Genomic DNA, 72089 nt, shown 5'->3' on the forward strand with positions numbered 1-72089 from the left:
AGTGTAAAAGAAAGTAATTCATGCCTAAAACGTGGAAAACCGGTCGATTCCAAAGATAAAAATCCTCGTAAAAGAAAATGAGCAAACCTTCAAGATGGTCATACAGTGGAGGCAGAGGTTCCTGAAGAGTCCCATGACATAACTAATTATAAAAATCAATAAGAAATTCAGGTACCTAAAAGTGAAAATGAAAATGATGAAAATAAAGAGATCTCGATAAGTTATGTTAATACAAGAAAAAGATGAAACTGAGAAAAAGAATATAGTTGTTGAAAACAATTTTGCTTATAATATTGCTATTGAAATAATAAAAGAAAATAAGGATCTTGAGTCTAAATATATTGAGGAATGTAAAAATAGAAAAGATTGGCAAAAATGGAAAGATGCAATTCAAGCAAAATTGCATTCACTTTCTAAACGTAAAGTTTTTGGACTTATAGTCCAAACACCTAAAGGTGTAAAGCCAGTAGGATATAAACGGGTATTTTTGCATAAATGAAATGATAAAAATTGAAGTCGTAAGATTTAAAGCACGACTTGTAGCACAAGGATTTTCGTAAAGGCCCGACATTGATTATGAAGAGATATATTCTCCTGTGGTGGATGCAATCATATTTAGATATCTTATTAGTTTGGCAGTACGTGAAAAACTTGATATGCATCTAATGGATGTTGTTACAGCTTATTTATATGGTACACTTGATAGTGAAATGTATATAAAAATCCCTAAAGGATTCAAAATCCCAGAAGGATATAGAGTTTCTTGAGAATATTTCTCAATTAGATTAAAAAAAAGTTTATATGGATTAAAACAATTTGGACGTATGTAGTACAATTGTCTTAGTGAATACTTGTTAGAAGAAGGTTACAAATGATCCAATTTGTCCATGTGTCTTTATAAAAGGTTTGGATAAGATTTTGTGATGATTGTTGTTTATGTTAATGATCTAAATATTATTGAAACTCCTAAAGAGCTTCAAAATATAATAAATTGTTTAAAGAAAGAATTTGAGATGAAAGATCTTGGAAAAACAAAGTTTTGTCTTGGCTTACAAATCAAGCATTTAAAAGATAGAATTTGTGTTCATCAATTAGCTTATACAGAAAAGATATTAAAGAAATTTTACATGGATAAAGCACACCCATTGGTCTTGAAGTACCATATCTAAGTGTCATAGGGGCATTGATGTATCTTGTAAACAACACAAGACCTGATATAGATTTCGTTGTAAAGTTGTTAGCAAGATTTAGTTCTTCTCCAACATGTAGACATTGGAATGAAATTAAACATGCATTCAGATATCTTAGAGGGACCATTGATATGGGGTTATTTTATTCAAATGATTCAAAATCCCTATTAGTCGGCTATGCTAATGTTGGGTACTTATCAAATCCACATAAAGGTCAATCTCAAATAGGATATTTATTTACAAGTGGGGGTACTGCCATATCATGGCATTCAATAAAGTAAACATTACCTACCGATTCTTCCAATCATGCAGAAATAATTACAATGCATGAGGCAAGTCGAGAGCATATTTGGCTAAGGTTATTGACCCAACATATCTAGAAGATATGTAATTTGCCTTTATAGGAAAAGATGTCAACTATCTTATATGAAGATAATGCAGTATGAATAGCTCAATTGAAGGGTGGTTACATCAAAGGTGATAGAACGAAACATATTTCACCAAAATTATTCTTCACCCATGATCTTAAGAAAAGAGGTGATATAAATGTTCAACAAATCCATTCTAGTGATAATTTAGCAGATCCTTTTACTAAGGCATTTCTAACTTCAACATTTGAAAGACTACTACACAAGATTGGAATGTGTCAACTCAAAGATGTAATATAATGTTGTCATTAGAGGGAGTTTAAAACAAGTTGTACTTTTTTCCTTTAACCAAGGTTTTGCCCCATTAGGTTTTCCTAATAAGGTTTTAACGAGGCACATTATCTACCAATGGACATCCAATGGGGAGTGTTATGAATATCAATAAGTGGATGTCCATCATGATCAAGATAAAGTTTTGATGTACTTTAAATTCTAATAGTTATTAGAGTTAGATCTCTACTTCTTTTATACTTCTTATGCCTATAAATAGAGACTCTAATGAACCATTATAATCATTCCATTGATCAATAAAATACATTCTCTATTGCTTCCCATAGTTTTTTTTGTTTTTTAGTCTCCTATCTCTCTTTATTTTATAACAAAACTAAAATGAATTGAATAATTTATATTTAAATTTAAATTATTAGATACGAAAAATCAATCATAACAAAAACTAGAAATTGATTAAAATCAAATCAAATTGATTGGAATCAAATAAAATCAGGTCATATGTCTTTTTAAATCAAATTTTGTGTATTTGCTGAGAAAAATAAATTTCATGTTGGGCTAAAATATCCGTAAGCCCATTTTGGGCTCAACTGGTCCAGACATTTTGCGCCGACCACGTCATGCGAATGTGCCCCAACCTCGATGGGTTTGGATTTGTACCCCTCTTGGGCGCGAGACAGGGTTTCAAGCTTAGTCATTCAATCACCTTTCAAGTGGGTTCTCATATATGTATACATCTCACACTTGGTATTTAACCAATGCGATATCTAAGCATTTCTTTTCCTCAACAAATATTCACAAGTAGCTTACTTTGAGTATCAGTTTCTCATTCATCACTCAACCATTTTGAGCATATAATATACCGTTGTAAAGGTCTCATAGAGTAGAATATAAAACCATAATTTTATGATTCAACTGTTCACCTTTACCAATCGAGATTATGCCTCAAAGTTTTCAAAAATTACAATCTTTCCAACATTTTCTTTCTATGAAAAAATATCTGTAAACATGAACAACATATTAATATAAAATCATTCAAATGGAAAATAATAAAATTATTTTCTTGAACTTCATAAGCATAATATCCCATACTTTCATAAACTCGTTGTCATTTCATATTCATAGATAGATTTGCTAAAATCAACACCAAAAGTATTTGAACTCTTATATAAATGGCAACGATGTTTAAGTGCATTATTCTCAAAGTGGCACCCACATAATCAATGATAGGATTTAGGCATCACTGTTAAGATCGCTTTACTCATTGTTGCATACAATAAACCAGCACAAAAAATCACCATTCTCCTATGGTTATTCATCTCAACAAAGATAGCAAAAGTTCTGTATTCTTTATTTGTTTGGTACATTGTATCAAAGGATACAACATCACCAAAAAGATTGTAATTTCTATCATTTTTTTAGTGTAATAATGGAAAAAATTCTCTTTTTTACTTTAACAAAATTCTTAATGTAGTACTTGTACTTTTAATTGGTTCGATTTGGTATGTCAACTTTTTTTTAGTCTAATTTTTTGGTACCTTAGGTTGACAGTCTTAAATTTTGTCAAGTTTTAACACGTGGGCCAACGAATGGACTCTTTTCAAAAGGAAAAATTATTTGCAAGTCCTCTCACTTGCCAGTTTACCAATTCAAACTTAGTCCACCTTGCCATGTGGCGTCCATTCGTTGGCTAATGTGTCAAAATCTAACAAAAGTTAACACTGTTAATTCGGGGTACCAAAAGATTAGATGAAAATAAGTTGAGGTACCTGTAACACCCAATTATTGCCCGGTCCAGCAAAAAAATAGACAAAATAATAATATAAAAACAGTCCATAGTGTCCAAATACAAACGGGCTACAAGGCCCAAACCAAAATAAAGTGGTGGCCCAAATTACAATGGCCCAAAAACGGATGAAACCCTAGGGTTTCTAATGTTCAACAGCGCCGCAGTCGAGCCGAGCCGAGCCTCCAGATCTCCGCATCTTCGCCTGCAAGAAATAAGTACAAAAGGAAACAAAAATCAAATATCAGATCAAGAAGATACTGAATGTAATTTGTTTCCCTATTTTTATTATTCTCATGACTATAAAAACCCATTTGTAATACGGGATGAGGGGTCAAAATCAATAAAAAGAAAAAAACAATTACTTTCAACAAATTTCAATACCGAGAGCAGATCAATCGAAAAGGTTGATATTTACTATAGTTTCTTTTTTATTTGTTATAATTAAGCGAGTAGTATAAGAGAAAAAAGGAAATAAACTACCTTTGTTCGAGTCAGAACCGCCGTGAGCGGTTGAGGGAGCCACCCCTGAGGATCGGTGGCCAGAAACCGAAAGGTTTTCGTGATCTCTTCGCGTCTTTTGCTGTTTCTTTGGAATTTTTAAGCCCAAATTCGGGTAAGGGGGTGCCGAATGACTCGAATAGGGAATTTTTCCTTTTTCGCCATCATGACGGCAAGTCTTGGTGTTTGAGATCGGCGGTCATGCGATGGCCAACGACAAATGACCAATGACCCCCAACCGGACAAAGGGGGAATGAGAGTTTTTTTTTTGAAGTGTTTTTGGTTTTTTTTTAAAAAGGGTTTCAAAATGAATTTTTTTGAGAATTGGGGGTATTTATAGGGCACCAAAATGGAGTCATTTTGGAGAGGCCCCAGACGCCCAAAACGGTGTCATTTTGGGAAGGCCGACCAGGCTCCGACCCGACTCGGTCTAGGATTCGCGTGTTTTTAAGCGGAGGGGTAAATTGCGCTTTTAGCCCCTCCGCCTTTTAATATATTTTCAATTAGGTTTTTTTCTATTTTTAAATTCAGCCTTTAATTTATTCTAAATTCCAATTTAATCCTTTTTGAACGGCACCGTTTTAGAGGAGAAGGAAAAATTGCCCTTTTAGCCCCTTTATGTAATTCGCGTGTTCGAATTAGTCCCTTGGGTTTTATTTATTCGTGGATTTGCCCCGAAATTATTCAATTGCTGCTCAATTTAGTTTTTCTTATTATTTTCGTAATTAATTTTAATAATGTAATTATTTTTTATTTTTTTGTAATAATTTTAAAAAAAACATATGTATATGTTTTATTTTTTTATGCGCATTTATATTTTTAAACTAAAGTTTTATTCACATTTATATGTATACATTTTTTAATGTTGGCATCATTTAATAATTTTAATAAATTTTATGTTCTCATAAGTACATTATAAATTTTATAAATCAAAGTTTTACATGAAAATTCATATGTACGCCTCTAATTCTTCGTAATTTCATTTATTTTACTTATATTGCTCATTTATTTGATATTTTATATGTCATTCGTTGTTGTTTTTTTTTTGTTTTTATATTAGTGTAGTTAAATTTCATGTTATTATATCATTGTTATAATTATTGTTGTATTTGTTACTGTCATTTATACATGCATTCAACCTCATATCACATTATTTTTACTCGATTTCAAACTTTTCAAATTTGAGATAATGCTTGTATTTAGGATTTTCAAGGAAATTGAGCCCTAACGTATTGGGTTCCGATTCCCTTCGTTAAATCTAACAATCGAGTATTTCTCTTTAATAAAAAATAAGAGCTCATTATTGGGAATTCAACACGTTGTGTCCTAACGTATTGGATGTGACGCATTGATTTCTCGAAATGAAGATTTTTTTTTTAAAATAATAAAGGAAATATTCCGAGTTTGGGATTTTAAAGGAATTGTGCCCTAACGTATTGGGCCACGATTTCTTAAATCTTGGATAAATGGATATTCTTTTAATGTTTTTTTCATTATATGAGTATTCTGACCTAATTCATTTGGAGGAAATTAGAATGTTGTACCCTAACGCATTGGGTGTGACGTTTTTGCTTCTCTGAATTGAGAAGGGTCTTAATACGTAATGTTTTAAGTTTTTTAAAAATTATATTTTTAAAATTTTCGACCTTTAGACACTAATTAACTAATTAGGTACCAATTTTGGGCGTTACGAGGGTGCTAATCCTTCCTCGTTCGTAACTGACTCCCGGACCCGTTTTTTTTTCTAAAATTCGTAGACCAAAATCATTTTAGGTGATCCAATCACACCTCAATAAAAGATTGGTGGCGACTCCCAATTTTTATTTTCATTTTTTTTAAAAAGTCGACAACCTAAAAAAATTTTGTTTTTCAAAAACGGTTTCGACAGCTTGGCGACTCCACTAGGGACTTTTTTTAAAAAATAAGAGAGTCGAGCCACAAAGTTGATTAATTTTTGTCTTATGGTCGAGAAAATATTTTTTTTTTAAAAAACTCATGACATCCTTTTGCATTCATTATCTTCTTGTTTAAATATTGTTTGCATTCTACATTTCATGAGTTGAACGTTTTACCCTTTTAAGTGGGAGTGAGAAGCTATGCCTTCGTGAGGTTTTCACCTCCATATAGGATAGTGGATCGCTTTCGGGATACACCGATACCTATGCCTTCATGAGATTTTTATCTCCGTATAGTCATAGGGAAAATGTGTCCCCTGAACCGAACTTGATCTATATAAGCCTATAATGGGTGAGGATCAAGGAATCTGCTAGTTTGGGTACCTTTACTTTAGAGCCAAACCGCATAAAATGAGCCTTAGAAGCTTGCCTTAGGTAGAACTACACTAAACCCTAATAGATGCCCTAATAGACATTTTACTCTTCCTTGATTATATGCTTGTATTGGATACTGACTCTTGTGCTTTATTTTGTTTGCATGACATGGCATTTCATTTCATTATAAAATGTGTCAGTTCAGAGTCGGTTGCTAGATAGAAAGCTTAACATGGAAAAAGGGCTTCTTGATAAAGTGGAGGACAATGCAGCTGTCCGAGCTTGGTCTGAAACAACGCAGCAAGAAAAGGGTGATAGCCTGGCCAATGGGTATGTATTAGAATTATGGGATTTTACTCGCATCAGTGTGGCTCAAAATAATTTGCAGGAGTTGAAAGAAATTTGGGATCAGTGGAATAATGAGGTTAGGCAGTCATTTTACGACAATTATGGGGACTTGCCTTATTTGCTTGATGTGAAGGTGGACAAAAATTTGTTTCGAGTCCTCGCCCAGTTTTGAAATCCTGCTTACAGTTGCTTCACATTTGGGAATGTCGATTTGGTACCTACGATAGAGGAGTATGTGGCTTTACTCCGATGTTCAAAGTTTCAAGTGGATAGGGTCTACTCGAGAGTGGTGAATGTGCCAACCTTTTTAAGGAAGCTGATAGGAATGACAGAGATGAGTGAGCAGTGGGTCGCTGCACGAGTTAAGCAAAAGGGAGACAGCAAGTGCATTCCTTGGAGGAGCTTGAAGGATGCAATTCTCACACACCCAGACATAAGAAAAAGGTTAGATATCTTTGCCTTAAGTATATACGGCTTGGTTATCTTCCCTAAAACCTTGGGGCATGTGGATGAAGCAGTCACCGATTTATTTAATCGGCTTGATAAGAGGGTTACATCGATTCCGACAATTTTGGCGGAAACCTTCAGGTCATTGAGTGCATGCCGAAAGACGGGTGAGGGTAGATTTATCGGATGTGCGCAGCTTCTACTCGCATGGTTTCACAGTCACTTTTGGAAGGTGGATAAAGTTTCGTATCGGGTTTTCTCTGAAGATTATTCACCACTAAAGGAGATAGTCGCTACGCAGAGGAGAGATGACATTTTAGAGGAAAAATGGATGGCCATTCTTCAAAATCTTCAAGAGGAAGATGTTGAGTGGAGAGCTCCTTGGTTACTACCAGATGAGATCCTATATAGGTGTGGAAATTTCGATTGGGTACCTTTATTGGGTATTTGGGGCATTGTCGGATATGCCCCATTATTGGTGCTAAGGCAATACAGGTCAAGAGAGTTTATACCTGCGAGTCAAGGGATAGCTGATTGTGAATTTTCATACAAAGATGATGGTTATAGAAAGAAGATTCAAGAAATGTCCAATGCGTGGAAACATACTCGCCGAATGAAGAGGTTAGCTGTAGGGCCAATGACAACTTCTGAGTATTATGGATGGTGGGCTAGGAGGATTAATGATAACACACCCAAGATAAATCATGGGGACGGTCAGTCAATAGAAGAGCATTTGTGAGTCATCCCTTCAGAATTGGAAATTTTAAGACAAGATTTTGAAAGGAAGAGCGCGAATTTGGAGAAAAGGATAGAGCAAATGGAGGCGGAAAAAACGAACTTGAGATTGGACATAGACATTCAGAAGCTTGAGAATGAAAAGTTGAAGAAAGAGAAAAACAAGGCTGATGAGGAACTGGGCAGTCTAAAGATGGACTATAAAAAGTTGCGTTTGTCAATAAAAACTGCTGGGCTAGGAAAGACGCCAAAATAGTGGCGAGCAGAAATCCAAGAAGAAAAGGACAAGGCCGATAGGTGGGAACAGAGATTTCAAGAGATGCAAAAGTGAAATGAGGCTTTAGAAAAGAGTTTGTCAGAAAGCCAGAAATAAAAGGGCGAATTAAATGATAAAGTGATTGTGTTGGAAAGATCTCTTCGTCAATATCGAAGCCGAAACTCTACGATAGAGTTAAAAGCAAGCTTAAGCAAGATTGACAAAATGAAGAAAAGAATTGAAGAGCTAGAAACGGTGCTGTAAAATTGTGAGATCCAGATCAAGCACTTGAAAGTAAACGAAAGTCGTAATAATGAACAACTCCACCACTTTCAGAGTCAAGTTAGGAGCAGAGATCATCTTATGGAGGAAGCCGTAGTCCAGATTCGAGAAGTAGCTGATTACGTACAGACTTTAGCAGTACAGGCCGACATGCTGAGTATGAAGTATGAATTAAAATCGGATCGGGGGCAAGAATTAGCTTTGTTACTTAGGAAGATTAGAGTTCTAGGTACTAGGGCAAAGTCTTATTTGTAATTCGCTTTATGTAAAGAAATTTGCTTTCTAGTAAGGTTTTTTTATATGGAATTGAATCAAAATTAACGTCTTTTTTGCATTCATGCATTGCATTACTTCATATGCATTTAAAAACATTAAACAATTCTAATTAATTCAAATCACTCCTCAACTAATCTGGAAACCAACCAATCAACCGAATACCGTTACGGTACTCGATCGAAAACTAGAAACATGGACCAAAGGCTAGAATAGTTCCAGAAGGAAATGCAAGAGCAAATGAATGAGCAACTAGAAAAGATTCAACAAAAGATGATGGATAAAATATTGGAATCTCAGGGGAGTATGATGGTTAAGTTGACTCAGTTATTGGCTGGAGGAGTTGACAAAGGGAAGGGTTAGGTGCTTAACACTGAAGAAGGAGACAACGAGGGACCTGTGTATTCCTCAGGACTTACTTATCAACAAGCGGGGATATATCCGCGCAAATCTTCCTTCACTATCAAGCCTCAAGATGATACTGAAACACCAATAAACTTCTAAGCTAGAGACAATCTTGCTAATCCTGTTATCCCGGACTTCGACGAGACAATCGAGAAAATGAATGATGAATTGCTGAAACAGCTCGAGGAAAAGTATAGATGGCTGGAGGAAAAACTTAGAGCGATAGAAGGTACTGAGAGCTACCATGGAATTGATGCTAGAGAATTGAGCTTGGTTCCAGGTCTGGTACTTCCTCACAAGTTCAAAATGCCAGACTTCGAGAAATACAACAGGACTAGTAGCTCCGAAGCCCATATTACTATGTTCTGTAGGAGGATGACTGGATATGTTAATAATGACCAGTTGCTGATACATTGCTTCCAGGATAGCCTCGCAGGGGCTGCATCCAAATGGTACAATCAACTAAGCCGTACCCAGATTAATTCATGGAGAGATCTAGCACAGGCATTCTTAAAACAGTACAACCATGTGACTGACATGGTACCTAATAGAATTACTCTGCAGAACATGGAGAAGAAGCCTGGTGAAAGTTTCAGGCAGTACGTACAGAGATGGAGGGAGGTTGCTGTCCAAGTTCAGCCATCTCTTCTAGAAAGAGAGATGAGGATGCTTTTCGTTAATACATTGAAAGCCCCATTTATTACGCATCTGTTAGGGAGTGCTTCTAAAAGCTTTTCTGACATAATTATGAACGGGGAAATGATAGAAAATGCCATCAGAAGCGGGAAAATAGATGCTGGGGAAAGTAGCAGAAGGTCAGCTCCGAAGAAAAAGGAGAACGAGGTTAACAACACAAGTTCATATTCAAAACGATTATACCAATCAACAGGAAAGATGGTCATTAACCAAATAGGATCATCAAGCAGAGATCTGACACAAGACAAAACACAGAGAAGCTTCAATTTACGCCAATCCCAATGTCGTATAGGGAACTATATCAGAATCTATTCACTGCACACGTGGTTGCCCCTCACCACTTGAAACCTCTGCAACCTCCATACCCCAAGTGGTACGATACGAACGCACAGTGCGATTATCACGCGGAAATTGTGGGGCACTCTATAGAACATTGTACGGCGTTCAAGAAGCTGGTAGAAAGGCTTATAAGCATGGGCGTGGTTAAATTGGATGATTCGCCTAGTACAGAGAATCTGTTACCTAATCATAATGATAATGGAGTGAACATGATAGGTGGGAGCATGGGTAGAAAGATCAAGGAGGACATATCAGAGGTGAAAATTCCTTTGAGGTGGGTCTGGAAAAATATGGTAAGAAGGGGATTGATAGTCTCAAGTTCAGAGAGAAGCTTCGAAAGAGTGGAAAATTACTGTGAGTTCCATCACGAGGAGGGACATAAAATCCAGGAATGCGCAAAATTCAGAGCCTTGGTTCAAGACCTGATGGATAGTAAGGAGATGGAATTTTATGAAGAAGTTAAGGAGGATGGGAGCATTTGCAAATCAGAGTCTTCGAAGGTTCCAAGAGTAGTGCAGCCTGTGGTCATTATCTCGCGAACCAAGAAGGATGAGGAGAGAACATCAGCAATGCCAAGAATCATAAGAAAGAAACCTGCAAACTTTCCTTACCAAGACAGTAAGAAGGTCCCATGGAGCTACGAGTGCAATACAACTATCCCAGGAAAAGAGACTGCAAAGAGCCAGTGTGTGAGTGCCAATCCAGAGTCTATAATAGAGGAGCAAAAAGGGAAAGTAGTTGAGCCAGTGAAGGAGGAAGAAGCTATGGAATTCCTCAAATTTTTAAAGCATAGTGAGTATAATGTCATTGAGCAGTTGCATAAACAACCGGCCCGCATATCTGTACTGTCCTTACTCTTGAATTCAAAAATACATCGAAATACGTTGATGAATATGCTAAATGAGACCTATGTGTCTAAGGATATTTCTGTCAGTAAGCTAGATCGGTTGGTTAATAATATCAGTGCTGATAATTTCATATTTTTCAATGATGATGAAATACCTTCTGGGGGCATGGGATCTACCAAAGCTTTGCATATCACTGCACGATGCAAGGGGCGTATTTTGCTAGGAGTACTGATTGACAATGGATCAGCTTTGAACGTATTACCGTTATTCACACCTAACAGGTTACCCATAGATAGTTCACACATAAAAACGTGTCAAAATGTAGTGTGGGCATTTGACGGTACAGAAAGGAAGGTCATGGGAAGAATTGAGGTACCCTTATTGATCGGTCCAACAGTTTATGAGGTAGATTTTATTGTGATGGACATCAAACCTTTCTATAACTACTTATTAGGAAGACCATGGATACATTCGGCAGGGGCAGTACCGTCATCATTACATCAGATGTTGAAGTTAGTGTCAGATGGTCGGCTAGTGACAATAAAAGCCGAAGAGGATATAATAGCAGTTGTATCCAATGAGATGCCGTACGTGGAGACCAATGACGAGTCTGTTGAATGCTCATTTCGATCTTTGGAGTTTGTAAATGAGGCATTTGTTCCTGAAGGAAGTAAAATTTTGGCTCTAAAATTATCCAAAACCACAAAGATGGGTTTACAATTGTTGGTAGGAAAAGGAGCTTTACCCGGAAGAGGGTTGGGGAAATATCTTCAAGGGAGGACTGAGGTTCCAATGCTGAAAGAAAAGCAAGATCATTTTGGCTTAGGATACAAGCCGGATAGAGGACAGATAAAGGAGATAGAAAAAAGACAGGAAAAAAGAAGGGCGCGTCTGAATGAGAATGAAGCTAAGTGGGAGCCAATGATAATTCCCCACATATCCAAAACTTTCATATCTGGAGGAGTTATTCATCAGGAGAGTAGGAAACCGGTTGAGGAAAGTATCAAGAAGACGTTGGGAAATATGCACATTAATGCCATTTATGAGCATGACAATGAAGAGAGAAGTTGGCTAGACATTCGTCCTTACAAGCATGGGAGTGTTCTAGACAATTGGACTGCGGAAGAAATACCTAAAGCCTTTAGAACTGTCTCAGAGTAATATTCAGAACAAACTTGTTGTTTTAGCCTAGAAATAACAATAATTCTTTTGTGAAATAGGCTTATGTTTAAAAATCATTATTTTAATAAAATACATCTTTGCAATTGTTTCGAATAAATATTCTTTCATTTTTTCCCATACGCCTATATATATTTTTTCATTGCACAAATATTGTACATAAATTCATACATTCTTTTGTAACCCTATTAGGTCCCTGTGCATCAATGACGTGAATGACGCTGTTACGAGCTCAGAGTGCCCTTTTGAATGAAATATGTGCTTAGAGGGATCGCATGACTTTGAAGGTGACGAAAATAGTGGTTTATCTTTGGACTTGTTAAGGATGGTGGAGCAAGAGGAAAAGCAAATCCTACCTCACAAAGAGTCAGTAGAAGTTGTGAGCTTGGAAGAAGGGAAGGAGGTGAAAATTAGAACTGAAATGCTCGCAAAGACAAGACGAGACCTCATTGAATTACTCCATAAATTCAAAGATGTCTTCGTATGGTCATACCAGGATATGCCTGGATTGAGTGCTGACATTGTAGTGCATCGCCTACCCATAAAAGAGGATTGCAAACCAGTTCAATAGAAGCTCAGAAGAATGAGGCCTGATATTGTGCTTAAAATAAAAGAGGAGGTTAAGAAACAGTTTGATGCTGGTTTTTTACAGGAGGTCAAATATTCTGAGTGGGTAGACAATATCGTTCCAGTCCCTAAAAAAGATGAAAAAGTACGGATGTGTGTCGATTACAGGGATTTGAACAAAGCAAGCCCAAAGGATAATTTCCCATTGCCACATATTGATACTCTGGTGGATAATACGGCGGGATTTTCGCTGTTTTCTTTTATGGATGGTTCTCAAGATATAATTAGATAAAGATGCATCCGGAAGATATGGGAAAGACTACGTTCATTACTTTATGGGGAACATTTTGCTATAAGGTGATGCCATTCGGATTAAAGAATGCGGGAGCAACATATCAGAGAGCCATGGTAGCCTTGTTTCATGATATGATGCACAAAGAAATTGAAGTATACGTTGATGATATGATTGCCAAATCCAGAACAGAGGATGAACATGTACAGGTCTAGAGAAAATTATTCTTAAGATTCAGGAGGTTCCAGCTCAAGCTTAATCCGACAAAATGTACTTTTGGAGCTAGGTCAGGAAATTTGTTAGGCTTCGTAGTCAGCGAAAAGGGAATTGAGATCGATCCAGACAAAGTCAAGGTAATACGAGATTTATCGCCACCACGTACCCAGAAAGAAGTTCGAGGTTTTTTGGGAAGACTGAATTACATTGCTCAGTTCATTTCACAGTTGACCGAGAAATGTGATCCCATATTTTGCCTTTTGAAGAAACATAATCCTGATGTCTGGAATGAAGAATGTCAGAAATCCTTTGAAAAGATAAAGCGATACTTATCTAACACTCCAGTACTGTCACCACCTAGCCCTGACAGACCATTGATTTTGTATTTAACGGTGTTTGACAACTCTATGGGATGCGTACTGGGTCAACATGATGCTACAGGAAAGAGGGAAAAGGCGATTTATTATCTCAGCAAGAAATTCACTGATTGTGAGATGAGATATTCGCCTATCGAAAAATTGTGTTGCGCCCTGATTTGGACGACCAAGAGGTTGAGGCAATACTTACTCTATCATACGACTTGGCTAATATCAAAATTAGACCCTTTGAAGTATATGATGGAGTCAACAGCATTGAATGGAAGAATGGCTAGATGGCAAATCCTTCTCTCTGAGTTTGACATCGTATATGTAAGTCAGAAGGCCGTCAAGGGGAGTGCGATAGCAGATTTCTTGGCTAGTAGGGCTCTGGAAGATTATGAGCCTCTAGATTTTGATTTCCCGAATGAAGATTTGATGTATGTGGCGAATGCTGAAGAGGATTCCCCAGAAAATCATTCTTGGAGATTGAACTTTGACGGAGCATCGAATGCACTAGGCAATGGGATTAGGGCAGTCCTGGTGTCTCCAAATGGAGATCATCATCCTTTTACCAGTAAACTAGACTTTAATTGCACTAATAACATGGCTGAGTGTGAAGCTTGCATCATGGGTATACGGGCAGCCATAGAGCGGAAAATCAAAACATTAGAGGTGTACGGAGACTCAGCATTGGTGATATACCAGATAAAAGGGGAATGGGAGACAAGAGATCCTAAATTGATCCGTTACCAGAGATTGGTTTTGGGATTGATCGAAGATTTTGACAACATTACCTTCTGTTATCTCCCACGAGAAGAAAATCAGATGGCTGATGCTCTTGCTACTTTAGCTTCCATGATTAAAGTGAATCAGTTGGAGGACATGAAGCCTATTCAAATTAGTATTTATGAGATCCTAGCCCACTGTTACAGCATTGAAGAAGTGGAGCATGATAATAGTCCCTAGTACCAAGATATTTTGCTATATGTGAAGAATCGCGAATATCCTGATCAGGCAATAGAGAATGATAAGAGGACATTAAGGAGACTAGCTATTGACTATGTCTTAGATGGGGAGATCTTATACAAAAGGGGAAAGGATCGAGTATTGTTAAGATGCGTGGACGCTGTAGAGGCTAAGGAAATTTTGGAAGAAGTCCATGAGGGTGTTTGTGGAACGCACGCTAATGGATTCACCATGGCCAGACAGATTATGAGATTCGGGCATTACTGGTCCACTATGGAAGGAGATTGCATCAATCATGCCAAGAAATGCCATAAATGCCAAATTTATGGGGATAAAATGCACGCGCCTCCTTCTCCTCTTCATGTTATGACTTCTCCATAGCCTTTCTCCATGTGGGATATGGACGTCATTGGACCAATATCACCGAAGGCTTCTAATGGACATCGTTTCATTTTTGTGGTTATTAACTACTTCACTAAGTGGGTAGAGGCAGCCTCATATTCTAATGTCACAAAGTCAGCAGTCAGTAAGTTTCTGAAAAAAGAGATCATATGTCGATATGGAATGCCTAAAAGGATCATATTTGACAATGCGCTGAATTTGAATAACAGCACAATAGCGGAAGTCTGTGAACAGTTTAATATTAGGTACCATAATTCGTCACCGTATCGTCCAAAAATGAATGGTGCAGTGGAGGCGGCCAATAAAAATATTAAGAAGATTGTGGCGAAAATGGCTGAAACTTACAAGGATTGGCATGAGAAGTTACCATTCGTTTTTTTGGCTTACCGAACATCGATCAGGACTTCTACTGGGGCAACACCTTTCTCGTTGGTTTATGGAATGGAGGCAGTTTTACCCATTGGGGTTGAAATTCTTTCTCTCCGAGTTTTGGCCAAGTTGAAATTGGATGAGACCGAGTGGATCCAATCTCGGTATGATCAACTGAACTTGATTGAAGAGAAAAGATTAAAAGCCATTCATCATGGCCAAATGTATCAGAAGCGAATAATGCGAGCTTATAATAAGAAGGTTCGTCCCAGAGAATTTCATGAAGGGGATTTGGTTTTGAAAAAGATCCTCCCTTTACAAAAGGATTTTAGAGGGAAATGGATGCCAAACTGGGAAGGACTTTATGTTGTAAAAAAGGCTTTTTCCGGAGGCGCTTTGATTTTGAGTGAAATGGATGGCAAAAATCTTCTGAATCCTATAAATTCAGACTCGGTTAAGAAATATTTCACTTGAAGAAAGGGAGGACTCAAAGTGAAAATCTGCAAAGGGCGCTCTGATTTCCAAAAAAAAAAGGAGAGGCCAGGGTGAAAACCCAAAAGGGCACCTTGAGACCAAAGGGGGTTTGAGTTGAAAACCTAAAAAGGGCGGCTCAAACATTGTCAGGTTGGGGCATATGGTGATCTTGCTTCGCTAAAGTCAACAATAAAAAGATGTACGACGTCTTGGGGGCATTGACAAAGTACTGTAGATCCCCTAAACACATGTTAAGTTCAGAATGGTTCTTGGCTTGCACAGGAGAAGTTCAAACGGCGATATCCAAAGCACCTAGCCTTCATAATATTTGTACCAAGTTTGTTAGTTCTTGTAAAAACTTCATTCTTCGCTGTTCTCGAATACTTTTTTCTTTTCAGGACACTTACTATCAATAAATTCTTGAATTAATTCATCTCTTACTCAGTATTTTTGATTTTTGCGCAAACATGTCGCATTAGAAAATAGGATTGATGGACTAATAAACTTTCACAAAAGAAGTTTTGTATATTAATTTGGGAATTTCTAAATAATTTAGTAACTTAAAATAGGACTATTGGTTAGAACGCCCCAAGTTCAAAAGTAAGACCACTTTTTCGGATTTGGATAGTGAATAAGACAGCAAGAAGTCTGGAGGGGGTAGGAAGAAATCCCCTATGGAAAGAAAGCTCTTCATTTAGGCATGAGTATTTGGTAGGACACCCTGAGAGTGGTGTAAACAAATTTCATAATCTCTATCCTCGAATTACGATAGGAGAAGATTGAGAAGAGTCAAATTTTCTGACTCTTAAGCTACGGTGGAAGGAATGTAGTACAAATTCTGCTTTCTAGAGGGTTGTGCTTTAAAAGTACACAATGGGAGGCAATTTGATTAAGTATTTCTTTGGAGATATCAGCCAAGCAAAAGGCGTCAACGATAAAGTAGAAATGATAATTCTCGAAAAATGACATTCTGCATGCATTCAAATGTCATTCATACACGTCTAATTAGGAGCATTTGATTCATTCTGATCATAACGTAGGCATAATTAAGTTCATAGAACAGATTTTTACAGGTCATGTTCCCTAGAGAACAGATCGGTAACCAAGCCTTGTCCCTCTGAGCAGCAGCGGAGAAGGTTGAAGATTGTAGATCTTATCTCCCTAAGCAGTAGTGGAGCAAATCGAAGACGGCGAATCTTATCTTTCCAAGATAGTGGGAAGCAGATTTAAGCCACCAAGCCTTGTCTCCCTGAGCAGTAGTGGAGAAGGTTGAAGAGTGTAGATCTTATCTCCCTAAGCAGTAGTGGAGCAGATCGAAGACGGTGATTCTTATCTTTCCAAGATAGTGGGAAGCAGATTTAAGCCACCAAGCCTTGTCTCCCTGAGCAGCAGCGGAGAAGGTTGAAGATTGTAGATCTTATCTCCCTAAGTAGTAGTGGAGCAGATCGACGACGGCGAATCTTATCTTTCCAAAATAGTGGGAAGCAGATTTAAGCCACCAAGCCTTGTCTCCCTGAGCAGCAGTGGAGAAGGTTTAATAGTGTAGATCTTATCTCCCTAAGCAGTAGTGGAGCAGATCGACGACGGCGAATCTTATCTTTCCAAGATAGTGAGAAGCAGATTTAAGCCACCAAGCCTTGTCTCCCTAAGCAGTAGCGGAGAAGGTTGAAGATTATAGATCTTATCTCCCTAAACAGTAGCGGAGCAGATCTAAGACGGCGAATCTTATTTTTCCAAGATAGTGGGAAGCAGATTTAAGCCACCAAGCCTTGTCTCCCTGAGTAGCAGCGGAGAAGGTTGAAGATTGTAGATATTATCTCCCTAAGCAGTAGTGGAGCAGATCGAAGACGGCGAATCTTATCTTTCCAAGATAGTGGGAAGCAGATTTAAGCCACCAAGCCTTGTCTCCCTGAGCAGCAGTGGAGAAGGTTGAAGATTATAGATTTCATCTCCCTAAGCGAGAGTGGAGCGGATCTAAGACAATGAATCTTATCTTTCCAAGATAGTGGGAAGCGATTTAAGCCACCAAGCCTTGTCTCCCTAAGCGGCGGAGAAGGTTGAAGATTGTAGATCTTATCTCCTAGCGATAGTGGAGCAGATCGAAGACAGCGAATCTTATCTTTCCAAGATAGTGGGAAGCAGATTTAAGCCACCAAGCCTTGTCTCCCTAAGCAGCAGCGGAGAAGGTTGAAGATTGTAGATCTTATCTCCCTAAGCAGTAGTGGAGCAGATCGAAGACAGCGAATCTTATCTTTCCAAGATAGTGGGAAGCAGATTTAAGCCACCAAGCCTTGTCTCCCTAAGCAGCAGCGGAGAAGGTTGAAGATTGTAGATCTTATCTCCCTAAGCAGTAGTGGAGCAGATCGAAGACGGCGAATCTTATCTTTCCAAGATAGTGGGAAGCAGATTTAAGCCACCAAGCCTTGTCTCCCTAAGCAGCAGTGGAGAAGGTTGAAGATTATAGATCTCATCTCCCTAAGCAGTAGTGGAGCAGATCTAAGACGGCGAATCTTATCTTTCCAAGATAGTGGGAAGCAGATTTAAGCCACCTAGCCTTGTCTCCCAGAGTAGCAGTGGAGAAGGTTGAAGATTATAGATCTCATCTCCCTAAGCAGTAGTGGAGCAGATCTAAGACGGTGAATCTTATCTTTCCAAGATAGTGGGAAGCAGATTTAAGCCACCAAGCCTTGTCTCCCTGAGTAGTAGCGGAGAAGGTTGAAGATTGTAGATCTTATCTCCCTAAGCAGTAGTGGAGCAGATCGAAGACGACAAATCTTATCTTTCCAAGATAGTGGGAAGCAGATTAAAGCCACCAAACCTTGTCTCCCTGGACAGCAGCAGAGATAATTAAAGCCATCTCCCTGAAGTTGTAGAGGAGTAAACTAAAGCACTAGTTTTCTGTACTTCTGAAGATACAGTATGAAGGACTGAGGCTACTTCAAGAAGAAGAGTACCAAGGTCCAGCATGACGGGGAAAAAATTGGGCATTTTTAAAGTCTTTACTCTGTTCCTGCTACACGATAACGAGCAAAGAGGGGCAGCTGTAACACCCAATTATTGCTCGGTCCAGTAAAAAAATAGACAAAATAATAATATAAAAACTGTCCATAGTGTCCAAATACAAACGGGCTACAGGGCCCAAACCAAAATAAAGTGGTGGCCCAAATTACAATGGCCCAAAAACGGATGAAACCCTAAGGTTTCTAATCTTCAACAGCGCCGCAGTCGAGCCGAGCCGAGCCTCCGGATCTCCGCATCTTCGCCTGCAAGAAATAAGCACAAAAGGAAACAAAAATCAAATAACAGATCAAGAAGATGCTGAATGTAATTTGTTTCCCTATTTTTATTATTATCATGACTATAAAAACCCATTTGTAATACGGGATGAGGGATCGAAATCAATAAAAAGAAAAAAATAATTACTTTCAACAAAGTTCAATACCGAGAGCAGATCAATCGAAAAGGTTGATATTTACTATAGTTTCTTTTTTATTTGTTATAATTAAGCGAGTAGTATAAGAGAAAAAAGGAAATAAACTACCTTTGTTCGAGTCAGAACCGCCGTGAGCGGTTGAGGGAGCCACCCCCGAGGATCGGTGGCCGAAAACTGAAAGGTTTTCGTGATCTCTTCGCATCTTTTGCTGTTTCTTTGGAATTTTTAAGCCCAGATTCAGGTAAAGGGGTGCCGAAGGAGTCGAATAGGGAATTTTCCCTTTTTCGGCCACCGCAGACAGCGGTGCTGGTGCCGGAGATCGGCGGCCGACGCGGTGGCCGACGACCGGCCAATGACCGAACCCCTGACCGGATAAAGGGGGAAGGAGAGTTTTTTTTTGAAGTGTTTTTGGTTTTTTTTTAAAAAAAAGGGTTTCAAAATGAATTTTTTTGAGAATTGGGGTATTTATAGGGCACCAAAACGGCGTCGTTTTGGAGAGCCCCCAGACGCCCAAAACGGTGTCGTTTTGGGGAGGTCGACCCGGCTCCGACCCGACTCGGCCTAGGATCTGCTTGTTTTTGAGCAGAGGGGTAAATTACGCTTTTAGCCCCTCCGCCTTTTAATATATTTTCAATTAGGTTTTTTTCTATTTTTAAATTCGGCCTTTAATTTATTCTAAATTCCAATTTAATTCTTTTTGAACGGCACCGTTTTAGAGGAGAAGGGAAAATTGCCCTTCCAGCCCCTCTATGTAATTCGCGTGTTCGAATTAGTCCCTTGTGTTTTATTTATTCGTGGATTTGCCCCGAAATTATTCAATTGCTGCTCAATTTAGTTTTTCTTATTATTTTCCTAATTAATTTTAATAATGTAATTATTTTTTATTTTTTTGTAATTATTTAAAAAAAAACATATGTATATGTTTTATTTTTTTATGCGCATTTATATTTTTAAACTAAAGTTTTATTCACATTTATATGTATACATTTTTTAATGTTGGCATCATTTAATAATTTTTAATATATTTTATGTTCTCATAAGTACATTATAAATTTTATAAATCAAAGTTTTACATGAAAATTCATATATACGCCTCTAATTCTTCGTAATTTCATTTATTTTACTTATATTGATCATTTATTTGATATTTTATATGTCATTCGTTGTTTTTTTTTTTGTTTTATAATAGTGTAGTTAAATTTCATGTTATTATATCATTGTTATAATTATTGTTGTATTTGTTACTGTCATTTATACATGCATTCAACCTCATATCACATTATTTTTACTCGATTTCAAACTTTTCAAATTTGAGATAATGCTTGTATTTAGGATTTTCAAGGAAATTGAGCCCTAACGTATTGGGTTCCGATTCCCTTCGTTAAATCTAACAATCGAGTATTTCTCTTTAATAAAAAATAAGAGCTCATTATTGGGAATTCAACACGTTGTGTCCTAACGTATTGGATGTGACGCATTGATTTCTCGAAATGAAGATTTTTTTAAAAAAAATAATAATGGAAATATTCCGAGTTTGGGATTTTAAAGGAATTGTGCCCTAACGTATTGGGCCGCGATTTCTTAAATTTTGGATAAATGGATATTCTTTTAATGTTTTTTTCATTATATGATTCTGACCTAATTCATTTTGGAGGAAATTAGAATGTTGTGCCCTAACGCATTGGGTGTGACGTTTTTGCTTCTCTGAATTGAGAAGGGTCTTAATACGTAATGTTTTAAGTTTTTTAAAAATTATATTTTTAAAATTTTCGACCTTTAGACACTAATTAATTAATTAGGTACCAATTTTGGGCGTTACGAGGGTGCCAATCCTTCCTCGTTCGTAACTGACTCCCGGACCCGTTTTTTTTCTAAAATTCGTAGACCAAAATCATTTTATGTGATCCAATCACACCTCAATAAAAGATTGGTGGCGACTCCCAATTTTTATTTTCATTTTTTTTAAAAAGTCGACAACCTAAAAAAATTTTATTTTTCAAAAACGGTTTCGACAGTACCAAATTGAACAAATTAAAAGTACATATACCACATTGACAATTTTATTAAAATAAAAGAGATTTTTTGTCATTATCCCTATTTAAGTTATTATGTTTAATAGTATTAAACTTGAACAACTTTTAATTCTTTTTGAGAAAGTTTATACGTATAAATATAAATATATATTTAAATAATTGTAAATATCAAATTATTACCATACTTACTACTTGAATTTCATAAAGTAAAATCAAATTATTATAATGCGAACGGATTAAAAATTAGTATAGTTCAAACTAAAACTAACAAGCTAGATTAAACTCACACATGGCAACCACATGGTGGGATGTCGCAAAAATTTTTTGAATGAAAGCGAAAAGCCATTAATTTGTAAGAACGGTGCAGGGGCAAGTATAAATTTCCAAGAGGCTGGTTTGAGGGGTTGAAAAAGAGAGGGGACGTAAGAGCAAGCAAGTCGCAATGGTCGGAAGTTTCAAGAAACAAAAACAATTGGCCCTACTCATGCGGAATTTGACATTATCCCTTGTATTTATACATTTATTTTGGTAAAATAAGCACAAACTAACCAAACAAGGACTCCTCCTCTCTAATTCCTAACAAAGAAATTTTACATATTATACTCTGACTCCTTAAACCAAAATAAATAGCATTCTGAGGGTGTTCTTAGTCAAACTTGAGTTTCATAGTCAATTCATCCTTATTATTTATTATATGTATTTTAATTTTCATATTTTTTCCTTTTAACAAAATCAAGAAAATACATTAAATATTTGCATACAATAATAATAATAAGCAAAGAGAAAACAATATATTTATGCTTTGTATAGCCAAAAGAAATTAATGCTTTTAGGTAGAAATTTTATATTCCTCTATTTCTAATTTTAATTAATTTATAAAATATATACAAAGTAATGGTCAACCAAAACCAACCTTTATCTCTATTATTCATTATATATTTTTCTGATCCTAATTTTATTGGTAGTGGAAATTACTCTGTTTTCATAGTTCTGGGTTTGTATTCACACCAAAACTGAAGGTTCTTTGACTTCTGGGTATTGGCCTGTTTAACCAAATACAGCATCATATATCAATTATCAGGCAAAGGAAGGGAAGGGTTCTACTTGGTATATTTATATGTTGAATTTGAAAACATGAGCCAACATTCATCCGTTGCAGGCGCCTCCCGCCCCGTTAAAGAAGCCGGCTTCTTTACCAAAATCAAGGTAACCAACCCTCTTCTTCTCATATCGTAATTCATAGATGCCCGCCTGCCTGCTCGCTCTTTTACTTTTTACTTTTATTCAATTACTTTTTCTGATTCAATTACTTGGATTGACTTGTAAAAATAAACGCGTTTGTTGTATCCATATATGTATGATGTATGTATGTATGTATGTATGTATGTATGTATGTATGTATGTATGTATGTATGTATGTATGAAGTTGGTGTAAACATCCTTCAGTTAATTTATTGCCCTGTGAATTTGTTTTTGGATTGCAGAATGTTGCTTGCCTGAAATCATCATCATCATCAGACAAGGGGAAAGGGGGAAAAGGGAAAAGCAAGTCATCAAGTAACAAAGTTTCCCATGGGTTCCACTTAGTGGAAGGTCAATCAGGCCATAAAATGGAAGATTACCATGTTGCTGAGTACAGAAAAAGGAAGAATCATACCCTTGGATTGTTTGCAATATTTGATGGTCACTTAGGGGATCGCGTGCCCACTTATTTGAAAGACAACCTTTTCAACAACATACTCGAAGAGGTATCTTTTCCTTCTCATCACTATCCTTGTGTTCCAATTTCCAATTGCTTCTTATATTATACATGGCTTAAATACAATGATACAGCCAAATTTCTGGAAAGACCCTGAGGCCGCAATACGGAGTGCATACTCCTCCACAGATAAGTTTATATTGGATAACTCTATGCAATTAGGGCCTGGCGGCTCCACTGCTGTAACTGCAATTGTCGTTGATGGCAAAGATTTATGGGTAGCGAACATTGGTGACTCTAGAGCTGTTGTATGTGAGAGGGGCTCTGCCAATCAAATTACAGTGGACCATGAGCCGCATGCTGAACGAAGAAGGATAGAGAAGCAGGGTGGCTTTGTGACTACTCTTCCTGGTAATGTGCATTTTATGTTTCTCCTTTTATCACTCCGTGCACTAAGGCCATTCTAAACTGGTTATGCCACATCGATATAACTGGCAGGCAACATCGCCTTTTGTTAGAAAAAATAGTTTAATGATGAAAATGTGAATCATATTTCAGGAGATGTGCCTAGGGTGAATGGTCAACTTGCAGTAGCACGGGCCTTTGGGGATCAGAGCCTTAAAGCTCATTTAAGCTCAGAACCTGATGTCAGACATGTCCCCATAGACTCCACTATTGACTTTGTAATACTGGCTAGTGATGGTTTGTGGAAGGTCAGTTGTTAATAGGTTATTATTTATAGCATTCGTCAATTTTGTCTGTTTCTTTGATCTCTATTCTGCATCTCTGGTTTTGTGTGCATGAAGCACCCAAGGTAAGGAAATTGCATGTATGTCAATCTGTCTATTGAACAAAAAAGATGGATCCATTTTTCAAAATAAAAACCATGGAATAATTGGGGTGGTAGAGTGTAGCCTGGTTCTCCTCATTGATGTGGTTTAGGGGAGAAAACATCAGTAAACAAACGAATTGGGCTTGAAGAGATGGAACTCTAGAAACTTAGGGTTATAAAAACCTCTAGTTTTTCTATTAATTCAAAAGAAAATAATCAGAATAATAATGATGGCTGTAAAGGCTACAACTTATTTATATAGACTTTCTTTCTTGCAAGTAAAGTTACTAGGCGTTCTTGCAAACAAAGTTCTATTCCAAGCCCTAGGTTTAAATACTTAAGATAACTAATAACCCTAGACATCTATAATATATTTAATACTTAAAATAAATATTATAAGATAAAACTAAAATAATAAAATATTATAATATAAATAAAGCTCCTGCGTCATTCTCCCCCACTTGGAAAACTCGGCTTCCAGCAAGAAAACTTTCACCACTTTCAGCATTAATTTCTATATCAATACCCCAACTCATGCTTATCATAGAAACATGCTGATTAGAATGCTGCTGTTGCTTTTCATTTGTCAAACTGGTGTGTAGTTGCTCAAAAATATTTGTCTTGAAACTCTAGAGCCCATAAAAATCAAGAACACCAATCAAGTATTCTGATTCCAGAATCTGACCAGTAACAAGATGTATCTCCCCCCCCCCCCCAAAAAAAAAAAAAGCCAGCCAAATAAATTTGAATAAACAATGTTGGCCTAAGCATCTCTACTGAGAGTTGCAGCATCTAGATCCCACAATTTTGAAATGGTCTCATTACAAGTCACAAAAACATGTTTATATGAGTTGCTTTCAACACTAGTCACACTTGATCACTCGAAATGTGATCCATTACTTTCATTAGGATCATTAGCTTGGCTCAATATTTTAACATTGAAGAAACCTCCAGACACGCCAAGACAAATTCCACTGGAATGTTGATTCTGCATTACTAATAGCTGTGAATCAGATGCATTTTACCAATAGCTGCATGCCCTTGAAAAGGGCATTCTCCTTCACACGGTTGGAATCAATTGATTGAAGCTCCTTCTTTAGCTGATTAGGCTGTGTAATTGCCATAACAAAAACAAAACGCAAAAAGAGAATGAAAATGGTGCTTTAGCTGCTGCAGCAGCTTTAGCAGCATCTGTGGCTGCTATCATCTCTTGTGCACCCTCTTGAAGCCGAAAATAATCACCCTCAATCACAAATAACTTAGGGCAGCTAGCTACAAAGTCATCCAACTTCTCGTACCTTTTCTTATGATCAAGGCAGTGTAATGGTGGAAACACTTTCCTCAGCCTAATTGGCTGCGTTGAGCTGGTTTGAATTCTGCCACCAGTTGGCATTGTACGAACTATGCACACCAACAATGACCTTTCATCAAGCAAAGCAGTCCCTGAAGTCTTAGACGATAACAAGATATTAGTCTGCCCCATTGAAACGAACTTTTCAGGTGAAATAGCATTAGCACCATTGTTGATTGTTATTCCACTGAAATTAATAGAGTGCTTATGATTGCTAGCGCCCAGAATAGTTAGTTCTGCATTTAAGGTAGCTATTATAGCAGCTGCATGCTGTTTTGCAATGCCAAGTTGTCTACTTACCTCACTCATGATCTGCCTAAATGTGTTTGGCATTTCTAACTACTCATAAAGGCATCTATGGTCTTAAAAGTTGTCTCAGAGAAAAAACAAACTAGACCAAGATGTTTGAACAAATAATTGTTGTTCGGTTGCCAAGGAAAGCAGTCGTTCAAAATTATCAACAAAAAATACTCGTCCGTACCTCTTTCACCAAGACTCTCTCCTATTTTAGCAACACCTATTTCACCCGAAATTTCGGAACCAGTTTTTCAGTAACATCTTTCACAAACTTAGCTTTCACATCAAGTGCAAGTAATTTTCTTCTAAAAGGCTGCATCACCATTACACGATTACTTGCCTTCAAGAATTCTTGCTTTTTCTTGAGTTCAACATTGAATTCTCTCTTAGAAGAATCTGTTTTAAGTGTAGAAACTGAAACGGTTCTTTTTACTCCAAAATCATCATCTACATTGTGTCCTTTGGCATATGTAAGAGATTTCTGATTCACCTCAAATCCTCCCCTTCTTTTGAGGTTGTGATATGAACAACCAAAGATTTTCCCTCAACTTTTTCACTTTCTTCAGGGTACTCACCATAAATAGGATCTAACAAATCATAATCTTGCTCTTCCACGTACATTTTGCTAAGAAAATCAGCAACTTCAAAATTAATTCCACTCTCATTTAATTCAAGGGCGTGAACCAACTGCTGCTTCAGTCCACCTTGTACCGCATGATCTACGGGTCCAACATCATGAAAAGGGTTTTCTTCTTCACCATCATCAGATTTATCAGTGAGACTATCTTCTGAAATGTCAAACTGGTTGTGGGCACCTTTTGGAATCTCCATGAAGGTTTCCTTTTGTTCCTGTTGTAGCCGAGCATAAATGGCACATGACAATTCTTCAGTCGCATGTCGTAGCACAGCCAATTCTGTTTCTTGATACTGATTTTGTCTTCCTTGACCACTAATGCATCCAGCTATGGCTTAATAGCAAACCCTAATATAAACCTTAGGATCTAATTAGATTCTGATACCAAAATTGATGTGATTGAGGGGAGAAACAACAGAAAACAAACGAATAGGAAAGTTGGAACTCTAGAAACTTAGGGTTTAGTTCAATATAGTTTTAATTTTACAGGTTTGTTCCATGAAATCTCTTTTCGGACTTGTTCTTCAATCACTCGTTTGATGTACCTATGTTATAAGTTGAGTTAGAAAGCTCATAGCCTTGCTCTAAGATAGCGCCTTCCAATGAATTGTTATCCACTAAAGGAACCTCAATATTGAATGGTAGATGTTACACTTTTTGCCTCAAAATAGTTTACAGGGCTTAAATAGACTAGAAAGTGTCATCTTCATTATTACACTTCACTAATTCTCGAGCGCATCCCTCAAACCACGAGTATGTGATAGGGCATTCTTATTTGGACAATCTCTCTCTTTCTCTCAAAACATTGTGGAAGAGATGAGGGAGATATGGTAAATTCTTAAGGCAAATGAGCATTTTCATTTTGTATACTATATACTAGTTTATCTATAGGCAATAACCAACTTACTCCAAGCAATAAGTTGCTCAAATTTGACCTAGGGATTAAATATTTGCTTCAACTCGACTTGAACTCAGGGCAAGAGTTCAAATGCTTAAGCTTTAACATGTTAATTAAACCAACAATTTGAGATTGAGTCAACTCACTCTCCATTCTCAAATAGATTATGCTCCATTTTTTAGTAAGGCAGAGTTCATTATTTGGAACTTTAAGAACAAATAATTTATTACGGGCTAAATCTATATTAGGAAAGGCCATTAATTTCGGATTTTCTAATTAAGGCATTGAAATTTTACTTCTTTCCTTAGGTTTCTTGATTGTGCTTTTAGTTTAGTTGATTTATTTCCTTTCTAGAATAGGTTTCCTATTTATGTAATAAGATTAGTCCTTATTTAAAGGTACGTTTGGAGTAATAAAACCTAACCAAATTTTCTATTAAAAAAATCTAAAGGGATTTGGATCTCTCTCTTACATGTCCTAAGGTTTTAGTCTCCCTTTGATAACTGAACTATCAATCACAATGAATGATCCTGGGCAATAGCAAAATAATGGTTGGCAAAGTGGTGACCAAACATGCATAAGGAGCTTGAGCATATGTGGACAAAGATAGAACAAATGCTTGATCGTACATTGTAGCTTGTTGATGAAATTATTGCTGAAAGCAAAACACGAGTGTTCAATCAAATGTAGAAGGGATGGATAAAATTATTGTTTTTAAAAAGGTCAGTAACTCTATGGTAGGTACAAAGGTAGACCCTCTAACTGAATAAAACTAAACCATGGCATCCGCTACCAATCTCATTGCTTTATCCTATGCATCAAACACTCTTAAATACATCTCAACAAAAACCGTGGCTGCCACAATCAACTTCACTTCCTTGTCATATTCATTAACCCCTTCTAAACTCATATCCCACAATCCAAAACACCTCTAAAATTTAAAAAGTTGAACGAGTCTAAATCCAATGGATTACATAGTGAAAGGGGTATTGATGATAGAGACTCAATTGTTAGTTCTTTTATTGTTAAGAATGTGCAGTTTTTAATTACTAAAGACATCCTTGGGTTTATGGAAGTTGCTAACAGAGAAAGTTCGAAAGATTATTTTTTGAAAATTGTTAATTCTAGTGAGAAGTTTGAAGAGGTTTATCCAATGGTTCTGATAAAAAAGAATAAGCATGTGGAGGTCCATGACTCCTATTGGTTTCCACTATTAGCAATGGAAAGGAATAACGGTGTGGTTTTGGTTGGTTTACCTAATAAAATTACCTTCGGTTTGATTACGATGATGAATGATGGATGTGTAAGCACTGAAAATGTCAACCACTCTTTAGGAAGGTACCTTTTGTCAAATTTCTCCTTACTTCGAGCTTGAGTACAAGCTCTTTCTCTAGGAGGAGAGTAATGTTATGGGCTGAATCTATGTTAGGAAAGGCGATTAATTTTGGTTCTCTAATTAAGGCTTAGATTGAGATTTTATTTCTTTCCTTAGGTTTCTTAATTGTGCTTTTATTTCAGTTGATTTATTTCCTTTCTAGAATAGGTTTCATATGCATGTAATAATACTGGTCCTTACTTAAAGGGCCATATGGAATAATAATACCTAAGAAGTATTTCTATAAAAAAAATTCTAAAGAGATTTAGGTCTCTCTCAAACGAGTCCTAACGTTTTCTTCCTTTCATGAGCTGATCTACTAAAGCAAAATAGATCGTAACATGATTTGGCTGGAGCCTAATAGAGAAGAGATATCATATTTATCTCTTGTAAGAATTCTTTCTATAAACACTGAAGAGAAATTTAATTGGACTGCCGCATATACATATTAGATTGGTTATAGTACGAAAACTTTTGCTGTATTGTTTTCTAATCTTTATCTGCTGGGTCTGGTCATTGTTGAATGATAGAGTTCGAACTAGTTTCTTACCAAACTGATCACAAATAAATATTATATATCTAGAAGCTATACACGTTCTCTTTGTTAAACAAAAGAGAATTCCAGTTCCACTGCAGCAGTTTGAACTTTGAGATTTTATGTTGGAATGATACATCCTAAGCATTCTAAAAGTGATCTAATTGTTTTCTTGATAAGTTTTCCTTTATTTTTAATGTTCCACTATTCTTTTAGTTAGTAATTATGCTTCTAAGTGGACATATGACTAGCTTAGCGGCATTTTGTCTTTGGGTAAAATACACAGTTGGTTTCCTAATTTTCATAAGTTTTAATTTTAGGCATCAAAAACAAAAAAAAAAAAAAAATGCAAAAAGGGCACCACAGTTACAAATCGTTTTCATTTTGGTCACTCGTCATTAATTTGGAGTTAGACAATGTTATTGTACACTCATTTTAGTCACCCACTTTGAATAAGTTTCTATTTTAATCACTAATTTTATTTTCTTTTTCTTTTTTTAAAGAATTAATTTTAGTTTTTTTTCCAACAAATGGGAAAAGCCTAGATTTTGTAGAGAAAACTTGGGTTTTACATGGAAAACCATTTTATCTTATTAATATTTTTTGTACTTTTTAGAATTAATTTTAGTTTTTCCCTAGGAAGGAAAATTTGGGGATTTTATAGGAAATTACCCGGATTAAAGGGAAATATTGGGGTTTTACAAAAAAAAAAGATCTTTTAATTTCCTTTATTTTTAGAATTAATTTTAGTTTTTTAGTAATAAGGAAAACGTGGGTTTTTACAAGAAAAACTTGAGTTTTTAAAGGGATTGAGTTATAGGAAAAATCTTGGGTTTCATGTTGCAGCTGAATAACTCAGTTTCCCATAAAAAAAACCAAGTTTTTTAAAAATAAAATTAATTCTAAAAAAGAAAATGAATAACCAAAATGAACAGTTAAAGTTGAGTGACTAAAATGAGCATACAATAATATTGCCTAACCCAAAATTAATGGCTGGTGACCAAAATGAAAACGGTTTGTAACGGCAGTGGTTTTTTTTTTTGGCAATTTTTTTTATTTTATTTTCAATACCCAAAATGAAAATTTACAAAAGTTGGATGACCAACTTTGTAGTTTACCCTTTTATCTTTTAATGAGATTTAATGGCTAGGATTAGGTGGTGATTGTGTACTAAGGTGCTAGGTTTACTACTATGTAGTTATTGATTTGGATGGTTCTTTATTTTATTGAGTTATCACGTGACTAGCATGTAATTTCCTGATGATTTTAAAAGGCTAGGCTTCTGAAACACAGATCGAAGAAGAGTATTCCTTTTCTTTTAGAATCTGCCTTCTTAAATGTGCTATTGTTCCTCACCAACTTCGGAGAATTTGGCAAAGATCAGCCCCTGATAATGAAGACCAGAAACTAATGAATTATATAATATTGAAGTTGGAGCAAGAAAACTAGGTTTTAGTGTTTTAGACCCACTAATAGATAATATTTGCAATACTATACAGCTGCCTAATATGTCAAAAAATTGCACTGGGGTTTCAACAGCTTCAATCCTAGCCCTTGGATTAATCCACATAAATCCCCATTCGAACTCATAGCGGCATCACATCCTAACCACTTGATCACTTAAAACTAATGCATAATCACTAACCATTAACTAAAGTGAAACAATAGCCACCGGCCATGTAGTCTGTTGGTACAATGTTGGACTTTAGTTCCAATGACAGGCATGAACCTTTAAGCTCTTTCATAACCTTGATTTAATGTTCTGATGCCCTTTGCATTTTCCTCAAAATTGATATAGTTTAACGTATAAATTTTTTAGAATTTATGGTTTATTAATTTTGCATATAGTCAATATCTTGATATATTTGCCCTTTTATCAATACTTTTTTACCTCTAATTTTGTTTTATTAACAGTTATACTAAGAACTGTAGGCAAATGGTACATTGTGTCCTTTTTTTAATGTTATTAAGTTATTCTTTACTTGGACTTGCCTAATGATAGTTGTTGGTGAATGTTCATTACAATGTCTTTGGCTGATGTTTTGGAATGTTAATAACGTAATATCTATTAGATAAAAAGTAGATAATCATTGAATTGATTGTTAATATCCATGAGGTGGTGGTAGATAAATCCTTGATAATTTTGAGGTCATTGAGATTTAAATTGCCAATGATTTAAAACTTTTAATGCATCAATAAACTCATTTTGGAGACAATTCAAGGAAGATTTTCAGTAAAAAAACGATGAAAAATTCTAGGAAAAGCAAAAAAGGACAATTTTTAAAATTGTTATGTAGATAAAAGTAAACATTTAGGGTTTGTTTGATTCAAGGAATTGATTTTCCGGAAAATCATTTCCAACTTTTCCAGCGTTTGATTGGCGGAAAACATTTTCCATTTGGAAAATGAACTCCAAAACAAGGGAAAATGGGTTACATTTTAGGGAAAATGTCTTACCCTTTCAATTTCTGTAAGACATTTTCCGTGCTCTCCTCTCTATCGCCTCCTTCATTCCTTCCTTCATTTCCGGTAGAAAATTGCTTCTGTTTATTGATTTTCCAAGAACTTGTTTTTTAATTATTCAATACTTGTTTTTTAACACAATTACAAATAATTTATTTGATATTAATTTTCAATTTATAACGATTAATATTGTAGCTTAATAATTGAGTATTATTATAAATAAATCATTGCAATATATGTAAAAATAATTTAAAATATAAAATTTATTAATATATATCAATATATGTAAAAACAATTTTTCAAAAATATTTCAGAAATCGCCAAACAATAGAAAATATTTTACACAGATTCAATCAAACACCAGAAAATATTTTCCAGTAAATCATTTTACAGAAAAGTAAAACATTTTCCCGAAATCATTTTACGGAAAATATTTTACTGGCAATCAAACAGACTCTTAACTAAATGTTATTTCAATACTTTTATCATATTACTGTCTTGTTTCATTCTTAAATCAATGATGTTTCCCTTTTAACAGTTATTAGATACAAAATCTCCGTTCAACTATGTCCTTTAGTCTTTACCAAAGGAAAGAAGAAAAACAATAGAAGTAATTCTATTGTTCAATTTTAGCAGTACACAGTAGAATGGAAATTTATCCTGTACATTGATGTTAGATTCTTAAAACTCCACGATTTGCCTATAACTAGGGAAATTTGTAATGACATGTTGATCATAAAATGCTTGCCGTTGTAGTTTAAAAACTCTACAGTTAGTATACAGGATAATAATCAATTTGACGTTCTTAGTACTAAAAAGTTTGTGCTCTTTTAGTATCATTTTTTTTTTTTAATTTTATCAGAGACCAACTTAACTTTGCTCGATTTCCATTATATGGACTTGTTTTAGGGAAATGATCATCATGTATAGCAAAGATTAATGCCCTGTGATGGTGTTCTTTATCTGCTCTGCTAAAATGAGTTGTATGTTTTTAAATGGCATAGGGTTTCTTTAGTTCTATGTTGGCTGTAAGAAGCTGACGCATGACACAAGTAAAAGAAAAACAACTTGTATCATTTGTTTGGCAGGTAATGAAGAATGAAGAGGCAGTTAATTTGGCGAAATCCGTGAAGGATCCCCAAGCAGCAGCCAAACTGTTAACGACCGAGGCATTGGCTAGAAAAAGCAAAGATGATATATCATGCATTGTAATTCGATTTGGCTGATGCAGATAGCATTGTTTGGTTTGCCAGTGGGAGGCGCTGTACATGGGGGGAACTCTTATGAGTTGGAGAGCTTGGAGGTTCATGTATGTGGGTAGGTTTCTTAGCAGGGACAACGATGTGTGAGCTATTAGTTGAGATAGAATTGTGGTGCATTTTTTGTATTCCTAGAGAGCTTCCTCATTAATCAATGATTATGAACATGAACAGGTTTGCATTTGGACTAAAATGTGTGGGGGCTTGTCTTGTCTTGGCTGGCTTGGCTGCCAATTAATATAGTTATAATATAAGATAGACCTGTGAATGTGATTGAAAAGTGAAAGGTTGAAACAGAGATTGATACTAATCAGCTGCAGATACAGTGTGTGGATACAAGTATATATAAATATGTTTATGTATATACATATACATACTCTCTCCGTTCTGTTTCCATATACTACTTCGGCATTTTGTGTCCAGCATGTATCTCTGTTTACCGTACGCGACCTCCTACTTTATAAGCACTGCATTTTTCTCTTCCTATTTTTAGCAGAAGAGAACAATGTGATTGGATTGCAATAGAAAATAAGGGGGCATGTATTGTTCAAACAAACTTACACAATGGAATGCTTGTAATTTTACCATTAAATTCGGGATATCTTATTAACGAAGTGTTAGTGTAATATTTTGTCCTGAAATTGACAACTATTTCAACTTTGGTACTTGTTTTTTTTTTTTTTTAATTTTGTTTTTAGGTATTTGAACACTTTGAAATAGAAGTACCAAAAATCAAGTTGAGGGATAAAATTAAATTAATCTTAAAGAAAAACATCTTCTCAAGCCATTGAGGTTATTTTCTTTTAAAGGAAAAGATAAGTTCTAGATTTTATCACCAATATGTCTTTCATACGAGAATTCAAATTTGACAATTTTACTGTGACCTCAAGTTTAATCCACTTAATTTTTAAAAAGATTCCATTGATATTTTAATTTGAATATTTTATTGTGAACACTTTAAAAAAACTTGTGATCGTGTAAAATTGGCTGAACAAATAGTAGGTAAAAATACTTTTTATAATTTTTTAATGTTTTGTATAACGTTTTGGTTTAATGATAAATTTGACTACTAATGTTTGCATATTTTGTCAAAATGACTCTAATTGTATTTTGAGCCTTTTTTTCCCATCACCCTTTATCATGTTTTTAATCTGCTTTTCTAATGATTTAATGAAAGTATCATTGAAAAAATTAACTGGATGATGTAGAATTTCATATGTGAAATATTTTAATGAGATGTAATTTATTACTTAAATAACCTAATAAGATAATTACATGTGAAAAGTAATAAAATAAATATATAATACATTAAATTTAAAAAATAACTCTTAATTTAAATAAAATAAACGTAATTATCTAAAAGAATAAATCAATAGAAAAACTTCTCAATAAAAAACATATGAAATATTGAAACCTTTTGAAGGAAAAGAAAAATTGGAACCTTGAATTTATTCATTAAATCATTAGAAAAACATATTGAAAAAAAAACAAGGTTGATGGCTAAAAAAGGCTCAAAAATACAATTAGGATAATTTTGACAAAAATATACAAACGTTAGTGGCCAAAATTATTATTAAGCCTAACGTTTTTAGTAAAACTTTAATTTCTTACTACTTAAAATTACTAAATTTCTTTAAAAACAAACTACTTTATCTCTTAAAACATTTCTAAATAACTAAAATCATTTGGACATTGCAAAATTTTTAGTATATTACTAAAATTTTGCTCAATTATTGAATCTCCTAACAAATTCTAAATCTTTTATAGATTTTGAATTTCTTCTGAATTACTAAATCTCATAAACAATTACTGAATTCCTTACATAATTATAGAATCCCTTAAGATTTATTGAATTTTAGACTTTCCCAAAACTCTTAAAGATTATCGAATACCTTACAAAATTTCTCATAACTATGTATATTATTGATTTTCTTTCAAATTTAGTGAATTTCTTAACACATTACTAGAGCTCTTACAAAATTTGTTAAGTTACTTGCAATACTATAAAGTTTTCATAAAACTATAAAATTTCTTGCCATGTGAATTACTGAATATTGTTTAAATTTATATTTCATAAATATTTTCTTGCACAGTCTTTGTGGGTACGATAACTTGACATTTTTGTCACTTTATTACTTGATACAATTGTGTACAATTGCACATTTTCATTGTTCCAACCCTACCTGGTGCACGATTCACATTCACTTCTTTGATTTTCCCTTAAAAGAAAAAATGTGGAGAATCAATCTTTTTTATGATTAATTGATTCTTATGAATAAATGAATGTGAATATTATAAAATTTTCATCACATGCATGCATATATTGTAAAAATGTCATCTAGTTTAGGTAAGAATGCCACTAGGACTATTGTATCATCATTCTTGAAATATTGGATAAAAACCTTACATGTTTTTAAAAGATTGAGCGGGAAAAGGTCATTGAACAAAACCTACGGCCTCTATTAATGGTCCCTAAGTGATAGTATGATAAAGTTTCAAGTCAGTTTCTATCCTGGCCACACCCCAAGGTAAACTTTATCATATGGGTTCACTGAATGAGATTTCCTTTTAAGGACAACTAGTCATGTATGACTCTTGGTGAGATTGTCCCAAGATGACTCACAAATGAGAGCATGTTCATGATGGGTGTTGAGTCAATAGTTGCACACTCAAGATCATCTCTTATTAAATAGTTTCTCAAGAAATTATATTTAAGCTAGAGATGATGGCCAAATATTAAATAGTCGTTGGTTCGTGTAAAGTCTTGAGAATTAAGATTCACGAACTGATTAGATGTAATTCATGTTCTTGTTAATTAATCATGAGAACCTAGGACGACATGATTGATGGGTGTGAAAATGACCGTAGCAACGGAAAAATGTTTTTCAATGTTTTAATACAAGACTCATGCATCATACTACAATTTTGATATATTGCTGAAATGAAAATATTTGCTTAATAAAAAAAGTAATAATTAGTGAATCTTTATTTTTTCAGTTCGAATATGTCTCATACTCCTCTTATTAGCATTCTTACTGAAAATAAATTGAATGGAGATAACTTTTAAGAATGGAAACATAACTTGCTGATAGTTCTCTACTATGAGAAACAAATTTTCATCCTTGACGAACCTTGCCCACCTGAAGCTCAGCCCAAGGCAAGAAATCACCGGAGAGATTTTGACTCAATTGCTCGATGTTATATGTTAGTGAGCATGAGTAATGTGCTGCAAAAGCAACATGAGAATTTTCGTACTGCCAAAGAGATCATATGACAAATTTGGAGGATTTGTTCAAAGGCAAAATCGCATTGGCTCAACAATCCTCTATTACAAATTTGATGAACTCTCAGCAAAAACCCGGCACTCCGGTCAAAGAACATATGCTTAAGCTTATGAGATTCTTTGAGAAAGCAGAGGACAAAAGGGATGAACTAGATGTGAACACTTAAATTGAAATAGTGTTCAAATCCTTGACCAATGAGTTCGCAAGCTTTAGAGCTGCTTACAACTTTGGGAACAAGACGCTTACCTTGACTCAGTTCATGAAGGAATTACAATCATATGATTCGATGTTGAATGGTTGTAAGCCGGTTCAGGAGAAACTTGAGGCAAACTTAGTTGTGGGCCCCTAATCCTCTAAGGGGAAACAACTAAGGGAAAGAAGAAACCGATGAAGTCTTCAGCTCCACCTCGTGTGGATAGGAAGAAGACTAAGAAGTCAAATGATCCTAAAAAGATCAAATGTTTCTTCTGCAAAAGGAAATGCCACTTCAAATCAAACTACAAGGAGTATTTGGATTACATAGCCGAAAAGGGAAAATGTATGAAACTCTTTATCATTGAAGCATGCTTAGTGGAAGAATCAATTGAAAACTGGTTATTGATTCTGGAGCCACTAACCATGTTTGTGTTTCTTTACAGGCGTACAGTGAAACAAGAAGTCTGCGCGACAAGAGCCTCTCATTATGGGCTGAAGATGAGAGCTATGATTCAACTGAAGTAGTGGGAGAAGTTATTTTACATTTTGATAAATTTAGGAAGATTTTTTTAAAGGACATATTTTATGTACCTTATTTTAAGATGAATTTAGTTTCTATAAAATGTTTATTTAATGATGGTTATTCCGTGACATTCAATAAAGGGATTGCTATTCACAGAAATTATTCTATAATCTGTAATGGACGGATAGAAAACAATCTCTACTTTATCAAAACAAACAACTACTCAATGCTTCAAACTGAAATGGTGAGTAAGAAACTTAAAACTTCTCACTCTAATGAGGGGTACCTACGAAACTTAAGACTTAGTCATATTAACCAAAAAAGAATCACTAGACTCGTGAAAGATGGTCCCTTAAGTATGCTTAAGGAAGTTAGTCTTCCACAATGTGAATCTTGCTTAGAAGGTAAAAGGAATAAGATGTCTTTTAATGCAAAAAGTATAAAGGTCAACCAACCTTTAGAACTTGTGCATACTAATGTATGTGGTCCCATGAGGATCAATGCCTGAGGGGATTAAGGTTATTATGTAACTTTCATCAACGACTATTCTCGATATGGATATTTATATCTAATGCACTGCAAAAGAGAAACCTTTGATAAATTTCAAGAGTTTCGTGCAGAAATAGAAAACCAATTAGGTTTATCCATAAAGAATCTTCGGTCTAACTGAGGTGAGGAATACTTGTCCGGAGAGTTCTTAGGATACCTTATAGAGAATGAAGTTTTATCTTAGTTGACAGCATCAGACACTCCACAACAGAATGACGTAGTTGAGAGAACAAACAAAACCTTGCTTGATATGGTTCGTTCAATGTTAAGTTATTCATAACTTCCTACTTCCTTCTTGGGATATGCGATACAAATGGCTTGCTATATTGTGAATGATTTGTCAACCAAGTGTTCTTGTAAGATACCTTTATGACTATGGCATGGAAAGAAACCCACTCTAAATCACTTTAGCATATGGGGTTGTCTAGTACACGTTATAGATAAGGATGCAAAGAAGTTAGATGCATAAACAAAATTGTGCATGTTTGTAGGATATCCGAAAGGAGCAGAAGGTGGATTGTTCTACAATTTGAAAGATAATACGATTAAAGTTTTTACTCGTGCTACTTTTCTTTAGGAAAGCTACATGGATCACTTTAAGCCTCAAAGTAAAATGGTACTTGAAGAACTTTCGGGAGTTGCAAAACAATCACCAAGTTCAATTCTCGAGGTAATGGGAGAGTTTCTAAGAAAGTGGACTTCTTTGTCTATGATGGTATTATTTATAATACAAAAGCCAATCACGAGGATGATGGTTCACTCACTTACGAGGAGGCTATGCAGGATGTTGATTCCAAGCTCTGAAAATAGGCCATGGATATTGAGATGGATTCGATGAAATCCAACACAGTGTGAGAACTTGTAGACTTACCAGTTGGGATTAAATCCATAGGGTGTAACTAGATCTTCAAGAAGAAGAGAAAGTGGAAACACATAAAGCTAGACTTGTAGAGAAATGCTACACATAGAAAGAAGGCATCGATTACGAGGAGACCTTCTCTCTGGTACTTATGCTCAAGTTTATTCGCATACTCTTATCCACTGTTAATATTCTCGATTACGAGATCTGACAAATGGATGTCAAGACAACATTCTTGAATGGCTATATTGATGAAACCATTTACATGGCTAAACAAGTTTGCAAATTGCTAAGATTCATTTATGGACTTAAGCAAGTGTCCCGTTCATGGAATAAAAGATTTGATCGAACGATCAAGACGTTTAGATTTGCGCAAAATGCTAATGAACCTTGTGTTTATAAGCGTATAAAGGACAAAAAAGTGGTGTAACACCCCAAATCCAGCCTAGAAGTTTACATTGAATCTGGGAAAAGTTACACCAACGTATTGAAAACTGATTTCGATAAGTATTCAGAAACCATTCAAAACTTTACACGTTCGTGGCAAAAATATTTTTAAAGTTTTAACTTTGGCAACCAAAAATCCATTTCCGTTTATTTAAGTGATTTTGTAGCTTCGTGTTAAAAATTGTTAGATACTGACGAGATTATAAGAAACAAGGCAAGTTCATAAATAGATGATAAAACCCCAAAAGAATCAATCATAGTTACATCAGTGCAAAAACAATCTAAGCTCCCATACGCCATTTGATCCTAAGTTAGATGTTTACCTGAACAGATAAAGATAAGACAAAGGATGAGCTACCAAGCACCGCATATAACCAAAATCAAATGCAAATAGATAAATCATAACATAAAAGTCATAGTAATGCAGAGAACTTAATAACAGTTGTATAACCAATACGGAACAATTTTAGAGTATCGTAGAGATTTTAATAGTGGTAATACAACAGAACAGAATAAGACAAAAACGAACAGAGCAAAATAAAACAAATCAAAATAAAGCAGAACCGAACAAAATAGTACAAAACAGACTAGAACATAACATAAAATATATGTCGATGTCGATGTAGTATTTTTCAAAACCAATCAAAGTGTAGATTTATCAAAAAACATCCTACCCAACTCCGCTACACACCAAAATAGAGTTCCCCAAAACTTGTCCAACCAAATCACACCAACAGATAACTGTGGACAGTGCCACTTGAATTTGTAGTGAAACTGCCAGATCAGAGACATGTGGTCAAGCCACTATATTGCAATCAAGCTACCAGAACAGAGTTGTGGATAAACCACCAGATAATGCAAATCATTAAACTGCCGTAAACTCCCTCCTTACACATCATCCCAATCCCTTGCAATATGTCATGGCATGCAGATATAGAGTCAAGGTAATAAGCATTAGGTCATGCATCATACAATAACAGAATCAGTAGGGATGAGAGTCCATGCTTTGTAATACAGATTTATCAAATCTCAACAGATCACATCAGATTACCATGAAATCATATGCATGGTTATAAGTCAGAATCAATACCAATCAATTCAACATATTTAGATATCTCATATTTTAAATCATAGAGTAACACAGGGCATACCATCAAACTTAACAGAATATGGATCGTACCTGGACAAGTCACATACCCAAACGCATCCAAACAGGGGTACCTTATATATTAGCAATCATCTTTACTTATTTGAACAATGGAAATGTACAAGTGTACACAATCGCAACAAGTAATAAAGTGACAAGTAAATGTCGAGTTATCGTACCCACAGGGACTGTGAAAAGAATTATTTATGAATGCAATTAAAAACATTTGGTGAAGAAAAGTATTTTGATTTGAAGAGGTGATTAAAAACTATGATTTTTAACTAAGTAAAATAAATAAAGAGGAAATAAAAGTTCTAATGCACGATTTCATAAGATGATTTTAATCAAGATGACATAATTGTGTTAGATTAATTACATTTCTTAACTTAGAATTACTAAATTCATGTTCATGTTGTTACAAATAAATTCACGACAACTTGGTAATTTGCTAACTTATGAACATACTCTCCTACCAAAATCCATTTACCTCTTGATTATATCTCTATGTCAATTCAACTGATTAAACATATTTTAATAAGCAAATGTGTTAATGCACATACATATTTATGAAATTAAAATAATCTCTTGTACATATCTCTATACCAATTTAAACAATTAATTCAATCTCATAAGCACATAAAAGATTACGTGAGGTAACAATGTATTCCTACCTTGAAATAATTTAATCACAATAATTTTGCAAGTTATGCAAGGCTAATGTATCGTTAGATACCGTTGCTAATTTAACCTTCACTACCTTAGATGATTAAACATGCATTAATTAAGTATTGTGTCAATTAATTACAATTTCAATCCGTTTAAATAACTAATTCATTAGTTACCTTACAATTGTAATGCAAGAATAACTTAATCATGGTTTTACTTAATCAAACATCTTACAAAGAACTATAACAACACAAACACAATTTTAAATTAAGTGAACAAAATGCAATCAACCTAACACGAATTAAATTTAAGCCATATTAATTAAATTAAACATATCAACATCACAATTATTCATACACATGTTCATAACAACAACAATAAAATTAAAATGATAAGGAACAAGAATCAAATCCGGTGTTTCTCCGAGGATTGACTAGTTTGCTCCGCTCATTCTTCTCCACTTGTTCTTGTTGAACCGAGACTTCCACGAACATTTGCATATTGCTCCAAATGCTAGTTGAAGGAATCTTTTTCAAGAGGTGAAATTGAGAAGGGAATGAGGAAGAAAATGAAGAACAACAGAAGGGGATTGAAGAGAGAAAGTGAGAGAGAAGTGAAAGGATTAGAGGTTTTGATATGTTTTTGAAATGAGAAACCAATGGGGTATTTATAGGTTGAATAGGCTACTAAAAATAGAAAAAAAATTAGCAGCCAAAGACTCCCCCCATAGCCGGCCACACATGTGGCAAGTTTGAAGGTTTCAAACGTGCTATTTTAAGGTAGGGGCAAATCTAGAAAGGCATAAATAGTGAAGGGGTTTGAATGCAAATTGATGGAGTATTCAAGGGCCATTTTGCAAGCCAAATAATTAGACAGACAAGCTGATTGGATCAGCATGTGGGATGTTTTTGGGCTACCCAATGCTCGATTGGATCAGTTTTCTCGGTTCAGCTCAACTAGGCCTCTTTTCATAATTAATTAATAATAATTTATTTAACCCAAAGTAAATTGGATTAAAATTAAAATTAACTAGATTACAGATTAATATTCATAATTTGGATTGTCTTATGCTAAAAAATTTAATTTTCCTTGATGCTTCAAAATCGCTTATTAGTTTTGCGCTTCTAGTAGTGTCTACCAAGCCAATTTTCGCTCTTTGTGTGAATTTGTCAAAATTGATCAAAATTAATCAAAATTTATTATAAAATTAATTAAATTTCAACATGTTAATAATTTAAGTAAAATTTAATTATTTTATAATTATTATATATTTTTCGACAATAATTTTCCAAAACTGCATGAATTTGAGTTAAAAAGAGCATGAAAAAGTGTGTATATTTTCATGTTTCCACTTATCTTAACTTAGAATAGACATACGTACAGATAAAAAATTATACACTAACAGATCAAAAAATATCAAGTTTTATAGCTAAACACAGATCATACGTACCTTAAGGAAGGCCTACGTTCGATCCAAACAACGTTCACGTCTTTGGGGAAAATTTTAGAATTTTTACCCATACGCCCGAGTGGATCCACACAACTTACCACAAACTTGTGTGGCCCTCTTAATGTCATACGCGGTCTATCACACGACCTAGCACACGGTCGTGTGGCTCCAAACAGTATTTACATGGTCTAGAACATAACCTGGCACACACCCGTGTGACCCATGATCTAACGATACTCACACACGGCCTGGACACACACCCGTATCCCTGGCCCATACAAAACCTACACAAAACATTCCCACACACGGTCTGGGCACACACCCGTGTCCCTAGCTCGTGTGTCTCTAATTCGTGAATAATGAGTTGCATGGCCTGCCACACGGCCTGACACACAGCCCACCACACAACCGTGTGGCGTCGACAATCCTATTTTTCGATGACTAAAACTCGAAGAGGAAAGGGTTTTTGGTACCCACCTGATACGGATTTGATATAGAAGCAACAAGAATGAATTCATGTCCCTAAAACGACATTACAACAACAAATCAGATGACTTATTCAAAATAAATCGCTAAGATTAGCATCCAAAACTGAAGTTATGTCAAAGAACTTCGACACGAAATCTCAAAATGAAAGCTAATGCTTACCCTTACACAAAATCAATAGGAAAAACTTAGAATATTGGAAGGACGTTACTCTTGAAAACTTCGTCTGATAAAGACTTACACGAATTAGCAATCCATTCCAATGAAAGGAACGTAACTTCGACCATTATCAAACTCAAGCAAATAAAACTGAATCAGGATCACTTACAATTTGCTTGAAGATTAAAGGCACAAAGGGACTTGGCGTAATGAATACAAAAAAACTCAATGACAAAATATCAAAGCAAAAGAAAAGAAAAGTATAGTTGGTCGGAACAAAAGCAAAAACATAAAAAGAAAAGTTGAAGGGAGGAGAACGTCCTAGGAAGATGAGGAAAACAAGCTACTTAACTTATTTTCTTTAAAATCAAACAAAACAAACTAAGTTACTGAATAGCAAAAAATATTTCCCCATTGCTTACACAAAGACTCAAACATAAGACCAGAGGGTATATAGAAGCTTAACAATTGAACCAGCGGGCTCATTCTTGTCATCAGTTGATCGAAAATAGAACTTATGCTAGATGATCAAGAATAGAGGTTTGACCAAAAATAGAAAAATTTCAAGAAACAGGATTCGAACCCAAAACCTCACACACATAACCAGAACACCTAACCACTAAACCAGATCAATTTACTTGTTCAAAATTTCTAAAATCTTAACTCAAAATCGGGAGATGACTACTCTTGATTTCACAACTCAATTTCTACTAACCCAGTTTTTGGGATGTTACAGGTGGTCTTCCTCGTTCTGTATGTTGATGATATTCTACTTATAAAAAATGATGTAGGAGAATTGTCATCAGTTAAACTATGGTTATCTCAATAGTTTAGCATGAAGGACTTGGGTGAAACTAGTTATATTCTTGGAATTTGAATCCTTATTGATCGAAAGAATAAAATGACAGCTCTATCACAAGCTTCACACATCGATAAGGTATTAGAACGATTTGTAATAACTAATGTGAAGCTAGGAGCTCAACCGAATGCATCGAGTTTTCATCTTTTTTTGGTCGACTGTCCTAAAACGACAGAAGAAATGGAGTATATGAGTAAGGTTCCTTATGCTTCAGCAGTTGGAAGCTTTATGTATGAGACACTTTGCACACGTCTAGATATTTGTTCCACAGTGGGAATGGTTAGTCAATATCAGACAAATCCTGGTCTCAGGCATTGGCAAGCTATAAAGCATATATTAAGGTATCTTAAAGAACCAGGGATTATATGCTTGTGTATTTTGGGGAGAACCTTACTCCTATTGGATACACAGACTCAAATTTCCAAACCTATAAAGATTCAAGGAAATCAACATCAAGAATTGTATTCATCCTAGGCGGTGGAGCCATAGTATGGAGAAGTGTCAATCAAATTTCCACTGCTGACTCTACTATGGAGTGTAACACCCCAAAACTAAGCCTAGAAGTTTTGAGGGTAAATTAGGAATTTTGCCTAAGAGTGGGTTCATAAAGTTTTAATTGTGGGAACCCAAAATTGTTTTTTTCTATGACTTTAGAAAATTAAATCAATTTGTGAAAAAATGAGTTTTAATGACCTTCAATTTTGAAAAATGGATTGATTTGTAAAAGCGTCAAAACTTTGAGTTTTTATAAAGCAATTTAACCAAAATTTAAAATTCACCCTATATCTTCCCCCACCTAGTTTTATTTTCACGTTAGTTTTTCTTCACCCTTATTCTTGTGCCGTCCCTTGTTCTCTCTTACTCTCCCATTCAATTTTTGATTTCCAAACTCTAATCTTTTGGTTCCTATCAACATCCAAGCCCTTGGATTTTTTACAACTAAGGAAACGAATCATTTTCTTATTAGTTTTTAATGTTATCTGGTCTTTTAAACTGAGTTTTTAACCATTAAATCGCATGTTTGAATAAAAGCTGAAACTTGGGTCGTTAATGGTGAAATTTGGGATTTTGCATGAAAATGATGTTTCAAAGTGTTTTTCAATTGGTTTTGAAGTGGTTAAAATTTTTCTAAACTTACTTTAAAGTTTCGCTAAGGATTTCTAAGGATTTAATGAATTTTCGTGAAAATAACCATAAACATGTTAAAAATTGTGATACCATGAATTGAGTAGTTTTGTGTAGTTTCAAGGTTGAGAATTAGTTGTAGGTGAATAAATTAGATGAAGAGAATCAATTTTAGGCAAAAATATTAAGTATAGGGGAAGATATTTGAGTTTCAAGTTTGTTAGTAAAAATTTTAATTTCATGAGGAATATAGGTTAGACTTGCATTTTTGGTTGGTTTAAGTGAGGCTTTGGCCGAATATTGATTTTCTATTTCGTGTGGTTATCATGTGTGAAGCACCGAAACTGTTTGAATCTTCTTCGAGCAAGGTGAAAGGTAAGGAAAAGCTAGTTTAAGGTTTTGGCTTTTCGACGAAAGCGTAAACGGTGAGTGTTTGGAATCGCTGGTAGTAGACACAATTCATAGTGTTAATTGGGAGATTAAGAATAGCCTAAACCCCTATCCTAAGTTCCAAGTGTAAGCTTTCTATTTCCTTTGTTTTATTTTTGGTAAACTATGTGATTATAAAATATTTATGGATTGATTATTATGATGCGATATTGTGATATGAGACATGTGTGATGACTATTGTGAATTGTATTGTGTTGTGGGCATATTAAAAATGTCCAGTAATAATGATGATCTTGCGTTAGTAATATAAATGTGCAGTAAAAGTGTGCAAAAACTGGTGAATACGTATGTGTTGAACTATGGAATGTGATGCTAATGTAACAGGTTATGTATGTGATAAACTAATTTTAATGCACTCATATGTGGTTGGATACATGATGGCTCAATGAGCATTATTGTGGCACTTTAATTGCAATTAAATGTGAATTCGATAAGCATGCATTGTGTACAAATTTGTGATGCAAATTGATGAATATGACAGAGATTATGTGCATTAAATCAGTAATTAAAATTGTGTAATTGTGGATATTTTGGCCTTGTGACCTTATGAGACTGTTGGATATAGTTGACATGTCATAGGACTGTGAGTACTCACTTATATATTTTTTTGTGATTTTGGCGTTGAGGCCTTATGACATGTTGGAGAGATAAGAGAATGTGAGCTAAGCTCCATTCAACGAGACATGTTTGGTGTGTTGGAGAGTGTTAGCTTTGTGCTTCACTTTTGGGTATATGTTGACTCTATAAGTCATTTGGTGTGCTGAAGATCCGTTTATCCGATGTGTGGTGATAGAGCCCACTTTTATGTTTCATAGCCTCAAGTGTCAAATTATCATTTAAATGTGATCTTATATGTTGTAATAATACGATGTGAGATGGATGTAAAAACATGTGAATAATATGCTAAATGAGTTGATTTAAGTTTCATGAAAATGTTAGTATGTTATTATAGTTAATTTTGTATGTAATTTTTGTTTGGATCGTTTCCATTTAACTTGTGAATGCATGTGAATATATCAGCTAGATTTGTGGGTTATTAAAGCATGTATATGTTATTTAGTCTTGATGAATTATTTTTAAATGAATTATATATAATCGAGTTGAGTGTAATCACATGTAGGATCATATGTTAGTTTTATGATTTAATGAAACATGAATATGTTTTTTTGAATTAGAATATGGTTGTGAACATGTTTTAGATGCTATTGTTTAACATTTTATATTGTATGTACATTGTGGTTATTCTGAGCATTCACTGAGCTTGTTAAGCTCATCCACTCCTTTTAAACCATCGCAGATTTGTTGTGTGTCTGTGTGAGTGGTGTGGTTTCCAAGGGGTGATCCAAGCAAGACGTTAGCTTTGGGGAAATAAAGTAATGTGGTAGAATTGTTGCATGAATTTTGCCATGATATTTTGGATGTTTTCTTAGCTTATTTATTCTCAGGATTTCAAGATTCAAATCGTGATATGTTGATTATTGCTCAGACTTATTCTCGATGTTTGAAACTATTATTATAGTAATTTTGATGTTTATTTGATATGGTAAAAGATGCATGTTGAATAGATTCGTGTTGGAATGGTTTATATGCTTAAATATGCTGAATTTTTACTGTCTGGAGCAGAGGTATCGATATTCGTGTTCTAAAAATGATTCCTCTATGATTTTCAAATGTGCAAGAAGTCAGAATCGTAATTTGGTATCAACACCATACCAAGAGTATCAATATATGGGGCAAAATTACTAATACTTTTCGTAAGGTACTGATATTTTCATGAGTTTTGATTTTTGACGAGAAACAGAATACTAATTTGGTACCAATTTTACAAACAATATCAATATTGTACCATGAAAATATCGATACCTTTGTCCTAGTATAGATACCTACAAAATTTTCTTGGAAATTTTTCTAAGTGAACTTAACGCATGTTTAATTATTATTATAAGTTTATTTAAAGTATTTTTGGCATGTTCTAATGATGATTGATATATGTTTGATTGAGAATTCATAACATTACTGATAAAGAGGATGATTTCTTAATAATGTGACAATTTTCTATAAGTATGATGTGTGGCGGTGGTGAGACATCCTGATATTCGGGCTCGGCGACCAGGCCGGGTATAGGGTGTTACATGGAGGCTGAGTATGTGGCTGCTTATGAGGCAACAAAAGAAGCGATATGGTTTTGAAAGTTCGTAACTTATCTTAAAGTCATTCCTGGTATGAAAAAAGTTATAACATTATATTGTGATAACAGTGCTACAATAGAAAATACCAAGGAAATGAGAAGTCACGAGAGGACGAAACACATTGATCAAAAGTATCACTTGATACGAGAAGTAGTAGTCGAAGGAATTATAGACGTGGTGAAAGTAGCTTCTGAAGATAACATTGAGGATTCGTTTACTAAGACTCTTGTAACTAATTGAGGATTCGTTTACTAAGACTCTTGTAACTAAGTGTTTTAACAAATAGGTTGAGGATATGAGATTACAGAACATGACACATTTACTTCACTAGGGAAAGTGGGAGATTGTTGGGAAATGTACCCATATTTTAGTAAACATGTAATTGTTTTCTATGCATTTGAATGATGAATAAATAAATAAAGCTAATTTCACATTTCACTATTATGTCTTTTGTGTTTTTGTCTTTCATGTTTTGCATGCATAGTGAAATTGTGACAAACAAATATTAGCTCATTGATTGTCTAAGTGCAAACTGATGATAAGTGGCACTGTAAGAACATTTACATTGCGAGAAAGACAACTTGCTTCAATTGATAATCTAAACGAGCCTGTAATCCCGTAAAAGAATCAAAGTGAGCACTTGATTCAAATACTTAGAAGGATTATTATGCCATCTACAATTCCAATTGGAAAGATGGTTAGTCTTGGCTATTAGATCAGTTGACTGCATGAGTAGAAACATAGATGTATTCATTGGAAAAATGATACATTGGACTGGACCCAAGATAAATTAATTCTGAATCCATTTGTGAATTAATTCACTTGTGATGTTCATGGTTTGATTTACCTAAGTATTGAGTTAGTCATTGGCCATGCATATGTAACTCGTGTGCTTTGATATAAGTGGAGGGTTATGCTCTAAAGATGATCGAGCCCATAGTCAGTATGTTGGGTACATGACATGTGTATGGCATGGCTTTACTAGCAACAATGAAATTCATAGCTTGATTAAAGAGTTAACGATATCCTCACACTGGCATTGTGTGAATTGATAAACATAGAATGTGGCAACGGGTTGCTTATTCTCGAATAAGCAATTTATCACAATCATTTGTTGATAGTGATCATATTAATCACTAAGAAGACGCAATAGTGGCAATGAGATAAAATAGGATTGTATCGTGTGAGCAGATTTAACTCAAAAGAATCAAGAATATCATATTAGGGTAACACACACATAATGAGGTCATTGGACGAAGTAGTTGGATGAATTTCTTTCGTAAAGAGTATATAATAAGGAGTTTTCAATCATGGTACTTCTTGTGGACTAACTCCATAATTAAGTAAATTGCGAATTATCAGAACAATGTTTCTAGACATAATTGCAATTACTCGAGCCTAATTATATATGATTGATTTGTCCCTCTGCTAGCTCAACAAAAGGTCAATTAGGCTGCATTTGAATCAGAAGAAAAAACTACGACTTTGGAAATAATTTAATTAAGTCGATTTATTCGATTGGAATTAAATTAAGCAGTCATGAGAATTGTTCAACTAAAGAATTTGATTAAAGAATTTTCTTGAAAAGTTAATTTGGAAAATCTAAGTGATTTTTTGGGGAAATTAATATTGATCAAGTAAAATTAAATTAATCAAATTAATGAAAATAAATATGATATTTTTGGAAATTACTTTTCAAGTTAGACAATTGGTCTAATGGATATTTGAACATGAAAATTGGACTTAAGATAAATGTAACACCCTATACGAGCCCGAATACTAGGATGCTACACCATCGTCACACATCGATTTCATTATAATTGTCACGTTTAGTATACGTGCATCTTTATTTTCTTTTGTTACTATAGCAATCATGTGAATATTAAGACATGCAAACTCAATTTAACGTTTAACTATGCTAATTCATGATAAACAAACATAAAATGGACATATATCGAGCAATGAGACCACTTAGCCAATTTTCTCAAAATGCTACGTAGGTATCGATACTAAAAGAATGGTATCAATATTTTCTTTAAGTGGTATCCATACCACATGAAAAATCGATACAAAACATGCATTTTGTTTCTTATAAGAATTTCAAAACGTTAACAACTATCAGTATCTTTCGCAAGGTATCAATAAGTTTACCTAGAGTATTGTAAACGAAAAATATATAGGATTTTTCCTATGTAATTTATCATCTTTTACTTAAATCCGTTGTTAAAACTAAGTAATTGTTTAATAAATTAATGGAATATGTGAAAATATGAAATTAGGACATAAAATTATTAAAATGTGATTTTATACTTTATTATATAATTTTCATGCAATAAATGGCTTATTTTATATTAATTTGAATATATTATATTTTTAAGACATAAAGTGAGCCATGCATGATTAAATTAAATAATAAAATATAAAATTATATTTAATAATTCATTTTAAAATATTTCATTAATAATTTGGGTTTTAATTAATTAATTTAATTGGATAAATTTAATTCTTTGGTCCTCTAACTTGTTGATTTATTTTGGACAGGTCTGATAACTTTGTTGGATTACAAAACTGTCCAAATTGGAAACCAAGTCAACCCAAAATTCGGCTGCACATGGCTGTCCATAAACCACTTTTTGGTTTAATTTCACAAGGTCCTTGAAGAGTTGAAGAAATTAAAGATTTACCTGAAGATTTGCACTTGACCGAGTCTCAGTCCTGAGTTGTTGTGACACTCAAATTGACCAAAAATCAAGAAAAAATGAGCTCAACTTACAAACATTATGGCCGACCACCCATGGAAGATGCTTCAAAAGATGGAAACTCTTATTTTTAGCAAACTATCTCCTTCTCATTCCTTTATTCATCATCCCTCAAGCATCCATCAAGCATCATTCTCTCTTTTTCTCTTAGCCTTTTCCATTCCCACGCCTAGCATCATCTCTTCATAGAGATTTTAGCAATTAAGCCTCTTAAAGAACCCTTGGTCGGCCACTTTGCAGAACCATCAGCAAAGGAGGAAAGCAAAGGAACGAAGGAGTCTCGTCAGTCAGAGTCTTGGGTAACAGCCACTCTGAATTGGGTTTAATCTTTCTTTTCTTTAACTTAATATAAAGATGTTTGCTATGTGTTCTTTGTTCTTGTTTACAACAACGTTAGCTTAATTTTATTTAAGCTAGGATGATTGCTTTGATTAAATAATATTTATTTGATTCATGCTTATAATGTTTTTGCCTCAATCGATCATGTTTTCAATTAAAATCAAGTCTGTATTTCGTTCATACGTGATTGAAATGCACCTGAATTAGCTGAGCGATCCTAACTAGACAATGACTAATGGACGTATAATTGAAATGTGCATGCTCAATTTACATCCTAACTCGATTAAATTGTAGTTTGCATAACAACTCTAACCAAGCTCTGTTATCTACATAGTTTTTAGATTTATGTGATTAAATTGTTTCAAACCTAACACGTCCCTATTACCTCACACGAATGCTAAGAAACCTTTAGTAAATAAGGATCAGTAAAATGCGTATTTACTAAGTAAAGGATTCCGAAAGGACCTCATGTGGTTTCCAAACTCATGAAAGATCGAATTGCCATGGAATGTTTTTCCAAATGTTATTAAGCTTGTTGATAATAAACTGAGTTTAATTAAAGTAATTGTCCTAGTTTATTTATGTTATAATTGTTTCAAATTGTGTTTAATTTTACTAAAATCTATTTCATTCATATAGTTCACATATTTAGGATAATTTGCATAAGGTATCATTGCATTTAGTTTAATATATTTTAATCACCACTTCTCAACTATATTGTGTTTTTATTTACCAAATTGTTAATATAATTTTGCAAATTAAGTGACTTAGCACAAATACAATCCCTATGGAGACGATAACTTGATACTTACTTTGATTTATTTGTTTCTAACATTACTAGCTTATTCTTGTGATTTTCTTTTCAGGTGTTTATGAGCATAGATCGAATGATCAATTTACTTCCTATACGCCCTGAAATTGAGCGAACGTTCAGACAAAAAAGACGTGAACGGACAGCTCAAAGACAAGTCGAGATGGACCTTGGAAATCAGAATCAAGACCAAGGTAATGAAGCCAATTATGTACGAATTCCTATCCTCATTGCCGATGATAGGGATCGATGCAACAGACAATATGCTGTGGCACATTTCAGTGAGTTAAACCCAAGAATTAGAAGGCTAGATATTGAGGCAACCTAATTTGAATTGAAGCCAGTGATGTTTCAAATGCTACAAATGGTGGGCCAATTTAGTGGTATGCCCACGGAAGATCCACATCTCCACCTTCAATTGTTTATGGAGGTGAGTGATTCATTCAAGCCTGTGTGACTGAACACACACCGAGGTTGAAATTGTTTCCGTACTCGTTGCGAGATCGAGCATGAGCATGGCTCAATTCATTGCCACCAAGTTCCATATCTACATGGCAAGAATTAGCAGAGAGATTTTTGGTTAAGTATTTCCCACCTACCAAAAACGCTAAGTTGAGGAATGAGATCACAATTTTCCAACAATTGGATGACGAGTCTTTGTATGAGGCTTGGGAGTGATTCAAGGAGTTACTTCGTAAGTGTCCTCATCATGGGATTCCTCACTGTATCCAGTTAAAGACATTCTATAATGGTCTCAATGCACATACAAGATTAATGGTAGATGCTTCCGCAAATGGTGCAATTTTGTCTAAGTCTTATAATGAGGCTTATAAGATCATCGAGAGGATCACGAGTAATAACTATCAATGGCCAACAAATTGAACAGCTTCAGGAAGACATGTAGCCGGACTTCATGAAGTTGACTCCCTCACTTCGTTATTAGCTCAAGTATCGTCTATTTCCTCTATGTTAAAACAGTTAATCCCTAATAGTACTAATAATTTTGCAGCTCATCCACCAAGTCCATTTGAAATAGTTTCCTGTGTATTGTGGGGAAGGTCATTCTTTTGAGAATTGTCCATCAAATCCCAAGCCAGTGTACTATATGGGGAACCAATATCAAAATAGGAGTGGACAAGGACCCCAGTCCAACTTTTACAATCCTTCATGGCGTAATCATCCTAACTTTTCTTGGAGCAACCAAGGAAATGGACTGAACAACAACTTATTACAGCAAAGACCAACCAATTTGGGTAAAGAACATATCAAGGCAGTGGCATTGCGAAGTGGTAAAATTCTAGAACCCCGATTGATTGATGTCAAAGATAAGCCCGTTGAGAAGAATCAACCAGCTGTTGAAGTTCCTACACTAAAGGAATCAGAAACTGTAAAGTCTGACAAGGTAAACCCTGACTTAGTCAATTCAAATATTTTAACATCTTCTTTGGATGTAGATTTACCTACTCAGAAAAGTTTTCCGGTTCAACCGAAATTTCCATCACCTCCATATCCGCAATGATTGTAGAAAAACAAGCAGAAATAGGAGGTGTAATTCAAGAAGTTTTTGGATGTTCTGAAGTAGTTACACATCAATATTCCGTTGGTGGAGGCTTCAGAACAATTGTCAAATTATGTGAAGTTTATGAAAGATATCTGTCCAAAAAAGAAACGACTAAGTGAGTATGAGACTGTTGCCTTGACAAAGGAGTGCAGTGCATTCCTGCAGAACAAACTGCCACCAAAATTGAAAGACCGAGGAAGCTTTACTATACCCTGTAACATTGGTGACTTCTACTGTGGTAAAGCTTTGTGTGACTTAGGAACAAGAATCAACTTGATGCCTAAGTCTATCTTCAAGATGTTAGGGGTAGGTGAAGTAAGACCTACAACTGTGACGCTTCAGCTAGCGGATCGATCTTTAGCATATCCCGTAGGAATGATTGAGGATGTTTTGGTAAGAGTCGATAAATTTATTTTTCCTGCTGATTTCGTTGTCTTAGATTTTGAAGCAGACAATGAAGTGTCGATCATCCTTGGGAGACCTTTCTTAGCCACGAGAAGAATGTTAATTGATGTGTAAAAAGAAGAAACTCACCATGCGAGTTCAAAATGATCAAGTAACCTTTAACATTCTTAAATCCATGAAATTTCTCAATCTGACAAAAGAGTGTTCAGTTATGGAAGAGATAGAAACCTTGGTTTCTATGGAAAGCAATTTTGAAGAAAATCCATTCGAGAAAGCCTTAGATCTTGACCCTTTGGATGATGATGAAGGTGAAGAAAACATGGCTTTGATGGACGCCAATCCGAGAAATTTTATTCAATCCACACGGTTTGAGTCGTTGGAGTTGGAAGTCAAAGAATTTGTGCAACCCAAGTTGTCAATTGAAGAACCACCTAAACTCGAACTAAAGGTACTTCCTTCCTATTTGAAATGCTTTTATTTAGGTGATTGTTCTACTTTGCCTGTGATTATTTCAGCGGAACTGACGAAAGATTAAGAGGAGCAACTAATTGTTGTTCTAAAGAAATTTAAGAAAGCAATTGGTTGGACCATAGCTGATATTCGAGGTATAAGCCCTTCTTTTTACATGCATAAAATCATTTTAGAAGAAGGTAAAAAAGCTCAAATTGATGGGCAAATGAGAATCAATCCTATTATGAAAGAAGTTGCGAGAAAAGAAGTGATCAAATGGTTAGATGCAGGAATCATCTATCCTATTTCAGATAGTTCTTAGGTAAGTTCGGTGCAGTGTGTGCCGAAGAAAGGTGGAATCACGATTGTTGAAAATGAGCGTAGCGAGTTAATTCCAATGAGAACTATTACTGATTGAAGAATCTGTATTGATTACAGAAAGTTGAACAAAGCCACTCGAAAGGACCATTTTTCGTTGCCTTTTATGGATCAGATGTTAGATCGACTGGTAGGTAATGAATTCTATTTTTTAGATGACTATTCGGGATATAACCAAATAGTTGTAGCCCCGAAGGACCAATATAAAACAACCTTTACTTGTCCATACAGTACGTTTGCTTTTAGGCGAATGCCTTTTGGTTTATGCAATGCACCTGCAACTTTTCAATGATGCATGATGGCAATATTTACTAATATAGTTGAAAATTTTGTTAAGGTTTTCATAGATGATTTTTCTATTTTTGGTAACACTTATGATATTTGTTTGAGTAATTTGGCTAAGCTACTGAAGAGATGCGAAGAGACGAATCTTGCTCTTAATTGGGAAAAATGTCATTTTATGGTCAAGGAAGAGATTGTCTTAGGTCATAAGATCTCAAAGAAAGGAATTTAAGTCGATAAGCATAGGTGGACGTAATTGAAAGATTACCGGCCCCAATGAATGTGAAAGGAGTTAGAAGTTTTTTAAGCCATGTCGGTTTTTATCGAAGGTTTATCAAAGATTTCTCAAAAATTTCTAAACCGTTGTGTTTGTTGATAGATAAAGATACAGTGTTTGATTTCAACAAAGCATGTTTGGAAGCTTTTGAAGAGCTAAAGAAACGGTTAATCTCAGCCCCAATAATCGTTACACTTGATTGGAACTCACCTTTTGAGTTGATGTACAATGCAAGTGACTATGCCGTTGGAGCTATGATGGGTCAAAGAAGAAATAAAGTGTTTCACCCTATTTACTATGCAAGTAGAACTTTGACGGGTGCCCAATGCAATTATACGGTAACTGAAAAAGAACTCTTCGCTATAGTTTTTTGCTTTTGATAAATTCCGCTCATATCTTATAGGTACCAAAGTTATAGTATTTACTGACCATGCGGCCATTAAATACTTGCTCACGAAAAAAGATGCAAAACCAAGGCTAATTCGTTGGATACTTTTACTCCAAGAATTTGACCTTGAGATCCAAGACAGAAAAGGTGTCGAAAATCAAATAGCTGAACATCTGTCGAGGTTAGAGCAAAATGAGGTAACTCAATCATGTGTGCCTATCAACGAGAATTTCCCAGATGAACATTTATTTGAGGTAAATCAAATTCATGAAATACCCCGGTTTGCTGATTTTACCAATTATCTTGCATGTGGAATAATTCCTTGAGAAATGACATACCAACAAAGGAAAAAATTCCTTCATGATAGTCGGTATTATCTTTGGGAGGATCCGTTTTTGTTTAAACAATGTGCAGATAATATAATCTAAAAGTGTGTAGCTGAAAGCGAGATTGTTGAGATCTTGTATCATTGCCATTTATCTCTAAGTGGGGGACACTTTGGTGGTTCACATACTGCAGCAATGATTTTGCAAGAAGGTTTCTTTTGGCCTACACTATTTAAAGATACTTATGCTTATGTGAAGAACTCTGATAAATGCCAAAGGACTAAAAATATATCAAGGATGAATGAGATGCCCTTGACAAACATTTTGGAGATTATATTGTTCGACGTATGGGCCATTGATTTCTTAGGCCCGTTTCCTTCTTCGTATGGGAATAAATACATCTTAGTTGTTATGGACTATGTATCCAAGTGGGTTGAAGCTGAAGCATACCCTACAAATGATGCTAAGGTAATCATGCGATGTGTTTACACAATTTGGGACACCAAAAGCTATTATTAGTGATGAAGGTTCTCACTTTGTGAACAAATGGCTTAAGTGGTTGCTTGATAAATATGATGTGAAGCACAATATTGCTACTGCCTATCACCCCAAGTGTAATGGGTAAGTTGAAAGAGTGAATCGCGAAATCAAAGGTATCCTTGGAAAGGTAGTACGTCCTAGTAGAAACGATTGGTCTCGAAGGCTCGATGATGCATTATGGGCCTATCGAACAGCATTTAAGACTCCGTTAGGAATGACTCCTTATCGGTTAGTCTTTGGAAAGGCATGTCATTTGCCATTAGAGTTGGAGAATAAAACTCACTGGGCTTTGAAGCAGTTGAACTTTGATCTTAAGCAAGCCAGTGAGAGAAAGATGTTACAACTTGATGAATTGGAAGAGTTGATGTTGTTTTCCTATAAGAATGCCAAAATGTGTAAAGAAAGATCAAAGAGATGGCATGATAGTCATATACAACCTCACGAGTTTAAATAAGGTTAGAAGGTTTTGTTGTTTAATTCAAGGTTGAATTTATTTCCTAGGAAGCTTAAATCCTGATGGAAAGGACCTTATATCATCTACCGAGTTTATCCTTATGGAGCTATTGAATTATACGACAATTACGAAGGTACGTTTAAATTTAATGGTCAACGTCTCAAACACTACTGGGATGGTGAAGTTGAGCGAATTGAATCATCGCTCAAATTAGCAGACCCTTAATTTTTCATGAACTCATTTTGTAAATAAATAAATAATTAGAACTTATTTTCTTAACTTATTACATTTAATTAATTCTATCTAAGGAGATTGGAACTTAAGCAAGACCGCTGTGACCCCTCCAACCTTTCTTAGGAATTAATTTAATGTAATTTGTTAAGAAGAAATTTTCTAATTAAGACTTAATTTTTTTTTAATTTCAATCTGTTTAAATTTTAAATTTGTATGTTAATAAAGAGGGTCAAATTTGACTCAAGTACTAATCAGTTTTTTTTAGTAAGATGCAGTCTGAGTTTAAGGCCCAAGACAGCAAAAAGGAGGGAAAAATCCATGCCTTGCCATCACACCTATAGCTTGCCGCTCAAGTAACCCTAATGTAGCTAAATTTTTGCTACATGTTGCCCTAATTTTTCCCTATATAAACCTATTTTCATTCTACTAATTTTCATAACCCTCAAAGCAATTTGTTTACACCATAAAAAAATCCCTAAATCTCCCTTTTGTGCCTTCAACCTCAAATCCCAAAACAAACCCTAGTTCTCTTCTTTTTTTGTCAAAATTCCCTATTGCCGTCGTAAAAAGATTGCCAAAGCAGTATCGTTGCTGTCGTACATCATTGTCATCGTCACCGCCGTACTATCCTTGTTGTCGCAAGATTTTTACTGTAGCAAGTTCTACCCACTTTGCCAATTTCTCTTTTCTCTTTTGTGCAGAAACTTTGCCAAATTTTCAGGAAAAGATACCATGTCTCGCAAAAGAAGCAGATCTTCAAAGACTACTCTTGAAAACCCGATTTTGATCGATGAAGAAGTGAAAGAGAGATTTGATTTAATCTTCAATCATCAACCTATGATGCCGGAAAGAGGTTTTGACTTGAAGAGTAATGATTTGATGGTTGTTCCTATACCGATTAGAAAGAAAATCAATGCTCTCAAGTGGGAACGATTTTGTGATGCTCGTTCACTTCTTGATGATGAACTAGTTCGAGAATTCTATGCTAATTTGACTATGCAAGATGCTACTGAAATCATCATTCGAAAGAAAAAGGTACCTCTTACTTCTAAGTCCATCAATGATTTGTTTAATTTACCTTATGTTGAAGAAGATGAGTACTACCCTATGATGACCAATATCAATTGGGATTTTTTTCAATAAGTGCTTAATGTTGTGACAAATCCGGGATCCTAATGGATTATAAGAAAGTATAGGAGCCATTCTTGTTGAAGAGAATACTTAAAACCAGTAGCAAAGGTATGGTTTTATTTCGTTTGCTACAGTTTTATGCCTATCTCACATAGTTCCACCATCTCAGTGGAAAGGATGCTTTTGTTATATGCAATTTTGACAGAAAAGTCCATTAATGTTGGAAAAATTATCCTGAAGGAGATTCACGATGTGCTAAAAAGAAGGCAAGAAGTGCTTATTTCTCATCATTAATCACTTCACTTTGCTTAAAGGCCCGTGTTAAAACACAAGCAAATTTGAATGGCCGATATGTTCAAGGATGCATTACAAATTATGATCTTGAAAGATTAGTAGAGAGGGTGCATGAACTGAATAAATGCGAGCAAGAAGAGCCAACTAAGCTGGATATAGAGGAGTCAACAGATGGAACTGAAACTGAACCTAATTTAGTCACAGACACTGAAGAGAAAGAATCTGATAAGGAATCGAACATTCCTGAACCAAGGGTTGAGCCAAAAGAAGAACTAGTCAAGCTAAGTGTTGAACCTGAATATACAACTGTCATGCCGACTTCTGCATGTACTTCAAGGAAATTGGAGTTGTCAATTTTGATGGATATGTGCAAGTTCATGCACAATCAACAACAAACTTACTGGAAATATGCAAAAATTAGAGATGACTCAATTCAAGATACTTTTAAGAATATCTCTAATACTTTTGTTCCTGAGTTCTCAAATGCTATCTTTGAGACATGGACGGAAGATATTGACGATGCAAGTGGAGCTGGAGCTAAAGAAGACAAGGGGAATAAGTCAAAAAAATAAAAGGGGGGATTCTTATCCTGTTATTTATTTAATTATTTTTAGGTCTTTATGAATTTATTTCTTTCGTAATTAAGATTTATTTTTTACAGAATAAAACATAGCAAGCATGAACAAACTTAGCACTTCTTTGAAAGAATAAGACTAAGTAATGTGGTAATGGGAATGAACATGTCTAGGATTGGGTTATTAGGGAAGACTTGGTACTTAAGCAGTCTTAATGACTCACCTCTCTTTCTTTACAACCCTACTTGGTGTTCAGTTTTCATTCATTACTTTGTTCTTGCAATGAGAACATTGCTTCTTTTTAAAGGGGGTAAGGCAAATAAATTGCTCAAACTTTTAAATTTTTCAAGTATGTTTTAATCATTTCTTTCATAAGTATGCTTTAATAAATGAATGTTTAGAGATGTTCTTGTTACTGACATAGTTTGTATGCAAGTATGAATGATGATTTTATCTAAGTGAAAGTATGTTATCATGAAGAATGGAATGCTTGTATGATCTTAGCCTTAGTAATGTTTGTCATGAAAACTTAGTTCCTTTGAGATTAAACATGCATTAAGGTTTATATCTTTAGAATTGACTTAGTAACTTTCTTGAGGCGAAATCCTAGGGGACATAAAAATATTAAATGATATAGCCATAATTTTTTTGGATCGTTTGAGCCTTTTCAAGCCAACCCTATGATATTAGACCCTTGAAACTGTAATTTTGAGCTTAAAGGACTTTTTTTTTTGCAATAAGCCTACATTATAAGCCAATTATCATCTTTTTAAAGCTATCCTAAATTTGTGCACCTATCTTAACTAAAGTTGTCTTGGGAATCAACATTTGAGGAAATTTTCATAAAGATGTATGTGTAGGGGATTTCATTCGGTTAACCGACTGGTTAACCTACCCGAAATAACATTAACCAAATTAACCGACCTTTCAAAATCTTTAACCGTTAACCGAACTGAAATTTTTTAAAAAAAATTAACCGAACCGAAATTTTTTCGGTTAATTCGGTCGGTTAACCGAATTAACCGAAAATTATATGTTTTTTTATTTTTGGTTAAAAATTAACCGAATTAATCGAATTGACTGAATTAACTAAACTACCCGAATTAACCGAATTACTCAAATTACCCGAATTAACCGAATTGAATCCCTACATAATTAAATTATTTTTAGACTTTTAGACTTTAGTTTTAGTTTTAGTTTTAGTTTTAGTTTTAGTTTTAGTTTTAGTTTTAGTTTTAGTTTTAGTTTTAGTTTTAGTTTTAGTTTTAGAATTTTATTTTTATTTATTAAATTATTTGTAATTTTTATGATTGGGTTGGGTTGGGTAATTGGGTTGGGTTGAATACTTGGGTTTGGATTGGGTTTACGTGAACAGTGGGCCTATTTATATATTATAATTTTATTTATTAATTCTTTTCGGTTAAACCAAAAAAAATCGGTTAGCCGACCAGTTTCAAACCGAATTAACCGTTAACTGAAAAATAAAAAAAATTAACCGACCCCCGACCGAAAAAATTCGGTTAACCGAATTCTGTCGGTTAACCGAATTTTTTCGGTTTTACCCGAAATTTGCACACCCCTATGTATGTGCTCATACTTAAAAAAAAGTGAAGAAAAGTTCGCTCAGTCTCCGAAAAAAAAGGAAAAATGTATGAGTTTGAGTTCAAGTTCAAAATAAGTTTGGGGGTGTTCCAAAGATTCACTTAAAGAAAAAGGTTGTATTACGAGAAAACGAAGACAAAGTTAAAGGTTAAGATTTTTAAACCGAAATGTCCCATCTCTTAAAATCCATACATTTAACCGAGCCCTATTACGACCTTATAAAAGACCTGTTGATTTGATGATTATGTCACCTACATTAGTGGAGATGAAGTCCTAAGTTCAACATATGAAGATCATAACTAAGCCTTGTGATTGTTTGCTTGATTGATAGGAAATTATATTGAATGAAGAATGTTATCTATGGCTGTGACATACATGCAAACTATGATTCGTGTTCGCATATTTTGAAGCTTAGTATAATCTTAAGGAATGTTTGCATGTGAATTACTTGTTAATAAAGAAAATCGATAAGCATGAAGTTATTAATGCATGAGTATGGGACACTGATTTATGTTGCTTACACAATTAGCAATTTTGCCTTAGCAAGACCTTTTGCTGTGCATAAACATTACTCGAGACGAGAAATGATTTAAGTTTGGGGGTGTGTAAACAGAAAAATATATAAGATTTTTCCTCTGTAATTTATCACATTTTTACTTAAATCCATTGTTAAAACTAAGTAGTTTAATAAATTAATGAAATATGTGAAAATATGAAATTAGGACATAGAAATTATTAAAATGTGATTTTATGCTTTATTAAATAGTTTTCATACAATAAATGGCTTATTTTATATTAATTTGAATATATTATATTTTTTAAGACATAAAATGGGTCATGCATGATTAAATTAAATAATAAAATATAAAATTATATTTAATAATTCATTTTAAAATATTTCATTAATAATTTGGGTTTTAATTAATTAAATTGGATAAATTTAATTCTTTGGTCCTCTAACTTGTTGATTTATTTTAGACAGGTCTGATAGCTTTGCTGGATTACAAAACCGTCCAAATTGGAGACCAAGTCAACCAAAAATTCGGCTGAACATGGCTATCCATAAACCAATTTTTGGTTTAATTGCACAAGGTCCTTGAAGAGTTGAAGAAATTAGAGATTTACCTGAAGATTTGCACTTGGCCGAGTCTCGGTCCTGAGTTGTTGTGGCACTCAAATTGACCAAAAATCAAGGAAAAATTAGCTCAAATTACTAAAATTATAGCCGGCCACCCATGGAATATGCTTCAAAAGATGGAAACTCCTATTTTTTACCAAACTATCTCTCGCTCCTCACCTATAAATAAGACCCTCACATTCCTTCATTCATTATCCTTCAAGCATCCATCAAGCATCATTCTCTCTTTTTCTCTTAGCCTTTTCCATTCCTATGCCTAGCATCATCTCTTCATAGACATTTTAGCAATTAAGCCTCTTAAAGAACCCTTGATCAGCCACCTTGGAGAGCCATCAGTGAAGGAGCAAAGCAATGGAACGAAGGAGTCCCGTCAGTCAGAGTCTTGGGTGACAGCCACTCTAAATTGGGTTTAATCTTTCTTTTCTTTAACTTAATCTAAAGAAGTTTTCTATGTGTTCTTTGTTCTTGTTTGCAACAATGTTAGCTTAATTTTATTTAAGGTACGATGATTGCTTTGATTAAATAATATTTATTTGATTCATGCTTTTAATGTTTGTGCCTCAATCGATCATGTTTTCAATTAAAGTCAAGTGTGCATTTCATTCATACATGATTGAAATGCCCCTGAATTAGATGAGTGGTCCTAACCAGACGACGACTAATGGATGCATAATTGAAATGTGCATGCTCTATAGCACCCCTTACCCGAAACCGTTGCTGGAGTCGAGCACGAATAGTTATCTGAATTAACTTACAAATTCGGAGCATTAAAATTTGCTTTTAAAATTAATTCGCTCATGTTTATTCAATATATCCCTAAAAAGAACCCTCGAGAGCCTAAAACATGCAACGAAAATGGTTCGGGTCCAAACTGGGAACATTAAAAATTTTCTGACTACTTAAACAAATCAAAATAATTTATTTCACTATTCACAATAAAACTCTCCACTCGCGTAACAGTCACTAATTTAATTATAACTTGAGTTATGAAACTCAAAATTTAGATCTGTAAATTTTCCCTAAAACTATACTCATATATCTTATTACCATAAAATTTTCAGAATTTTTGGTTTAGCCAAATAGTACAGTTTATTCTTTAAAGTCTCTCCTATTTCACTGCTCGACATTTCTGACCCCTCTTTACTAAAAATCTATTATCTCATTGTACGGGCTTCATATGGTGCTTACACTTATTTCTATAGAAAATAGACTCACTAAGGAATCTAGAAATATAAATAATGACTCATAATTATTTCTTTACAATTTTTAATGATTTTCTAAAGTTAGAATAGGGGACTTCAAAAATCATTCTGACCCTATCTCACTAAAATTCAAATATCTCATAATATATAATTCCTTTGCCTACACCGTTTCTTTCATGTGAAAATAGACACGATAAGATTTAATTCTATATCTCGTTCACTCTATAATTTCATTTCTACTATCCTTGGTGATTTTCTAAAATCACATCAATGCTACTGTCCAAAAATTGTTCCATTGCAAATTTTTACTCTTTTATAATTTCTTTGTATTAATTATCATTTAGGCATACATAACACCAAAACATGTTCTTAAATAGCCATTTCATTAGCTATTCATTAGCCATATCATAACGACACACACAAAATGACTAAGTCCCTATACATGTCATAACTTAAAACTTTTCGATCACAAAATACTAAAATGGTCTGTTGATAGTGTGAAACGATCTCCAACGTCTTTACGATACCCGAATTGGTTTGGCGATACTATATTGAAGAAGGAAAATAAAGGGAGTAAGCGTAAAGCTTAGTAAGTTTACAAGAAAATAAATAACAACATTTATCATAAATAATTATACTCATAAATCATAATCAACTATCATGGTCTTTGCTTCTTCTTTACTTACTCTCTTACTTGTTTACTTACTTGCTTACTTAAATAACTCATGATTATAACTTACTCCTCCCTTGCTGAAATTTTCTTCTCAACTGGTAACTGAGATATTCTTAACCCGTATAACTCACCTGAATCTATTTATTATGCTTTTACCTGAACTTTCATGTAACATAGTCTATTTACTAGCCCGTTGAACCACTTGGAATACTAAGGATACTCGGGTCTTCTGTCTGATAATAACATGCCAAAGCCATGTCCCAGACATGGTCTTACATGGGAGTTCTCATATCGGTGCCCATGCCATGTCCCAGACATGGTCTTACGAGGAACCTCTCATCTTGGTGCCAACGCCATGTCCCAGACATGGTCTTACGTGGGACCTGTCATAACCTCAATAATGACAATGCCATGTCCAAAACATGGTCTTACATGGGATCTCATTCCCTTAATGTCATGACATTTGTATCCGATACATTCCTAATGTTTCAATGAGACTTTTAACACTGATTCTCTATCATCTCATACTTGAGTCAACATTAAATAATTTCATGAAATAAGTACATAATTGCTGGAAAATAACAACATTAATAATAATTATTGAAATATTACATTTATTTACCATAAACTTACCTCGGTACAAAATACGATCAAATCTAGCAACTTAGTCCTTAACCTTTTTCTTTCCCCGGTCTAACTCCGAATTTCATTCTTCTTGATCTATAATAGCAAATTTAATTATTTGATACTCACATTTATCAAAACAGTCGTTGACTCGAACTTTGGTAAAATTATGATTTTGCCCCTAAACTTTTTCATATTTACACTTTTGCCCCAAAGCTCAGAAATTAAACTTCATCCCTTATTCTTATGTTTTATGACATGCTGAATATCTTTCCCTTCTCTAGCAACATCAAATTCCCACTCTAACATTTACTTATGAACATTAGGTATTTTTACCGATTACGCCATTTTACTCGTTTTCATTTAAAATCGCCTAGCAAAAGTTGTTTAACATAATTTCAAGCTTCATATTCTATCATAAAACATCAAAATAAAAACATTTCACCTATGGGTATTTTTCCAAATATGAACCCTAACATGAATTAATGGTAGAATAAGCTAAATCGAGCTATGAGAACTCCAAAAACGTAAAAAAAACATTAAAACAGGGCCTAGATGCACTTCCTATGAGCTTGAGAATGTGAAGAAACCCTAGCTATAGAGTCTCTTGAAATTCGGCCCTTATTGAGAAGATGAGCACATTTTGCCATCTTTTTCCCTTTTAATTCTTTTTATTACCGAATGACTAAAATGCCCTTCATTAAAACTTTAGTTATTTTTATCTATACATGCCCATTTTTGTCCATGAAAATCTAATGGTCTAATTAACATTTAAGGACCTCTACTTCACTTACGCACTTCAATTAAATCCTTTATCATCTAAAACTCATATTTACCCACTTTTGCAATTAGACCCTAATATGCAATTCAGACATGCAATCGCTGAAATTTCTTATCGGCATTCTAGCACATGCATCCAATCAGTCGGTAAATCATAAAAATTAATCACAATAAACTTTTCTATCTCGAATTCATGGTTTCACAACCACTGTTCCATTTAGGCCCTATTTCGGGATGTTACATGCTCAATTCAGATCCTAACTCGATTAAATTGTAGGTTTCATAACAACTCTAACCAAGCTCTGTTATCTGCATAATTTTTATATTTGTGTGATTAAATTGTTTCAAACCTAACACGTCCATGTTGCCTCACACGAATGCTAAGAAACCCTTAGTAAATAAGGACCTAATTTGGTTTCCAAACTCATGAAAGATTGAGTTGCCATGGAATGTTTTTCCGAATGTTATTAAGCATATTGATAATAAATTGAGTTTAATTAAAGTAATTGTCCTAGTTTATTTATGTTATAATTGTTGCAAATTGTGTTTAATTTTACTAAAATCTATTTCATTCATATAGTTCGCATACTTAGGATAATTTTCATTAGGGATCATTGCATTTAGTTTAATATATTTTAATCATCACTTCTCAACTATATTGTGTTTTTATTTACCAAATTGTTAATATAATTTTACAAATTAAGTGACTTAGCACAAATACAATCCCTGTGGAGACGATAACTCGATACTTACTTATTACTTGATAATGACTGTGTACACTTGCACAAACCTAAACGTTACAAGTATCGATACTCAGGCCGAGCTATCGATACTAAATCTATATTTTTTCCCTACACTTTAAAAAAATACAAAGATACCGTTTTTAAAAACAAAATATTGATACCTCTACTCCAGACTATTAAATCTAAGCATACATCAACATTAAAACCATTCAAACTTAATCCTAAACAACATGCTTCATTCACCTAGTTAAAGAAACATTATAATGGCCGAAATAACAATCTCAACATCATGTTCAAGTCCACAAAATTCCAAACAAAAATAGCATGCAAACAACCCAAAAATTGACTTAGCATAACCAATATAAAATCAACCACATTGGCCTATCACATTGCCTTTATTCCCCAAACATAAATAAGCATATAGCACCTACTAAAAGAAGCTAAATAATCGACTTGGATCAATCCCTCGAAGGCCACACCGCTAACACCGGCATTATGTATTTGTAATGGTTAAAAAAGAGTGGGTGAACTTAACAAGCTCAATAAATGCTCAGAACAAACACTACGCAAACAAGTCATCATGCATCAACGAAATAGACTTACATCATATTCATATCATCTTTTACTCTTACAACATATTTTACACATTAATCATCTTTCTTGAATTCATTCACACATTAGTCACATGATTATTTAAACATATATTTCAGCATATATCAATAATATTTAATCACATTCAATCACTTTTTATGATAATTTGGCTAATCTCACATTCCTATTGAATGCAGCTCAGCTCGCATGCCCTTATCTCTCTGAAACTATCCCTAGGACTTAACGCAACACATATATCACAACACAAGGGTGACTACTCGCAATCCTATGGCATGCCAACTATATCCAACAGTTTCATAAGGTCATAAGGCCAAAATATCCACATTATTATCACATATTTACTTACCGATTTTCCACACATATTCACTGCATATTTACATTAGTAGCACAATATAAGCTCTATCATATTGCATGAAAACATATCCACATATTTACTATCACATGGCATGAATAACATACCCTCATATTCACTTTCACAACGGTCATCACAAGCGTATAACATATATCATAGCATCTCATATATGTTCATGACTTCACAATTTCACAAATTCACAAGCAAATATAGTTCACATTTAATCATAGGTGTGAGAACATTTACACTCAGAATTTAGATTAGGGGTTTAAGCTACCTCTAAATCCCCAATTACACATCGAATTATCTACGAATAGTGATCCCAAAACACTCACTAGAAATATGCTTTCGTCGAAAAGCCGAAAGCTTAGACAAGCTTTTCTTTACCTTTGTCTCTACTCGTTGAAGGTCCTATTGACTCCGACACTTCAACAAGACAAACCACACACACACAATCAAAAATCAGTCATCAATTCACTTTATATAATAAAAAAATAGTAGCCTAAGCTACGTTCTCTTTTAACTGAAACCTTCAACATGAAAAACTTTAAATTCAGATATCTTGACCTACAGTTAATCATTTCACACAAAACAAATTCCGTTCATCCACATATTCGTCTATGACTAATTCCCAACCTTTAAACTACCCAAGACTACATATTTTTAAGGTATCGATATTTTTCGACAAGTTTTGGCCATTGTGACGAAAATTCATTAAAACTTGAGAATTCCTTAATGAAACTTCAAAGTAACTTTAGAACTTTCTAAATATATTAAAACAAGTTGAAAAAAACTTTAAAACTAAGTTTGAATCCACAAACCCGAAATCCACCATTCATGACCAAAATTTTGACTTTTATGTAAAATAGGCATTTTAATGGCTAGAAATTTGATTTAAAAGTCTAGATAATATTTAAAACTAATAGGATGATGATTGGTTACCTTGAATGCAAGAAAAAAAACTTTGGAAAAATTCTGAAAAATCCATTTTTGAAGAAGGTGATGAAATTAATGAAGTTTTTAGGTGTTTTCTTGTCAATGGAGATTTATAGTTCAATGGATGTTGGAAATCAAGAGAAATTAAGAATTGGAGACCAAAAGCAATTGGAAGAACAAAAGGAGAGCAAGGGACGACACAACTAGCAAAGAAGAAAGAAATAACTTAAAACAAGCTGTAGATTGGGGTTTTTTAGGTTGATTTTAAAATTCTGGGTAAATTGCTTCATAAAAAATCTCAATTTTGACTCTTTTACAAATCAATTCTGTTTTCAAAATTAAATATATTTAAAACACATTTTTAAAAATTGGTTTAATATCCTAATAGCCTTTGTTGAAAACATTATCGGTTACCAAACTTATGAAATTTTGAGTACGTATAGGTTAAAATTCTTAAAATACCCTCAAAACTTCTAGACCCAAATTTAGGGAGTGACAATTCTCCCATTCTAAAAAGAATTTCGTCCTCGAAATTCCACACTAACACGTCACTTGCTTAATCACAAAATATGCTATTTCTACTTTTAAACTAACCATCATACTTTCGCTGCACACTCTGATTCCTATTCTCTCTAACTTTCTACTTCTTTTGTTAATGATCCTATTCACTACCATGAACTTATTTTATAGTAACTTTGCTAACAGATTCCTTTACTCATTAAAACACTCTCATCTAAAGAACTCGTAACCATGTTTCCTAATTCAATAGTCTCTATAGGGATTCTCAACTTATTAGCTAAATCGATCAAAACTTACGAATGCATAGAACCTAAATATACTAATGAGAATAAAAAGTATTGATACAAAACAAAAATACCCGCAATCTCGACGTTCGAGTCTTAATCCTGCATTTCCCTAATAGCATAAACCTGAGCTAGACCTCCAGAATCAACTTGTGAAGCATTAGCATGAGTAATAACTCGTTGCCCAACAGGTCTTCCTTTACCTTTACCAAGATCTCAGCCTCTAGCAAGTGCAGAAACGGGTGCCAAACTCTGGGTCTATGAAACCTAAACTCTATTCAGGCAACCCCTCAGAAAATGTTCTTTTGAACCACACTTATAACATCCACCTATCAACTTACGGCACTCCCCAAGATGCCTACATTTACAATGCACATAGAGCGACCATCTAGAGCCACCAGTGTTAGCCACAACATTACTCTGTTGTTTAGACTAACTCGGTCGAAACCCACGCTTCGCACCCTTACCAAAACTGTAATTATCTTGCCCTCTATTGGGCGGTCGTCCAGTAACACCATCAAAAGCCCTCTTACCAGTCTCAGCCATCACTGAACGAGCTGGCTCAACCAAAGTCTTCTCAATCGCTTTGGCTTTTTTGACAAGCTCATCAAACAAATCCGCATTTTGAGCCACCAAGTAAACCTGAATCTCATGATTGAGCCCAAAAAAACGTCTTACAACGGTCCTTCTCAGTCAGAACCATTTCAGGCGCATACTGACTAAGGCGCACAAACTTTGCCTCATAGTTAGCCATAGACAAACCACCTTGCACAAGATCCAGAAATTCTCGCTTACGAGCTTTCGTATGTTGCTTACCAATAAAATTTCTTCTAAATAACTCTAAAAAATAATCCCAAGTTAAACGATCAGTGGTTGGTCCTCTCTTAACAGTATTCCACCAACGATGCGTCTCCCTATCAAGTAGGGGCATAGTACAACCCAATTTCTCCTCATTAGAATAGGACATCTGCTCAAGGATCCTTTCAACTCCATCCAAGCAGTACCAAGCTACATTCGGATCGGTCCTTTTAACTTTAGAAAAATCCTTACCACTCAACACCCAAAGATATTCAAGTGGCAACCCCCGATTCATAGGTCCAGGATTGGCAGGTGCAGGAGCAGGGTTAGTACCAACAATCCGCTGAAACGCTCTAATTATAACTTCTATCAGAGTGCCTACACCATCATTGGGTATATTCACTCTACGCGGTGATACAAGAGGTGCGGAAGATGTACCATCCTCTTGAGCACTAGCTCTAACATTAACACGTCTAGGAGGCATATCTAATAATCTAGCATACACACAAACAAATAAACGGTGTGAGTGGCGGGGGAAGTGATACAAGTCTCGTTCCAGCAAGTAAACTTTAGAATTAAGGCAATATGTTCCCTTTCCTACACCATATGCAATTCAATTAGAATATTTCAAGCCACCTTATGTAATTCAAATAAAGTTGTATCACAGTTCCAAGGAAACAGAAAAAAATTAGACTCCTGAGTTTAGAAACTCTAAACACACAACAATCACCTAGGTTTAAGAGTTAATAAACCTAAAGCTCTGATACCACCAAATGAAACATCCTATACTCGGCCTGCTCACCGAGCCCGAATACTAGGACACTACACAATTGTCTCACATCGATTTCATCATAATTATCACATTCAGTATACGTGCATCTTTATTTTCTTTTGTTACTATAGAAATCATGAAAATACTACGACATGCAAACTTAATTTAATGTTTAACTATGCTAATTTACGAAAAAAAACATAAAATGGGAATACATCGAGCAATGGGACCACATAGCCAATTTTCTCAAAAATGTTACATAGGTATTGATACTAAAGGAGTGGTAATGATTTTTTTCTCTAAGTGGTACCAATACCACACGAAAAATCAATACCAAACTTGCATTTTGTTTCTCACAAGAATTTCAAAACGTCGAAAACTATCAGTACATTTCACAAAATATTGACAAATTTACCTCGTGTATCAATATTCGAGCTAGGGTATCGATACTCGGGATAAGGTATCGGTACTAAATCTATATTTTGTTTCCCTGCACTTTCGAAAATACAAAGGTTCTATTTTTAAAAACAAAATATCGATACCTCTGATCCAAACTATTTAAACTTAATCCTAAACAACATGCTTCATTCACCAAGTTAAAGAAACATCAAAATGTCTGAAATAGCAGTCCTAATATCTTGTTCAAGTCCAAAAAATTCCAAACATAAATATAATGAAAACAACCCAAAAATTGACTTAGCATAACCGATATAAAATCAACCACATTGGCCTATCACAATGCCTTTATTCCCCAAACATAAATAAGCATATAGCACCTACTAAAAGAAGCAAAATAATCGGCTTGGATCAATCCCTCGAAGGCCACACCGCTCACAGCGGCACTATGTATCTATAATGGTTAAAAAAGAGTGAGTGAGTTTAACAAGCTCGGTGAATGCTCAGAACAACCACTACGCAAACAAGTCATTTTGCATCAACGAAACAGACATACATCATATTTATATCATCTTTTACTCTTATGACATATTTTACACATTAATATTTAAGCATATATTTTAGCATATATCAATAACATTTAATCACACTCAATCACTTTTTATGATAATTTGACTCTTGAGATTATGAAACATGAACTGGACTCTATCACCACACATCTGATACGCAGATCTCTATAACACCATAATGACTCAAAGAGTCGAACATGTCTCATAAGTGAAGCATATAGCTAACATTCTCCAACACACCATACATACATATCCCAATGAATGGAGTAGAGCTTAGCTCACATTCCCTTATCTCTCTAAAACTGTCCCTCAACCTTAATGCCCCACTTATATCATAACACAAAGGTGACTACTCACAATCCTATGGCATATCAACTACATCCAATGGTCTCATAAAGTCATATGGCTAGAATATCCACATTATTATCACATATTTACTTACCAATTTTTCACACATATTCACTGCATATTTACATTAGTAGCACAATATAATCTCTATCATATGGCATGAAAACATATCCACATATTTATTGTCACATGGCATCAATAACATACCATCATATTCACTTTCACAACGATCATCACAAGCGTATAGCATATATCATAGCATCTCATATATGTTCATGACTTCACAATTTTAAAAATTCACATGTAAACATATTTCACATTTAATCATAGGTGTGAGAATACTTATACTCAGAATTTAGAATAGGGGTTTAGGCTGCCTCTAAATCCCCAATTACACAACGAATTATCTACGAGTAGCGATCCCAAAACACTCACTAGAAATATGTTTTCATCGAAAAGCTAAAAGCTTAGACAAGCTTTTCTTTGCCTTTGTCTCTACTCATTGAATATCCTATTAACTCCGACACTTCAACAAGAAAAATCACACAAACACACAATCAACAATCAGTCATCAACTCACTTTCAATAATAAAAAATAGTAGCATAAGCTACGTTCTCTTTTAATTGAAACCTTTGACATGAAAAACTTTAAATTCAGATATCTTGACCTACAGCTAATCATTTCACATGAAACGAATTTATTTCATCCACATATTCATCTATGACTAATTCCCAACCTTTAAACTACAAAAAACTACACATTTTAAAGTATCGACATTTTTCGACAAGTTTTGGCCATTGTGATGAAAATTCATTGAAACACGAGATTTCGTTAACTAAACTTCAAAGTAACTTTATAACTTTCTAAATATATTAAAACAAGTTGAAAAGTACTTTAAAACTAAGTTTGAATCCACAAACCCGAAATCCACCATTCATGACCAAAATTTTGACTTTTATGTAAAATAGGCATTTTAATGGCTAGAAATTTGATTTAAAAGTCTAGATAATATTTAAAACTAATAGAAAGATGATTGGTTACCTTGAATGCAAGAAAAAAAACTTTGGCAAAATTCTGAAAAATCTAGTTTTGAAGAAGATGATGAAATTAATGAAGTTTTTGGGTGTTTTCTTGGTTTCAATAGAGATTTATAGTTCAAGGGATGTTGGAAATCAAGAGGGATTAGGAATTGGAGATCAAAAGCAATTGGAAGAACAAAAGGAGAGCAAGGGACAACACAACTAGTAAAGAAGAAAGAAATAACTTGAAACATGTTGTATATTGGGGTTTTAGGTTGATTTTAAATTTCTAGGTGAATTGCTTCAGAAAAACTCTCAGTTATGACTCTTTTACAAACTAGTCCTATTTTCAAAATTAAAGATATTTAAAACTCATTTTCAAAAATTGGTTTAATATCCTAATAGTCTTTGTCGAAAACATTATCGGTTACCAAACTTACAAAATTTTAGAGTACATATAGGCT

General features: G+C 34.5%; 1 protein-coding gene and 1 non-coding gene across 2 annotated transcripts; one reads left to right on the forward strand and one right to left on the reverse strand.

Moving 5' to 3' along the window:
* The first annotated feature begins 22234 nt into the window (after positions 1–22234).
* LOC105790912 (probable protein phosphatase 2C 44) lies at positions 22235–33037 on the forward strand. Its single transcript, XM_012618719.2, has 5 exons — positions 22235–22528; positions 22807–23070; positions 23156–23432; positions 23580–23734; positions 32495–33037. The coding sequence occupies exons 1-5, from the start codon at positions 22457–22459 to the stop codon at positions 32630–32632; spliced, it is 906 nt and encodes a 301-aa protein (XP_012474173.1). The 5' UTR covers positions 22235–22456; the 3' UTR covers positions 32633–33037.
* Positions 33038–51571: 18534 nt separating this feature from the next.
* On the reverse strand, positions 51572–51678 carry LOC128032333 (small nucleolar RNA R71). Its single transcript, XR_008188460.1, has one exon. It is a non-coding gene; the product is annotated as a small nucleolar RNA R71 (small nucleolar RNA).
* Between the last annotated feature and the right edge of the window lie 20411 nt (positions 51679–72089).

This window comes from Gossypium raimondii, chromosome 8 (assembly GCF_025698545.1).
Source record: "Gossypium raimondii isolate GPD5lz chromosome 8, ASM2569854v1, whole genome shotgun sequence".
Classification (NCBI taxonomy): domain Eukaryota; kingdom Viridiplantae; phylum Streptophyta; class Magnoliopsida; order Malvales; family Malvaceae; genus Gossypium; species Gossypium raimondii.

Excerpts from the sequence above, each read along its gene's own strand:
- LOC105790912 (XM_012618719.2), top strand. The coding sequence starts at position 22,457 with ATGAGCCAACATTCATCCGTTGCAGGCGCCTCCCGCCCCGTTAAAGAA. Across the intron at positions 22,529-22,806 it reads GCTTCTTTACCAAAATCAAG|AATGTTGCTTGCCTGAAATC; the intron begins GTAACCAACCCT and ends TTTGGATTGCAG. Across the intron at positions 23,735-32,494 it reads CTAGTGATGGTTTGTGGAAG|GTAATGAAGAATGAAGAGGC; the intron begins GTCAGTTGTTAA and ends TTTGTTTGGCAG.